Genomic DNA, 72,089 nt, shown 5'->3' on the forward strand with positions numbered 1-72,089 from the left:
AGACAGTGACAGCAGGAACGAATGGACAACAGGTACCAGAAGGTACTGACGGCACATAGGCAAACATAACAGACAGGCAAATACAAAACAGGGCAACTAATAACACAAGCAGAAATACATAGCAAGGAAACAGGAGTGACAATGAGCAGAGAAGGACTTGCTCCACCAGTGGTATACTGCGTGGCCTTGCGCAAAGAAAGGTGCAGCAAGGACTTGCAGAACACAGACATATGAATAAACACAAAGTAACTAAAACATAACAGGCAGAACAGATAACAGAAAGACAGGAAAGAGGACGTCAATGAACAAGTAGGGAAACCCACAGACAGACAGACACGGATCCCATGGGTCAGCAGCATGGGAGAGAGCGAGTACAAACCAGGAGCAGGACAGGACAAGACAACACACACCAGGAGAGCTGACATAGAACTGAGGAAACCTCAGCCTTATATACAGGTTCCATGGGTGCAGCAGAGAGGCCACACCCATGGAGCAGACAGAGAGTATTAATTCCTAATAGGAACACAGGGGAGTTAACCCATACAGAATCACAAATAACACACAGGAACGGAACTTCAGCGAGGAGCGCCGAACGAGCAAGGATAGAAGGTCACAGTCAGAGGTAACGACTGTGACAGTACCCCAGCTAATGTCACTGTCCGCAGCGGACACCGTCTACGGAAAAAGTACACTGGATGTCACTGATATTTTTTGGATGTGAACTTACCAGTAGGAGGAGCTCCCGGCCGGACGCAGAGATCGCAGCTCGCAGGTAAGTATAATGGTTCTACAAATTGCTAAGTAACCATGGCAACCGGGACAGCAGTAGCGTCCTGGTTGCCATGGTTACCGATCGGAGCCCCAGCGATTAAACTGGGACTCCGATCGGTACCCTCCGCTGCCACCAATGATAGGGGGGGAGATTTTAATTAGGAGGGGGAGGGAGGGGAGAGGGCCCACTTACCACCAACGAGTTAACTACAGGGGAGGGAGGGGGGCCCACTGGCCACCAACGAGTTAACTACAGGGGAGGGAGGGGGGCCCACTGGCCACCAATGAGTTAACTACAGGGGAGGGAGGGGGGGGCGGCCGCACTGGCCACCAACGAGTTAACTACAGGGGAGGGAGGGGGGCCCACTGGCCACCAACGAGTTAACTACAGGGGAGGGAGGGGGGCCCACTGGCCACCAACGAGTTAACTACAGGGGAGGGCGGGGGCGGCCGCACTGGCCACCAATGTGTTAACTACAGGGGGGGGGGCCCACTGGCCACCAATGAGTTAACTACAAGGGAGGGGGGGGGGGGGGCGGCCGCACTGGCCACCAATGTGTTAACTACAGGGGGGGGGCCCACTGGCAACCAATGTGTTAACTACAGGGGGGGGGGGCTGCCCCCTGCTGCCTGGAAGCACCTGACAGGCAGCAGGGGGCAGTCATGTACACAGTTCTTTTAGTATATTCTAACCTGAAGCGTCCCCATCGCCTCTGTGTTAGAATATACTGTCGGTTCTGAGTTTTCACAAAGTGAAAACTCAGCTATGAAAAAGCTTTTATGCAGACGTATCTTCGGATCCGTCTGTATAAAAAGTAACCTACGGCCACGGATCACTGACACGGATGCCAATCTTGTGTGCATCCGTGTTCTTTCACGGACCCATTGACTTGAATGGGTCCGTGAACCGTTGGCCGTGAAAAAAATAGGACAGGTCATATTTTTTTCACGGCCAGGAAACACGGATCACGGATGCGGCTGCAAAACGGTGCATTTTCCGATTTTTCCACGGACCCATTGAAAGTCAATGGGTCCGCGAAAAAAAACGGAAAACGGCACAACGGCCACAGGTGCACACAACGGTCGTGTGCAGGAGGCCTAAGTCTGGATTCCTGGTGAGGAGGATACTGTATTATCTTTGTATTTATCACAGTAACATATGTAATACTGATCTATTAATATTTATGGTCAGGGCTAGGACAACGTCGGCGTACGCAGAGAAACCTGCCCTGAACATAGTGGCTGAATTGTGCCGGAAGCCACGGGCGCGGGTACACCAGTGAGGAAAAGGGGGCAAAAAACAACAGGTAGGTACAACACTTTTATTAACAAATTACAAAGCCAGAGAACGAAAGGCATGAGATATCTCGGTTTGAGGATTGGGTATATACCTGGTAAAGCAGGAGGATCGCCACCGCCCCATGGACCGGATGACGTGAGCCGGCACCTGATGACGGGAAGCAGCGGAGGCTGCCCCTATACGAAATGAGTGCCCTGAAATTACCTTGGGGTCATAGCCTAAACCCTGGGCGAGGGCACGGATATAAGCGATAAATTGCGAGGTGCTGAGAGGCTTGCCTGCATGCGGCAAGAGTGGACTGTCGGGCAATGAACCTTGGATGAGTGCTGTCAGTTGATGCAGCACTTGAACTGGGCACCAATTGTTCAAGGTCGGGTAGAACTTGATTTCAGAGGGAGGACCCGTCTGATTGGTTTTGGTGGAGGGTAGAAGCAGAGTGTAATGGCCCTGGCCCTATGACAGATGTTGCTTCAGAGGATGGTTTTTTCGATTTGGACCAGCCAGAACCTCTCCGGGCCGGAGGAACCCATAAAAAGCGAGATACATAGCCGCTTTCAGAATCAGGCTAGTGGAGGGCCCAAAAGGATTACCATCCAATGACGAGGAGAGATCCCTGAACAACTGGCCGGATACTGGCTGCCTATGGCTCACGGATCCCTTCCCTTCCTTTTGAATGCCCTGAAGAGTGGCTTTAATAGCTTGGATGGAAAAATAGGACCTGTGACGAGGATTGGCCAGCATAGCGTGATGTTGAAGTCCGGCCAAATAAAGTCTGATGGTACCATACGACAGAGAGAGATGCGAGTGACAATAGGCCAGGAAGGCCATGATGTAGGAGATCTCGGAGTGTTGACCCCTCGGATGATTCCTAGAGAATTTATCAAACGCCCTTAGGCCAGCCTGATAATTCCTCGCCGTATTACGTGACAACGATTTGGCGACCAGGCCCTTGACCTCCTCTAAAAGCGAATCTAAACCAGAATGAGGGTGCTGAATTGGGGCACCGGGGTGCCTGATCGATCCGCGTCGGGCATTTCCTGAAAGAAAATTGGAAAGTTAGCACGGGAAAGCGCGTCCGCAGCCCTATTCTGCTCGCCTGAGATGTGTACGCAGCGCATGTGAAAATTATGGTGGAGGGATAACCACACTAACTTGCGTAATAACGCCATGATCCTGAGGGACTGGGCTCTGCCCTTGTTGACGATGTCCACCAAGGTCTGGCTATCCGTAACGAACGTCACGGAAGAGTTAGACCAGAGGTGACCCCAGGCCTGAGCAGCCGCCACTATGGGATATAGTTCCAAAAGGGGGGAAGATTTTAGAGCTGCAGAGTCCGAGGCTAATTCTGGCGGCCATTCGGCAGCCAGCCAATGAGATCTGAAAATGGCAGCGAACCCGGAGGAACCGGCGGCGTCGGAGAAAACCATGGGGGAAGAGGAATCCCACTGCGGAACGAACAAGGAAATGCCGTTCCAGTTAGCGAGAAAACTGCTCCACATGTCGAGATCTGCAATGGCCTGGCTGTCCAAATGGACGACAGAATCTTGTTCCGGGGCCGAGGGCAGGAGACATAGCAACCTGGAAAGGAAGGCCCTGCCTTGAGGCATAATTCTGGTGGCGAAATTAAGCATCCCCAGCAAGGATTGGAGCTCCGCCCTGGTCAGCGAGTGAGACTGGACTGCCCGGGAGATGGCTGAGCGGATCCTGAGCAACTTCTCGCTGGGGAGGCTAGCTTCCATTCTAACGGTATCTAGAATAATGCCCAGGAAGGTGACTGTAGTGGCCGGACCCTCAGTCTTGGCCGTGGCCACGGGGACCTGGAGTCAGGAAAAAATATCCAGAAGTGAATGGGGAATGGAAGGGACCTGACTAGGCCTTTCAATGAGGAGAAAATCGTCCAAGTAGTGAACGACCATGGATAAGCCACCGTGATGGTTGAGAATCCAGTGCAGGGCTTTAGCAAGCTGTTCAAAAAGCCAAGGGCTGCTCTTGGAGCCAAAAGTAAGCCGGTTGGCAAAATAAAATTTATCTGCCCACTGGATGCCGTAGTACTTCCAAAGCTGCGGGTGTATTGGAAGCAGCTTAAAAGCGTCGGCAATATCTACCTTGGCCAACCAAGCCCCGACACCTGCTTGAAGAATGTACTGGATGGCCTCGTCAACTGAGGAATATTGCATGGAATATTCCTCAGACGGAATGAGTGAATTAAGACTGGGGATGGAGGACATATGAGGCGCGGAGAGATCATAAATGAGACGTTTTTTATTTGAAGATGACTTCGTGACCAGGCTGATAGGGTTGATGCGCCACGACCGGAATGGGATCTGAAGGAAAGGACCAATGACGAACCCTTTGTCGACCTCTGCCTGAATGAGAGTGGTCACCGCCTCAGGGTCACTGGAGGCGGATAGCAGATTGGGGCCCAACCAGCAGCCCTGAGGGGGCGTGATAATGCCGGTGTGAAACCCCTCTCTGCACCCATCCAATAAGAAGGCGACAAAGGAACGATCTGAATGGTCCTGCAGGAGTGCAGCCAGTAACTCCAAGTTGAGGTCGGCTAGTCAGGAGTCCCTGGCTGACTTCCTGGGACAGGAAGGACGAGGGTGGGCCCGAAAACAAAGGGAGCAGATGTGCAGTGCCCGGCACGCATTGAAAGCACAGCCCTTGGCATTAAAATTATTGCACACCTGGCTACTGCCAAGGTACACAATGGGCCTACCCAGTTTATCTAAAGATGAGGAAGACCTGGAGGACCCGGACGGACCTGGAGTGGGCGCTGACTGAGGATCTTGCACCGGATTAGGGCACCATTCCGTAGAATGAAAGATGGACTGGCAGATGGCACACAGGGGAGCCTTCAGACCTGCGAAGTGCCGGCAGAATAACTCCATGTCCAAGTCTGCCCAGTTGGACATGAACTGAAATTGATTCAGGGCTGCGGCGGCTTTGGCAGAAAACGAACGATGATAATCGTAAAATGCCGAGCCGCCGTACTTGTGCCCCAAATCCGTAATCCAGTACAAGTAAGTATCTCATTCTTCCCTGCGATTGGGATGGGCGGAGCATATTACATCCCTGTAGAGGCTGAAGGCCAGGACGAACTCGGAAACCGACAGCCTACTATTTAACCGAGCATCCTTGGCCTTCAACACCACGGAAACCTCTCCGCAATTAATCACCCGGTTTTCGGAGATATCCTGGGAGGCAATCAAAATGGATGCTAAATTAACGTCCTTGCCTGCCAAGATATCCTTCTTAATATGCTCCGGAACTAAATGGGAAGGAGCAATTTGGGGGGTGGCAGAAGGCCTACCTGCAACGTCCGGAGGAATGGCAGGAATGACTGCCGAACCCGGATATTGCGGTGAGGCTGCTGGTCTGGATTCTAAAACCGCGACCCTATTCTGGATGTCCGTGACTGAGCTAACGAGTCCGGTGATGGATGACTGGATCTGAGCTAGAGCCAGCCGGATGGAGTCGCTATTGGACTGCTCAGCTGTCGGACCCGGAGTGGTCATCAGGAGCCGGTATAATTCGGCCTTGCGGGCAGTCGCGGGATGCCGGATCCCCCTGCGATTGAGTTCGGCGATTAACTTTGGCACAGTCCAGCTCCTTAGAGATGTGTTGCTATAATGCCCCGAGACGGATGATCCTGGCATGGAGAGGTTGTCCTCCATATCGGACATGTGAGACATGATAACCTGGGAAAAGAAGGGGAACTTAAGTCTACCGGAAAACGAAAAAGAAGCACAGATGGAAGTGGTAGTAGCGGCCGAAAGAAAGTGAGAGACTGAAGCGTGTAAACGTGACCAACGAAAGAACCTACCTGACGGAATGTGAACGGATTTGGAAAGACGACTTCCAAAAACCCCGATCGATTAAGTGGAAACTAATAAAAAGAACGGACTTGAGTATCAAACTGACAGTTAACCCTACCCCAGTGACCGTCTCTGAGCTGACTTACCTGGAATTGCCTCGAAATTCCTAGATGAAAACGAAGGAGAGAAGGAAAAATAACAACTGCCCAATCTAAAGGAAGGAACAACCGACATCAGAATAGATGTAAAAACCCTAAGAAAATGCAGACAAAACCTGGCCGATCCAGGAACATTGACATCCTGGGCGATCCAGGAACATTGACAACCTGGCCGATCCAAGAACATTGACATCCTGGGCGATCCAGGAACATTGGCAACCTGGCCGATCCAGGAACATTGACATCCTGGCCGATCCAGGAACATTGACAACCTGGGCGATCCAGGAACATTGACGTCCTGGCCGATCCAGAAACATTGACAACCTGGCCGATCCAGGAATATTGAGAACCTGGCCGATCCAGGAACATGACATCCTGGTCGAACCAGGAACATTGACAACCTGGGTGATCCAGGAACATTGATAACCTGGGCGATCCAGGAACATTGACAACCTGGGCGATCCAGGAACATTGACAACCTGGGCGATCCAGGAACATTGACAACCTGGGCGATCCAGGAACATTGACAACCTGGGCGATCCAGGAACATTGACAACCTGGGCGATCCAGGAACATTGACAACCTGGGCGATCCAGGAACATTGACAACCTGGGCGATCCAGGAACATTGACAACCTGGGCGATCCAGGAACATTGACAACCTGGGCGATCCAGGAACATTGACAACCTGGGCGATCCAGGAACATTGACAACCTGGGCGATCCAGGAATACTGACAACCTGGGCGATCCAGGAACACTGACAACCTGGGCGATCCAGGAACATTGAAAATATGGTTGAACCAAGGACCCTGGAAAATGAAAAGACCATGGGATAGAAGTAGATTGAGACGACAAAACCCGCTGTCAAAAACAGTAAATTGAAAACATCCCTTGCACCTAAACTGCAAATTCTGGTATTATGATGCTGCCCCTTTTTTTTTTTTTTTTTGTACAGCCTAAGTATAGCTGCCCTGAGTTTAAATGGGCATGTATATTAAGGGCTGTGCTTGTTTTGTTTTGTTTTTAAACCGCAGATGAACTGTTGTGGGTTGTGCAGCACTAATGAAGCTGCGCCCCCCCTGAGACACAGGAATACTGCCTGCATCATAAAACCACAATTTGAGAACACCTCCTGAGCTGGAAGCCCTAGTAGCATAACTGGATTCCAGGTAAGATTTAGGAATCAGACCATGCTGAACGAGCGTGTTTATAAAAACTCATCCTGAGCCGGCATGTGACCGGCAGATCGCAGAAGCTAAGATGCCGCTCCCCCCAACCCGGCTGCCCGCAGTTCTGAGAGCAGAACATACTGGGGAGAGCGGCATCACAACCCCGCACCCAGGGCTGGAGACCAGGACGGGCGTGAGGCACAGCTGGAACGGAGCCGGCTGAGCCCCGATTACCTGGCAGGCTGGCGTGTAGCGATGCGGACGTCGGCGGCACGTGACCCAGAATACCGGAAGTGAGGACCCTGGTCGGAGGAAGGAGCGCAATACGCTGATGATGCGTGAGGCTCGGGCGCCTGGCTGAACGGAGGGAAGGTGACTAAATAGCCAGACGCTCCTCCCACAAATGCAGGCTGGTAACAGCCTTACAATTAGTTACTGTTTTTTTCTGCATATGATTATGAAGAGAATAAGAATTCTATTCAGTGCTGGCAGGTTATTAAATGTCTAGAATGACCTATTTCAAAATATATATGTGTTGACCTAAATACAAATGTTGCCACAATGCATGCATGTTTTATCTATTTATCTATGCTATTACATACACAAGTAAGTGCTCTGTCATTGTGACAGTTTTTCCTTGCACTATAAACCTAATAAAATAGTTGCCCGAACGTTCTACTTTTTAAAATGCATACTTAATGGGGTACATTCATCAAAAATGGTATTAAGAAAACATAGAGGTTTTTCCAATAGCAACCAGATTTTTTTCTCTTCTTTTCAAAACGGCCTCTAAAAAAAGGAAGCTTGATGCCAATTGTCTGTTAAGGGCAACTGGTCGACTGTTTTTTGCACTAGCCTTGAATAATCTCTCCTCATTTCCATAGAGGTGCTTTTGTATGAGGAGGTGTCTTTAACAGAGAATGTGGCAAATATTAATATAATATTCACATATTGGGGGAATTTATCATAAACCAGACCATGTATTATCTGTTGATGTACATAGTCTGTGCACATGGCTTTATCAGATGTATTAGCAATTACAATTTTGCATTTACAGTAGAATGAAATACATGCAAACTGCATGCTAAATGTAACAGGGTTAAGACTGTACAAGTCAATCATTAAACAGCAGTTTTATAGATATCCAGAATATCGATTAGTGTACAAAAGAGAATTATGAGAATACGACAGACAATGGTAAATTGCTCATATAAACAACAGAAGGTACATTTTCCTCTCTACTGTAATGCAAAAAGGCAATAGTCTTTAGAGAACTGCAAGGCAAGGAATTACTTTGGTTGATGTCTTGGATCAGTAAAAGAGGACATGAATATTTGGCACTAGTTTTTGGAAGTGTTCCTAATGTTGCTATTTAAGGTGAAGACCGTTAGCCCAAGTGTCAAACAATATCAATCACAGGACATTAACAACTTACATATTCATATTTTTCATTATAACGTTCACACAAGGGCCTACCAGATATTATCACTGTATTTTCATCCTTCAAAATAATTAAAGGGTTTCTACCACTACATTTTGACCTAATTAGCTGTCAGACACTAGCGATCTGCTAGTGTCTGCTCTACCTAACCATGCTATTGTAATTCCTTTCTCTGCAGCGGTTACTCTAAAAAACATAGTTTTATTGGTATGCAAATGAGCCTCTAGGTGCTATGGGGGCGTCTTTTCAGCACCTAGAGGCTCCGTCCACTCACCATTTCTGCCGCCCAGCGCGCTCCAGCCCGCCCCTCTCCTCTCGATTGATTGCCTACTCGCGCCAGCGCCGTGTGCTTCTGTATTCGGCGCAGGCGCAGTGACTGTTGGACTGCGCCGGCATCTTCACTGTGCCTGCGCCGATTACGGCGCAGGGAGCAGTCCAAGAGTCATTGCGCCTGCGCCAAATACAGAAGCACACGGCGCAGGCGCGAGTAGGCTGTCAATCTAGAGGAGAGGGGAGGGCTGGAGCGTGCTGGGCGGCAAAAATGGTGAGTGGACGGAGCCTCTAGGTGCTGAAAAGACGCCCGCATAGCACCTAGAGGCTCATTTGCATACCAATAAAACTAAGTTTTTTAGGGTAACCGCTGCAGAGAAAGGAATTACAATAGCATGGTTAGGTACAGCAGACACTAGCAAATCGCTAGTGTCTGACAGCTAATTAGGTCAAAATGTGGTGGTAGAAACCCTTTAAATTAAAAGTGTTATGGGATGACGGCTACCCCTGTTCAACCCTTTATTACGACATATGAATTTCATAAAGGTAAACCCCCTGCTCTGAACGACACTCTATGAGTTACTATATACTATATACTAGCAAGCAGTGACCTTCACTCTGCTCGCCTCATTTTAAAGGTTATGAACTCCTTCCTCTGCAATTTTTTATGATTGCTTTTTACTCATTTTTGGGCTTAGAATATTTTTTCCAGTTGGTCTTTATTAAAAAATGTTTAACAGTTTTGTTCTACAGGGCTAGGTTTCAGTCTATCTGCAGAGTGTATTGCTTTCAGCTTCACACTGACTCCATCAGGTTGCTGTTCTGATGGCTCAATGTATAGCCTTTGTCTCTGAATTCCTGATAGCTCCTAAACACTCATTATAGCTAAATTCTTATCAAACTCATAAGAATATGCCTTAAATGAGTGTTTATAAGCTGTCGGGATTTCAGAGATAAGGGCTATATATTGAGCCATCAGAACAGCAATTTTATAGGTTCAGTGTGAAACTGAAAGCAAGATATTCTGCAGACTGAACCTCCACCCTATAGAACAAAAACTATTGAAAATTGTTAATAAAGACAAAATAAAAAAAAATATTGTTAGCCCAAAATGAGTAAAATGCATTTGGTAAAAAATTGTCCTCAAAGGTGTTCATAGCCCTTAAGGAGTTGTCCTGCCCTTTATATTGATGACCTATAGTCAGGATAGGTCATCAATATCAGATTGGCGGGGGTCCGACACATGGGACCCTTGCCGATCAGTTGTTTGAAGAGGAGGCGGCACTCCATGCAAGCGCCACTTCCTCACCATTAGACTATGCGTTGTCTCGTCTGTAGCGGTGGCATAATGCATTTGCAAGCACACACTCCATTCAAGTGAATAGAGCGAACACTTATCATTACACTGCACTTCCAAGATGAAGTCGGTGGGGGTGCCAGGTGTTAGATCCACGCCGATTAGATATTGATAACCAATCCTGTATTCAATCCTTGGTCATATCTTGTTTGTAACAGAACAATGAAATATATTTCGCTATTCAGGAGTTTTTTAACATCCTCATCTCCCCTATGGGGTCGAAAAACTATTTCTATACCTTGAAAGGAAAAACTCGAAAGGTCACCCTTGAGAACATCCCTAAAATATTTTGTCAGAGATGAAACATTTATTTTATTGGTTTCAACATCTGATTGATGCTTTCTTATACGTATTTTTAGGGGGCCAGAAGTCTGTCCTACGAACTGTAGACACTACTGGTTTTGGCTGAAGTATGAACTTGGCCTTCAAACCATTTATTATATAGCACAAAGATAAGCATTTTGTAATACATTTTGTCTATCAATGTCAGTTTAAGATATCTGCTTGTAGCCATTGGAACGAAATGATTATTTTTTACTTTCAAATAAATCAGTCTTAGTCATACAATGGTCACACACACTTGACATATTACAATAATCAAAGATCTTGTAGAAAATGGTAGAGTATCACATAATCAAGACCAACGTACGTCCTCTAGAATGGAGGTTCGGACTCAAGACTGCTTGACACAGAGAAGTCACCTCATGAGTCAAACCGAAAACCCACCACATAAACATCATCAAACAGGGCAAAGTTAGACTGCTTCTATCATCTCTACTAGAGATGAACGTAGTTCTTGGAAAATCAATTTGGCAGCTTTGCCGAATTTTACAAATACATTTGCTTTGTGAAGAGTTACTTTGTCACAAAGCACATTTCTTTGTAAGTAGTGGGTGCAATGACAGGGAATGACGATTGTGCCACCCCCCCCATCATTGTACCCCTCAGGTGCCGCCTTCATCACTGATCGCGGCATCTGACATTAATATTAAGGCATATAACATTGGAAAAAAAAATCTTACTTATCCATTTGATCGTGAACATCCTGCCACACCCATCTTGAAGATCCAGTACTTCAGCCGGCATGGGATTTTGCATGCAGTCTTCAATCAAGATGGCGGGCGGGCTCTTCATGCTCAAACGGATGAGGTATGTTTTATTTAACCCCGTTGCAGGGAAAATACATGAAGAATGAGGAAATTCAGCTTTGCGGCAAATAGAATTTTCCCTGAAATTCGGATCAAAGTCCTCTTTGGACACTTCGATTGGCTCAACACTAATCTCCACTCTTTATATCTTCAGACAAATGCATCTGGATTCTAGCCAACCACAATGAAACATATGTATCTCACTGATAGCAAATGTAGTTATATTATTGCTCTTTTATTCAGTGACGTCTTCCATATTATTCAATAATGAATTGCAATTATCCGTACTGAAGACACATAGTACAAAGAGGATATATTACTATTTTACTAAAACAATAAATGATGTAAAAATCTTGATCTAGCAAAGTCTTCCAGACTGATTAGGTTTGATTCCAAAACTACCGTACTTCATTCTACGTAATTTGGATTCCGAGGCAGCATTTGCACTTAGTTACAGTAATTTAGTAATTTATGCGTAAGGGTTCCAAGCAGTACTTTGTCTAAACCTAACGATGCAAATTCATCACGTAGAACAGAAGCCTATTACTCAGAACCCAAAATGTACCTTAAGTCACCAAATGGTCTCTACAAGGTTATTTAACAAGTGTGAGAGAGCAAAGCAAATAGTTTTGTGCGACTTCATGCACATAGATTAGTAATTTTAGCTTCTTTTCATCCACAACACATTTACTGGTATATGAAGAATAGATACATGAGATGCTAATAGGGAAGTCAAGGTATATCAAACAGCCATTGTCACATAAAATCTAGACATGTTATATTTTTCTGCCAAAAATTCAAGGTCAAGTGTGATTTTAAGACCTGCAACTCATGGTGTAGCCTAGGCCTTTCTACTGACACGTTTTGTACTCACTAAATGTTTATCAAGTTTGTTCACCTTTTTTTTTTTGCATGTTCTTAAATTATGTTAGGTAATTTCAGCTAAAGAAATATTAATATAGAAGGAGCAGGGGGCTTGCAGAGCAAAAGCATTAAAAGGATTATCCAGTATAAAAAAAAAACATTTTTATATATCCTATTAGGAAACTGCTCTGTGGTGAAACTGCAGGGTACAGTAATTGAGCACTTACGACCAAGCTTCTGACAGATTACAGCTGATTGATGGGGTCCCAACAAGGTGAAGGATGTTCAGCTTATTATTAAGAGATGATTGACAAGTAGGGGCTATCTAAAGTAGAGTACCCCTTTAAAAGGGTTTTCTGGTATTCACATATTGATGGCCGATCCTCAGGATAGTAAATCAATATAAGATCAGCAGGGGTCAGACACCTTGCAGCCAGTGTTCTCTCTCTTTGGAAAGGAGAGGGTCAAAACATACTAATGAGGATACATATGCCTTTGAAGAGCTTCACCTGGTGATGTGTTGGGAATTTTTATCTCTTTCAGTTCCAAATAACTCAGTTTAGAGGGAAAAGTGCTTGCTGCACCTCCGATGAATTGTTCCTAAAGGCACAGCTTAGAGACCATGTTGCTACCTACCTACACAGGGGTGTAGCTATAGGGGAAGCAGGGGAAGTGGCTGATTTGGGGCCCTGACTCAGAAGGACAGGGGCCCATCCAGGTGGATGAGGACTAAAAGACTTTGTCAGGGCCCCCTCAACAGTATTACACAATGAAATTATATACAGTGACAGTATAGACAGTGTAAGGAACGGATGGAAGAGCTGCCGACCCTGGTCTGAGAGAACGATCTTTACTAGCCACAGGAATGGGGGCGGCATGAAAGGAAGGGGTTGTGAAAAAATTACTGGGGGAGGGGGGCCCCATTCAAAAATTTGCTGTGGTGTCCAATCATTTCTAGCTACGCCACTGTACCTACAGATACTATACTGACACTTTTTGACATTTTATTTGTGCAGAGACCCTTTAAAATAAAGTACTGAAAACTTCAGTTCTGTATGTACAGTAAGTCTGTATTCTGAAAATAGAATTGGGAACAGGGCTATTCTTGTAAAGACTGTGAACAAAATATGACAGTCCTTGTCCGTGGTGATGAGAAGTATGCAGAAAGAATGAGATGTGTTTATTTATATTTATGGGACCCCTGTGAGGGATCAGATATTTCTGCTGTCAAATAGCTTGCTGCTTTTCCAAGGCTGCTAGTTCAAGTGCTGCTGTAGAAGTGCATTGGAGATATTCAGGAGATACTCAGGAGGTAATCTGGAGGTGGATACAATCTAAACAAGTAAGATTTGTTTGTTTAAAATCTTTCCCCTCTTTACAATGGCAGATCTGGTTCTGTGCAGGAATTGTTGTGCTTTTATTTCAGGTTCCACTCTTCAAAGGTTTGGATACTGTCTGATCTGTAGACAGCTCTCCATAATGCAGCAGGAAATTACCTTTTTGAAATATGAGATTTTTAAATTAACCACTAAACAAACTGGCCACTGCCACAAAGGCCCCCTAGAAATGGAAGATGGGTTACTGTAGGTTCAGGTAGACTGAGAGTTGTAAATAGAAGGCATGTCCCACAGTCTGTGGCTCTCCATAATTCATTTGCTGCACTTTCAGAGTGCAAGAGCAACATGGAGGATGGCTCAAGCACAGTGGGTGAGAAACAATCATCTCCCATGCCTAAAGTATGCAAGACTGCAGCCAAAGACAAAAAGGAGAAGGTGAGGATTGATAGTAAGCAGCTGTTGGTGGGCGATTCCATCATAAGAGGTGTGAAGTTTGAGGAGAATGGTGTTGTGAGATGTCTCCCTGGTGCTACCGCTAGCAGGGATAGACGACGGATCCTAAATATAGTTAGGCAAGCAAAGCAGGAAAGGGAAGTGGATGTTATTCTCCATCTTGGGACAAACGATCTGGCTTGCAATGAGGTTTCAAAGGTGAAAGAAGCTTTTCATACACTTGGAAAGGATATACGGGAGGTTGCATCAACTGTTTCATTCTCTGCAGTTTTGCCTGTGCATAACCTTCAGCATGACAGGAAGATGCGCATTAAGGAATTCAATGTATGGCTTGGTGAATGGTGTCTGAACCAAGGGTTTGGCTTTGTGTCTCATGATAGCTCTTGTTGGACTGGAAAAGAACTGTACAAGAAAGATGGTTTGCATCTTTCTCTCAAGGGAACGAATGTCCTCGGTGAACAGTTCGAAGTATTTGCTAAGAAGCATTTAAACTAGGAAAGGGGGGAAAAAGAGTGATAATCCAGCAGTCCGACTGCCCCCCGGAACAATGCCAGAAGAGGCCAGTAGCACAAAGGTTAAGAAATGACAAGCTCAGAGTCTTGTCTACAAATGCTCGCAGTCTAGGGAATAAGATCAATGAGCTTGAGGTTATAATGGCATCTGAGAATATAGATGTAGTGGCTGTTACTGAGACGTGGTTCAAGGGGAGTAATGACTGGGATATATCAATACCAGGGTTCTCTCTATACAGGAAAGACAGAGAAGGCAAGAAGGGGGGAGGGGTGGCCCTGTATGTGAAAGATAGCATAAAATCGAATTTGATACAAGTTAGCGAGAACAATTTAGAGTCAGTTTGGGTTACCTTGCAGCTTGATAATCATAAGGTAACTCGTGTAGGTGTTATATATAGACCACCTACCCAAGTCAAAGAATTAGATGATCTACTAGTTGAGGAAATAGCTATAATGACATTGAAGGGGGAAGTTATCATTATGGGAGACTTCAATCTTCCAGATATAAACTGGAAAATCAAAATAGCTAGTTCTGCCAAGAGTACATATATTCTAAATTCCCTACTGGGATTATCTCTACAGCAAGTAGTGGAGGAGCCAACCCGGAAGGAGGCCATTTTAGATTTAGTATTCACATATGGGAATTTGGTATCTGATATTACTGTAGGGGAAAGCTTGGGATCTAGTGATCACCAGTCAGTGTGGTTTACTATAAGTACAGTGACTGAGTCACACCACACAAAAGCAAAAGTTTTAGATTTTAGAAAAACAGACTTTTCTAAAATTAGATTAGTGGTATACGAGTCCCTATCAGACTGGAACAGTTTCATTGGAGTCCAGGAGAAATGGGACTACTTAAAAGTGGCACTATTGAAGGCAACAGAAGATTGCATTAGGCTTGTCAGTAAAAGCAAAAAAAGGAACAGACCACTGTGGTACTCAGCAGAAGTGGCCAAAATCATTAAAAACAAAAAGATAGCATTTAGGAATTATAAAAAACAAAACAAAATGATGATGACAGGCAAATTTATAAGATTAGGCAGAGAGAGGCCAAACAAGTTATAAGAGCTTCTAAAGCACAGGCAGAAGAGAAATTAGCCCAGTCAGGGAAAAAAGGCGATAAGGCATTCTTCAGATACATAAATGAAAAAAGGAAACTAAAACAAGGAATTACCAAATTAAAAACTAAAGAAGGAAGGTATATGGAAGATGATAAAGAACTAGCTGACTGCCTCAATGAATACTTCTGTTCAGTTTTTACAAAGGAAAATGAAGGAGAAGGACCTCAGTTGGGAAAGAAGACTAATGAATCTTTTGACGCATGTGTCTTTACAGAGGAAGAGGTTCTAAGTCAACTGTCTAAAATTAATACAAATAAGTCACAGGGGCCTGATGGGATACACCCAAAGCTATTAAAAGAGCTCAGCGGTGAACTAGCAAAACCATTAACAGATTTATTTAACTAATCACTGGCAACAGGAGTCGTCCCAGAAGATTGGAAATTAGCAAATGTTGTGCCCATTCACAAGAAAGGTAGTAGGGAGGAATCGGGCAACTATAGGCCAGTAAGCCTGACCTCAATAGTGGGGAAATTAATGGAAACCATACTTAAGGGGAGGATTGTGGAACATCTAAAATCCCATGGATTGAAAGATGAAAAACAGCATGGGTTTACTTCAGGGAGATCATGTCAAACTAATCTTATTGATTTTTTTGATTGGGTGACTAAAATAATAGATGGAGGAGGTGCAGTAGACATCGCTTATCTAGACTTCAGTAAGGCTTTTGATACTGTCCCACATAGAAGGCTTATCAATAAAGTGCAGTCATTGGGCTTGGACTCCCATATTGTTGAATGGATTAGGCAGTGGCTGAGGTACAGGCAACAGAGGGTTGTAGTCAATGGAGTATATTCAGACCAAGGTCTTGTTACCAGTGGGGTACCTCAGGGATCTGTTCTGGGACCCATATTGTTTAATATCTTTGTCAGCGAAATTGCAGAAGGCCTCAATGGTAAGGTGTGTCTTTTTGCTGATGACACAAAGATTTGTAACAGGGTTGATGTTCCTGGAGGAATACACCAAATGGAAAAAGATTTAGGAAAACTAGAGGAATGGTCAAAAATCTGGCAACTAAAATTTTATGTTGATAAGTGCAAGATAATGCACCTGGGATGTAAAAACCCAAGAGCAGAATATAAAATCAGTGATACAGTCCTAACCTCAGTATCTGAGGAAAGGGATTTAGGGATCATTATTTCAGAAGACTTAAAAGGTAGGCAGACAATGTCACAGAGCAGCAGGAAATGCTAGCAGAATGCTTGGGTGTATAGGGAGAGGCATTACCAGTAGAAAGAGGGAGGTGCTCATGCCGCTCTACAGAGCACTAGTGAGACCTCATTTGGAGTATTGTGCTCAGTACTGGAGACCATATCTCCAGAAGGATATTGATACTTTGGAGAGAGTTCAGAGAAGAGCTACTAAACTGGTACATGGATTGCAGGATAAAACTTACCAGGAAAGAATAAAGGACCTTAACATGTATAGCTTGGAAGAAAGACGAGACAGAGGGGATATGATAGAAACTTTTAAATACATAAAGGGAATCAACAAGGTAAAAGAGGAAAGAATATTTAAAAGAAGAAAAACTGCTACAAGAGGACATAGTTTTAAATTAGAGGGGCAAAGGTTTAAAAGTAATATCAGGAAGTATTACTTTACTGAGAGAGTAGTGGATGCATGGAATAGCCTTCCTGCAGAAGTGGCAGCTGCAAATACAGTGGAGGAGTTTAAGCATGCATGGGATAGGCATAAGGCCATCCTTCATATAAGATAGGGCCAGGGGCTATCCATAGTACTCAGTATATTGGGCAGACTAGATGGGCCAAATGGTTCTTATCTGCTGACACATTCTATGTTTCTATGTTTCTATGTAAATGGACACTAGAATGTGGCCATATTGTGGCCCTATAAATTCAACCTTGCATATTTTTTCCATTCAGTTCCATCTTTGCCTACAGTAACAAAGTGACAGCAGGAAGTACAGCCATTTTTGGTTTTCATTTTTATTTTTTTTATTTCTCTTTATTTAGATTTGAAACACGCAATATACAAATCATCATTGCATATACAATTGGTTTGATTACATTTCCATTGAAGTAAATCACAAAAATATCAATGCAAGTCCTCTGACAGTTATAGCTATTCATTATGGCAAAATCCAAACGTCTATGCTTATCTATATAATGTACGCAACATAAATAAAAAATAATACTCCTATATTTAAAATACCTATACACTGTACTTCTATCACCCTATGCATTCTTGCAACTTGTACTTATCTGCCCAGGGTTTCTATAGCTGTTTAGGTTGTCGCTTTTGAACTACCTTTACTAATGGTCAGTGTGACTTATAGTACATTTCCGAGAAGCTAATTTGAAAGTGGCAATCAATATGGCTGTACTTCCTGTTGTCAATTTTTCAAAAATGGCTGCCACAACTGAATGGAAATAATAGTAATCTCGCTTTAAGTAAAACAAACAGAATTGCCATAAGTTTAATATTTTCTGTACCTGCTTGCTGATCACCTGTTTAGTATAAAGCCAAGCTGTCTGCACTTACCTCTGCATGGATGTTTCTAAGCGTCCTTGTAGAGATTGCAGCTTCTGGAGCGGTGAGCCAACGGTCACCGACAGCAGGGCTCCCCATAGAGAAGGCATCTCTGTCATCCCCGCCACTGCATACACAGCACTCAATAAGCATTGTGTATAGAGATTAGTGATGAGCAGCAGAAGCAATATTCAAATTCGCAATATTTTGTGAATATTTGGAATAAATTTGCAAATTCAAGAATTTGCGATTATTTTCTTGATTGCGAAAATCGGCAATGTGATATTCGTGTAATGAGAGCACAACACAGGCGTGGGTCACTTTTGCTACATTTTCCAAGCTGCTAGAAGTTTCCTGAGACTGGAGAAAATTGGCACGGCAGAACATTACAATAGCTTCATATGCAGTTAGAGTGATCCAATATATTGGCGATTGCACAAATCGGCAATTAACAATGCACATATTTTGGCGCAATACGTGCAACTTCACATTTTATCAGGTCTGAGTAGATATTACTGATTGGTGCACTATGTATTGTTGTGACATAACAGCACTGTGTCTGAGGCATGTATGTATGGACAGCAGAACCACTGTGAATGTCACTGTTATGGGGGCACTGTGGATGTCACTATTATGGGTGCGCTGTGAATGTCACTGTTATGGGGGCACTGTGGATGTCACTGTTATGGGGGCACTGTGAATGTCACTGTTATGGGGGTGCCGTGGATGTCACTGTTATGGGGGTGCCGTGGATGTCACTGTTATGGGGGTGCCGTGGATGTCACTGTTATGGGGGTGCCGTGGATGTCACTATTATGGGTGCGCTGTGAATGTCACTATTATGGGTGCGCTGTGAATGTCACTGTTATGGGGGTGCAGTGGATGTCACTGTTATGGGGGTGCTGTGGATGTCACTATTATGGGTGCGCTGTGGATGTCACTATTATGGGTGCAATGTGGATGTCACTATTATGGGTGCAATGTGTGGATGTCACTGTTATGGGGGCACTGTGGATGTCACTGTTATGGGAGCACTGTGGATGTCACTGTTATGGGGGCGCAGTGGATGTCACTGTTATGGGGGTGCTGTGGATGTCACTATTATGGGTGCGCTGTGGATGTCACTATTATGGGTGCGCTGTGTGGATGTCACTGTTATGGGAGCACTGTGGATGTCACTGTTATGGGGGCACTGTGGATGTCACTGTTATGGGGGCATTGTGGATGTCACTGTTATGGGGGCGGAGTATAAGTGATAGGGCTCGTACACAGAACCGTATCTGTTTTGCGGTCTGCATGTCGCGGATCCACAAAATAAGGTTACTGTCCGTGTGCGATTCACATTTTTTTGCAGTCCCATTGAGTTCTATGGGTTTTAGATCTGCATTATGAGGACCAGAATAGGACATGTTCTATCTTTCACAGAACTGGCATACAGATATGGAAAGCAAATGGACGTCATCAGTGTTTTTTTTTTACATCTGTATGTCATTTCCAGTAAAGACAGAACATGTCCTATTCTGGTCTTCAAAATGAGGACCTCGAATCCATAGAACTCAATGGGAGTGCAAAAAAATGTGGATCGCAAAATGGATATGGTCGGGTGCATAAGTGTTTAGATACACAGCTCAGCAGGCAGGATAATACAAGATAGCATTAGATACACCAGTCAGCAGGCTGTGCCATACAAAATGGGATTAGATAGACAGTTTAGCAGGCAGTATTGTAAAAGATGGGATTAGATACACACTTCAGCAGGCAGTATCATAGTAAATGGGATTAGATACACACTTCAGCAGGCAGTATCATAGTAAATGGGATTAGATATACACTTCAGCAGGCAGTATCGCACACAACAGGATGTGTATCAGGCACAAATACAGGATAGGATTAGATACAGATGTGTTTGGATACGTTTGTTGATTCAAGCTGTTTTTCACACTCTGGAGATGGTGAGGGAAGAGCCTGCAGACGGCAGGCTGTATCACACAGGATAGGATTAGATACACCTGTGAGGGCAGACGCTGTGGACAGTCAGTGATGGGATTTAGACAGTGAGTGAGAAGTAGATTAATGTTTGGGTGTAGATAGACACAGGAGTTGTAGTGGGTGTGGCAGCTGCATGCAGAGCAGTGTGGGGGGGCGTGTCCAGCCTGTGACTCATCTCTGTGCAGTGCAGCCAGGCTTGTGTATCAATAAAGTTATGTATTCAACAAAACAAGAAGGGGAGAAAGTAAACACATCTGCCAGGATAATGTGATGTCTTCCAGGGGGAAGGAAAGCTCAGACATGAAAAAAAGGTATTGGGGGCTTATGTATGGATGGTGAGGGGTTTTAGGAGCACATAAAAAGAATTTAGATTTTGGGACCGGACAACCTCTTTAAATGTTTCCCATAGGTCTTTTTTGACCTTATGGGGAGGAGGGAGCACAAAGTGTAAAATAAATAAATAAAAAATAACGCCAAGATAAAACCAAATAAATAAACAAAAAATATAAGAATGCTATCACGCGCCACATTACAACTTCTAGCCCCGCCTCCCGCGATCTTGACCCATACATTCCATATATAAAAAAGAGTATTAAAGAAAGGGGACACAATTGAAAAAAAAAGGATTTTAGTTGCACAAACTTTTTTTCCTTTTATTTACATTTTCCTGGGTATAAAAAATGAAAAACAAACAAAACAAATACATAAATGAAAAAAGGAAACTAAAACAAGGAATTACCAAATTAAAAACTAAAGAAGGAAGGTATATGGAAGAAGATAAAGAACTAGCTGACTGCCTCAATGAATACTTCTGTTCAGTTTTTACAAAGGAAAATGAAGGAAAAGGACCTCAGTTGGGAAAGAAGACTAATGAATCTTTTGACGCATGTGTCTTTACAGAGGAAGAGGTTCTAAGTCAACTGTCTAAAATTAATACAAACAAGTCACAGGGGCCTGATGGGATACACCCAAAGCTATTAAAAGAGCTCAGCGGTGAACTAGCAAAACCATTGTGCCCATTCACAAGAAAGGTAGTAGGGAGGAATCGGGCAACTATAGGCCAGTAAGCCTGACATCAATAGTGGGGAAATTAATGAAAACCATACTTAAGGAGAGGATTGTGGACCATCTAAAATCCCATGGATTGAAAGATGAAAAACAGCATGGGTTTACTTCAGGGAGATCATGTCAAACTAATCTTATTGATTTTTTTGATTGGGTGACTAAAATAATAGATGGAGGAGGTGCAGTAGACATCGCTTATCTAGACTTCAGTAAGGCTTTTGATACTGTCCCACATAGAAAGCTTATCAATAAATTGCAGTCTTTGGGCTTGGACTCCCATATTGTTGAATGGATTAGGCAGTGGCTGAGGGACAGGCAACAGAGGGTTGTAGTCAATGGAGTATATTCAGACCATGGTCTTGTCACCAGTGGGGTACCTCAGGGATCTGTTCTGGGACCCATATTGTTTAATATCTTTATCAGCGAAATTGCAGAAGGCCTCAATGGTAAGGTGTGTCTTTTTGCTGATGACACAAAGATTTGTAACAGGGTTGATGTTCCTGGAGGAATACACCAAATGGAAAAGGACTTAGGAAAACTAGAGGAATGGTCAAAAATCTGGCAACTAAAATTTTATGTTGATAAGTGCAAGATAATGCACCTGGGACGTAAAAACCCAAGAGCAGAATATAAAATCAGTGATACAGTCCTAACCTCAGTATCTGAGGAAAGGGATTTAGGGATCATTATTTCAGAAATCTTAAAGGTAGGCAGACAATGTCACAGAGCAGCAGGAAATGCTAGCAGAATGCTTGGGTGGGTAGGGAGAGGCATTACCAGTAGAAGGAGGGAGGTGCTCATGCCGCTCTACAGAGCACTAGTGAGACCTCATTTGGAGCATTGTGCGCAGTACTGGAGGCCATATCTCCAGAAGGATATTGATACTTTGGAGAGAGTTCAGAGAAGAGCTACTAAACTGGTACATGGATTGCAGGATAAAACTTACCAGGAAAGATTAAAGGGTTTCTATCACTTCATATGACATAATTAGCTGGCAGACACTAGCGATCTGCTAGTGTCTGCTCTGGCCAACCATCCTACTATAATCACTTGTGGGGCAGCGGTTTAGCTAAAAAACTAACTTTTATAAATATGCTAATGAGCCTCTAGGTGCTATGTGGGCGTCATTAGCACCTAGAGGCTCCGTCTACCTTCATACACAGCGGCCGCCCAGCACGTCCCTCCAGCCCGCCCATGTCCTCCTCCGTGTGACGCAGCGGCCGAATTCTCGCGCATGCGCCGTGCGCGGCTGTATTCGGCGCATTAGAGATGTCTGAGCTCGGAGCGGTCAGACATTCAATGCGCATGCGCGGCTGTATTCGGCGCATGCGCATTGAATGTCTGACCGCTCCGAGCTCAGACATCTCTAATGCGCCGAATACAGCCGCGCACGGCGCATGCGCGAGAATTCGGCCGCTGCGTCACACGGAGGAGGACATGGGCGGGCTGGAGGGACGTGCTGGGCGGCCGCTGTGTATGAAGGTAGACGGAGCCTCTAGGTGCTAATGACGCCCACATAGCACCTAGAGGCTCATTAGCATATTTATAAAAGTTAGTTTTTTAGCAAAACCGCTGCCCCACAAGTGATTATAGTAGGATGGTTGGCCAGAGCAGACACTAGCAGATCGCTAGTGTCTGCCAGCTAATTATGTCATATGAAGTGATAGAAACCCTTTAAAGGACCTTAACATGTATAGCTTGGAAGAAAGACGAGACAGAGGGGATATGATGGAAACTTTTAAATACATAAAGGGAATCAACCAGGTAAAAGAGGAAAGAATATTTAAAAGAAGAAAAACTGCTACAAGAGGACATAGTTTTAAATTAGAGGGGCAAAGGTTTAAAAGTAATATCAGGAAGTATTACTTTACTGAGAGAGTAGTGGATGCATGGAATAGCCTTCCTGCAGAAGTGGCAGCTGCAAATACAGTGGAGGAGTTTAAGCATGCATGGGATAGGCATAAGGCCATCCTTCATATAAGATAGGGCCAGGGGCTATCCATAGTATTTAGTATATTGGGCAGACTAGATGGGCCAAATGGTTCTTATCTCCCGACACATTCTATGTTTCTATGTTTCCATAACAAATAAAGCTCCATAAATCACTGAAAAATTACACAAAAAATATTTCCTGAACTGAAAAAATAGCTATGACTCAAAGACTTAAAAAATACGCCTTTTTTGAGGAAGGGGAGGAATAAATGGCCTGGGGCTTCAATTGGTTAATTCTCCTTCAGCATACTGTATTATACTGAGGTTTGGTGTTGACACTGTATACAATGTACAGTGCTTCACATTAACCCCTTAGCGCAGAACGCCGTGCATGTACGGCGGGGAAAACTGTGCCAGAACGCAGAACGCCGTACATGCACGGCGTTCATTTAAATGCTCCCCTGCCGAGATCGCGCACCTGATGCGCATATTACCGTGCTGTATTGGGGACCAAACATCTCCCCCTTGACTGCCAGGGACCGATCAGCAGTGGTCCCGGCCGCAGATCACCGCCGCAGATCCCGTTCGTTCAAAAGAGCGATCTCACGCGTGTGCGCATGCGCGCACACATCTCCTCCTCTTCTGGCACCCGGCTGTCGCTGAAATGAGAGGATCGGAGATGAGAAATAGCTGTCTGAACATAATTCATTGTGATTGGTCCACAGTTAGGACCAATCACAATGAGTTATGTACAGGACGCTATCTCTCACCTTCGATCCTGTCATTTCAGTCAGAGAAGTTGGAGGCAGTGCAGTTAGACCTGTGATAAAACACACACACACCAAAAGTGCCCCTCATCTGTCCCTTGTGATCCTCATCACCCCTCATTTGTCTCCTGTGCCCTTCATCACCCCACTTATTAGTCCCCTGTGACCCTGTGCCTGTGTGCTGTCTGCCAATAGTGACAGTACATCAGCACCCCAGTCCCTGTCATCCATACTTGTTTTTGGCAAATCATTAGGGTTAGTTAGGGAGTTATTAGGGTTAGAGCTCTTGTTTTAGGGTAAGTTAGACGTTTATTGAAATAAAAAAATGTAAAATTAAAAAAAAATAATAATAAATAAATAAATAAATAATAAAAAAATATTGGGGACGTCCGTACTTGTCCCCGATTATAAATACTCTGTTTCAAACCCCCCCATACCTCCGAACCTCTATCTTCTACCAGTGATATAAAGCTCCACAATTTTATTTTTCCATTTTTTTCTGAATATATATATATATATATATATATATATATATATAAATTTTACAAAATGTCTCAACGGGTGTACAGCGCTGAGGAGGCTTATGAAATACTTGCCTCAGAGTCTGACGCTGACAGTGGAGAAGAAGAATCTTTTCTTGTGTATAGCTCTTCATCTGATTCCTCAGTTGACGAACCCTCTCACAGACGCAGTAGAGTTAGCAGCGCATCAGCTTCTACAAATGACCCCAGCTGGACTTCTGCTACTAACTTTGTACCTCAGTGGCCGGACTTTACGGCCACTACAGGCATTCATGTGAACACTGCGGGTTTCACGGAAGCTGATTTTTTCCACCTTTTTATTTCTGATGAATTGATAGACATGATAGTGGAGCAAACTAATATTTATGCCAATCAATTTTTAGCCGCCCACCCCAACTCATACTATGCAAGACCCCTTCAGTGGACTCCCACGACCCCTTTGGAGATGAAAAAATTTTGGGGTCTAATACTTAATATGGGGATAATTAAAAAACCATCACTACGGTCATATTGGAGTAATGACCTTCTACATCACACCACTATACCGCAGCATTATGTCCAGGACCCGATTCGAAAGTCTCCTGAAATTTCTACATTATAACAATAATGCAGATTGTCCACCCCCTAATGATCCTGGATACGATCGTTTATACAAAATTCGGCCCATTATAGATCATTATAATCTCAAGTTTGCCCAGGTCTACACCCCCCAAAAGCATCTGTCCATTGATGAATCCCTTGTGCACTTCAAGGGCAGACTGCATTTTCGCCAATACCTGCCCAACAAACGGGCCAGATATGGCATCAAACTCTACAAACTATGTGAAAGCCAAAGTGGCTATACACATAAATTTAGAGTTTACGAGGGAAAAGATTCAAAAATTGAACCCCCAGAGTGCCCACCTCTCCTTGGAATAGCAGGAAAAATAGTATGGGACTTGATTCACCCCCTGCTAGGTCAAGGGTACAACTTGTACCTTGACAACTTCTACACAAGTGTCCCACTACTGAAATGCCTGTTTTCCAGAGACACTGTTGCATGCGGTACTATCAGACGAAACCAAAAACATCTGCCTAAAAATTTTATAGACCAAAGGATAAGAGTGAGGGAAAGCATGGCAGTTTGCAATGATAACATGATGCTTGTTAAGTACAAAGACAAGCGTGACGTCTTTGTACTTACTACCATACATGCCGACAGATCAACCCCTGTTACAGTACGTGGATCCACAGAATCAGTCCCCAAACCTGTGAGCATCCAGGACTATAATAAGTTTATGGGAGGGGTGGATCTGTCAGACCAGGTACTGCAACCATACAGTGCCCTCCGCAAAACTCGGGCATGGTATAAAAAATTGGCATTGCACCTGACGCAAATTGCCCTCTATAATGCTTTTGTAATTTACAGAAGTGCAGGAAACAGAGGAAAATTCCTGCACTTTCAAGAAAAAGTAATAAAGAACTTTTTATTTGGGGAACAGGAAGGGGAAGGGAGCAGGGCCACAGGAAGTGAGAGCAGAATAATACGAGGACAGCATTTCCCTGGGGTAGTTCCCCCCACAGAGACACGGAGAAGGCCACAAAAAAGGTGTCGGGTATGCTCCAGAAATGGAATCAGGAAAGACACAATTCATCATTGTGAGACGTGCCCCTCAAAGCCAGGTCTTTGCATAAAAGATTGCTTTAGAATCTACCACACCTCTGTTGACTTTTAACTAAACCCCCTTTGATCATTTTATAAAACACCCCCTTGAAACTGTATGCTGGTAAAAATTCTAATTTCCCGTTTCTCCACATTTCAATTGGCATTCTAATAAAACCCATAACAAAGCTAAAAATTCTCATTACACCCCTAGATGAATACCTTGACGGGTGTTGTTTTATTCTACCATACAGCAGTTTACGGCCACGTATGGGGTGTTTCTGTAAACGGCAGAGTCAGGGAAATAAAGATACAGTCTTGTTTGGCTGTTAACCCTTGCTTTGTTAGTGGAAAAAATGGGTTAAAATTGAAAATTAGGCAAAAAAATGAAATTCTCAAATTTCATCTCCATTTGCCAATAACTCTTGTGCAACACCTAAAGGGTTAAAGACGTATGTAAAATCAGTTTTGAATACCTTGAGGGGTGTAGTTTCTTAGATGGGGTCACTTTTATGGAGTTTCTACTCCAGGGGTGCATCAGGGGGCTTCAAATGGGACATGGTGTCAAAAAAACAGTCCAGCAAAATTAGCCCTCCAAAAACCAAACGGCGCACCTTTCACTCTACGCCCTGCCGTGTGCCCGTACAGTAGTTTACGGCCACATATGGGGTGTTTCTGTGAACAGCAGAGTCAGGGCAATAAAGATACAGTCTTGTTTGGCTGTTAACCCTTGCTTTGTTAGTGGAAAAAATGGGTTAAAATGGAAAATTAGGCAAAAAAATGAAATTCTCAAATTTCATCTCCATTTGCCAATAACTCTTGTGCAACACCTAAAGGGTTAAAGACGTATGTAAAATCAGTTTTGAATACCTTGAGGGGTGTAGTTTCTTAGATGGGGTCACTTTTATGGAGTTTCTACTCCAGGGGTGCATCAGGGGGGCTTCAAATGGGACATGGTGTCAAAAAAACAGTCCAGCAAAATTAGCCCTCCAAAAACCAAACGGCGCACCTTTCACTCTACGCCCTGCCGTGTGCCCGTACAGTAGTTTACGGCCACATATGGGGTGTTTCTGTGAACAGCAGAGTCAGGGAAATAAAGATACAGTCTTGTTTGGCTGTTAACCCCTGCTTTGTTAGTGGAAAAAATGGGTTAAAATTGAAAATTAGGCCAAAAAATTAAATTCGCAAATTTCATCTCCATTTGCCAATAACTCTTGTGCAACACCTAAAGGGTTAATGACGTATGTAAAATCAGTTTTGAATACCTTGAGGGGTGTAGTTTCTTAGATGGGGTCACTTTTAGGGAGTTTCTACTCTAGGGGTGCATCAGGGGGCTTCAAATGGGACATGGTGTAAATAAACCAGTCCATAAAAATCAGCCTTCCAAAAACCAAACGGCGCACCTTTCACTCTACGCCCCGCTGTGTGGCCGTACAGTAGTTTACGGCCACATATTGGGTATTTCTGTAAACGGCAGAGTCAGGGCAATAAAGATACAGTATTGTTTGTCTGTTAACCCTTACTTTGTTAGTGGAAAAAATGGGTTAAAATGAAAAATTAGACAAAAAAATGAAATTCTCAAATTTCCTCCCCATTTGCCAATAACTCTTGTGCAACACCTAAAGGGTTAACGACGTATGTAAAATCAGTTTTGAATAACTTGAGGGGTGTAGTTTCTTAGATGGGGTCACTTTTATGGAGTTTCTACTCCAGGGGTGCATCAGGGGGGCTTCAAATGGGACATGGTGTCAAAAAAACAGTCCAGCAAAATTAGCCCTCCAAAAACCAAACGGCGCACCTTTCACTCTACGCCCTGCCGTGTGCCCGTACAGTAGTTTACGGCCACATATGGGGTGTTTCTGTGAACTGCAGAGTCAGGGCAATAAATATACAGTCTTGTTTGGCTGTTAACCCTTGCTTTGTTAGTGGAAAAAATGGGTTAACATTGAAAATTAGGCAAAAAAATTAAATTCTCAAATTTCATCTCCATTTGCCAATAACTCTTGTGCAACACCTAAAGGGTTAAAGACGTATGTAAAATCAGTTTTGAATACCTTGAGGGGTGTAGTTTCTTAGATGGGGTCACTTTTAGGGAGTTTCTACTCTAGGGGTGCATCAGGGGGCTTCAAATGGGACATGATGTAAATAAACCAGTCCATAAAAATCAGCCTTCCAAAAACCAAACTGTGCACCTTTCACTCTACGCCCCGCTGTGTGGCCGTACAGTAGTTTACTGCCACATATTGGGTATTTCTGTAAACGGCAGAGTCAGGGCAATAAAGATACAGTCTTGTTTGTCTGTTAACCCTTGCTTTGTTAGTGGAAAAAATGGGTTAAAATGAAAAATTAGACAAAAAAATGAAATTCTCAAATTTCCTCCCCATTTGCCAATAACTCTTGTGCAACACCTAAAGGGTTAACAATGTATGCAAAATCAGTTTTGAATACCTTGAGGGGTGTAGTTTCTTAGATGGGGTCATTTTTGGGTGGTTTCTATTATGTAAGCCTAGCAAATCGACTTCAGACCTGAACTGGTCCCTAAAAATTTAGTTTTTGTAAATTTCAGAAAAATTTCAAGATTTGCTTCTAAACTTCTAAGCCTTATAGCATCCCCAAAAAATAAAATATAATTCCCAAAATAATTCAAACATGAAGTAGACATATGGGGAATGTAAAGTCATCACAATTTTTTGGGGTATTACTATGTATTACAGAAGTAGAGAAACTGAAACTTTGAAATTTGCAAATTTTTCCAAATTTTTAGTAAATTAGGTATTTTTTTGTGAAAAAAAAATAATTTTTTTTACTTCATTGTACCACTGTCATGAAGTACAATATGTGACGAAAAAACAATCTCAGAATGGCCTGGATAAGTCAAAGCGTTTTAAACTTATTAGCACTTAAAGTGACACTGGTCAGATTTCCAAAAAATGGCCTGGTCCTTAAGGTGAAAATGAGCCCGGTCCTTAAGGGGTTAAAGGCTGTATATACATTATGTTTCTACTGCTACATTATGAAGAGACAATGGTGTTTTATCAGCTATTTATGCCTACGTCTTTAGTTATCCATTCATAATCTTATTGCAAATTCCCAGCCATTAAGTAACACCGCCGTGTGTACTGTAGCCCTAAGGAAACTCTGCTATATTAATTAACTTGTCTTTAGTTTGTCGTTTTGATCTTGTGGCATCAGATCAAAGTCAATGGTTGGCAGAACCTTGGCGAAACCTATGAAATTTTCTATAATTATATCTGGTAAATGGCTAAAATGTAATTATAGTTTTAGTGTGATGAAAGCCGCTGAATATAAAATGATAATAAGAAGACCACGTGCTGTGGAGATTTTCTTCTTGTAAATGGAGAATGGAGTATGTAGTTGCTGTCAGCTGTCATTACAGCTCCTTGCATTTTTTTTTTTGTAGCTGTATGAATGTATTGCATTAATGCACACACACTTCTGCTAGAACAATAGGCAGCACTGCCTCTTTTAGAGAGTAGTGTAATAAAGAATGAATAATATGCGCTAATATCTGGTACGGCTATATTAGAAGATCTCCCCTGTGCTCTTCTTCACTCTAGAAATTCACAGATGATGACAGCAAATTACAGTGTTAACACTTCAATATATACAGTTGTGTTCAAAATAATAGCAGTGTGTTTAAAAAAGTGAATAAAGCTCAAAATCCTTCTAATCGCTTTTATTTCCACATACACAAATGCATTGGGAACACTACACATTCTATTCCAAATCAAAACATGAAGAAAAATATATCAAAATGTGTGTTGTTCTTCTAAAGAAAATAAAAAAGTGAATATTAGACTGTTCAAAAAAATAGCAGTGTTTGTATTCTTCTTTACAAACTCAAACATTCACTATATAAACTGAAAAATGTTTGAAGATTTTGCTTTCCTTTGAATCACTTAACTAATATTTAGTTGTATAACCACTGTTTCTGAGAACTGCTGTACATCTGTGTTGCATGGAGTCAACCAACTTCTGGCCCCTGTGAACAGGTATTCCAGCCCAGGATGATTGGACTACATTCCACAGATCTTCTCCATTTCTTGGTTTTGCCTCAGAAACTGCATTTTTTATGTCACCCCACAAGTTTTCTATTGGATTAAGATCCAGGGATTGGGCTGACCACTCCATACCGTCAATCTTGTGGGTCTGGAACCTAGATGTTGCACGTTTACTGGTGTGTTTGGGGTTGTTGTCTTGTTGGAACACCCATTTCAAGGGCATTTCCTCTTCAGCATAAGGCAGCATGACCTCTTCAAGTATTCTGATGTATTCAAACTGATCCATGATCCCTGGTATGCGATAAATAGGCCCAAAAACGTAGTATGAGAAACATCCCCATATCATGATGCTTGCGCCACCATGCTTCACTGTCATCTCACAAACTGTCTCTGGCCACTAGACCCAAAAAGAACAATCTTACTTTCATCAGGCCACAAAATGTCTCTTTAGGCCAGTCAATGTGCTCTTTGGCAAATTGTAACCTCTTCAGCACATGTCTTTTTTTCAACAGTGGGACTTTGCGGGGGTTTCTTGCAGATAGCTTGGCTTCACATAGGCGTCTTCTAATTGTAACAGTACTCACACAGGTAACTTTAGACCTTCTTTGATCTTCCTGGAGCTGATTGTTGGCTAAGTCCTTGCCATTTTGGCTATTCTTCTATCCATTCGAATGGTAGTGTTTCGCTTTCTTCCACGTCTTTCAGGTTTTGGTTGCCATTTTAAAGCATTTGCGATCATTTTAGCTGAGCAGTCTATCAATTTCTGCACTTCTTTATATGTTTTCCAATCAAATTTTTAATCTAGGTACACCGTTCTTCTGAACAATGTCTGGAACGACCCATTTTCCTCAGAATTTCTGAGAGAAATGCACTGTAACCAGCATGTACAACATATTCTGCCTTCCTTCCTTAAATAAGGGGTATAATTGCCACCTGTTTTTCAAAGAATGAATGACCTCACTAATTGAACTCCACACTGCTATTATTTTGAACACGCCCCTTTTCAATTAGTGATTCAATTACACAGAATCAGCAGCATGCATGTCATGACTGTTGGGTCTGTTGGATTTCTATTACTCTACTATACCTGCTAGTAAATTATTTGCCATGTAGAAATATCATTTCTACCAAAAACAGTGATTGATCAGGTTAGTGATGTCTGACTGCTATTATTTTGAACACAACTGTATGTAAAAAACTCACTGAAAAAAGTGGCCTAAACGGGTGGAAATGCTCCAAACCCAGACACTGTAGCGCGTCTATAACCGGGTGAGCAATTCCTCTGCAGACAACAGCAATCCCCAGCAAAAAATGCGTACAATGGAGGATGCCGGTGCGGACCACATTTTTTTCAGTGAGTTTTTGTCTTTATGTATATGGAATGTGCCACTTCATTTTGTTGGTAACGTTCTTTTGCACCTGGTAGCTTCTGTGTCACACGGTCTGTTGTGGGTGCGTCTCACAGCTTTATTTTACCTCACAATGCATTGGTGATACCACTATGGAGGCATGTGAGAGCCTGGCTGTGAGTTAATTTCTAGCATTGTTCAGACAACTTTATGTAGCATTAGAATAGAAGGCTCTTAAAGTGTTTTTTCTTTGTAAGATCCCACCCGCAGCCTTATAGGAAGTGATTCAACATAAATTTCAGTGGTTTGGAAGGATACCATAGGCAACATTGGGTAAGTTTAGGAGTCAATGCTAGTAGTACCACTGGCCTTGACATGATATATTTTATCGTGCGTGTGACCCTTTTATAGGCACATTTTAAAATCATCACATTCAACACAAGGTAGTGCTTTTTTCTGATTTATCTATCAAATTCCTAGCCTTTTGGGCAACAGAAAATGTTCTAGCTCATAGGCACAGCAAACAATGATTAAAACAGGCAATTAAAACACACCAGATAAAAGCTTATTCCGTTCTACTCTGAAATCCATGCTCAGAGAGTTGCCATACTTTGTAATTTTAGTAAGATCGAACCATTATAACCTTGATGCTTATCTCTGTAAAAATAATTTAAAGTATGGAAAATTACTTTGTAGAAAACTAATGTTGTTGGACATAGTAGGCAATGGAAACAATGGAAACATTGGTGCAGATTTCCTATCTGTCTAATATGTAGGCTGCTTGACTGATACTTACACCAGGCAATCTAAATAAGCTCCAGATTTATCAAACACTGTATAAGATATTGTAACACACAGCACTTTTCTTTTAATTCCTAACTACCATTTGGTGAGGTGCTAAAAGTCTTTAGAACATAATAAAAGAGGTGCAAAGCTTTTATGTTTTTTTCTTTTAGCTTAGTCAATCCTTCTCAATGTTTTTTAATGTTCTGTAAACTTGAATAATGCTGTCATTGACCCATCTTAGTTTGCCTGATCAACATTTTGCGACAAGGCCAGTATTTTATAATGATCAATGAGGTCTTAGCTAAGGGACCCCACTGTTGATCTATATGTACAGATGTAGCCTAGCTAAAATTGATTCTGATAACACATGTCACCATGTTATGTCGTGACAAAAGCCATTGAAATCTATTGACAAAGTCAATTAAGATTTTCCTGCCATTGTTTACTTAACGCGTCAACCGTCAGGTTTTACTTGGCTACCGCCTCCTATTAGTGCATTTGGATGTCATGCAGGAGGTTCCCCAAATCCGAATCAACTCTATAAGTCAGAATGGTGAAATGCTCCAAGGGCTATTAACCCCTTAAGGACCCTGCCATTTTTCACCTTAAGGACCTGGCCATTTTTTGCAAATCTGACATGTCACTTTATGTGGTAATAACTTTGGAACGCTTTTACTTATCCAAGCGATTCTGAGATTGTTTTCTCATCACACATTGTACTTCATGACAGTGGTAAATTTGAGTCAAAATATTATCCTTTTTCATTTATAAAAAAATACCAAATTTACCCAAATTTTGGAAAAATTCATAATTTTCAAAATTTCTATTTCTCTGCTTTTAAAACAGATAGTAATACCTCCTAAAATAGTTTACTTTACATTTCCCATATGTCTACTTCATGTTTGCATCATTTTGTAAATGACATTCACTGGTCACACAGCTCCCCAAACATAGCACTAAGGAAGGGCTATGAATGTGTGAGGAGTACTGAAGGGGTTAACCAGTTACTGTGCAGGGAACGGATGCTGCCAGAGGTGGCCACTTAAAGGGCATCAGCAGATTTGAACCAACAGTATGGAACTGGCTGACCTGTTGCATATGTGCTTAAATTAGAAAAGGACAGAAGAGTTTTTACCACTCAGAGGGCGCCACCTGAGTAAGAAATTAAACTGGTGGTGAACTAAAAATCTGGTGAAAGTCAGATTTTACTTACTTCACCCAGGAGGAGAGAAGAGGGATAAGCAAATAACACCCTCTTCAGCTACCTCCTGCGCCTGGTTCGCTTGGAAGATTTTCCTGGAAAAACAGCAATCCAAAGTCTGGAGATCTTGAATTTCCAAAGTGCTTTATTCAACATGGGGTGATGGTGAAGAAAGAGCCCAACGCGTTTCGGGGATTATCATCTAGGAATCCCTAGCTCTTGAAAAAGGGGATTCCTAGATGATAATCCCCGAAACGCGTTGGGCTCTTTCTTCACCATCACCCCATGTTGAATAAAGCACTTTGGAAATTCAAGATCTCCAGACTTTGGATTGCTGTTTTTCCAGGAAAATCTTCCAAGCGAACCAGGCGCAGGAGGTAGCTGAAGAGGGTGTTATTTGCTTATCCCTCTTCTCTCCTCCTGGGTGAAGTAAGTAAAATCTGACTTTCACCAGATTTTTAGTTCACCACCAGTTTAATTTCTTACTCAGGTGGCGCCCTCTGAGTGGTAAAAACTCTTCTGTCCTTTTCTAATTTGTACACTGTCCTTTCCGCCTGGTTTCTCCAGCCGGAAATTTTACCACTGGCAGCCTCTGTGTTCTTATCTTACAGTGTCTTCTTCCTCTTTTCTCCACCACTCCAACCTTTGGCGCCTTGCTATATTAGTCCAGAGCTACCCATCACGGCAGCAGAGTGACTAACCCTCTCTTTTTTCCCTACGTCTCTGACCGCATATGTGCTTGGCAGCTGATGGCATCTGTGTTGGTCCATATTTATTTGTGCCCCCAGTGCTGAGAAATCTATCTTCTACACTTTGATAGAGCCAGACAGTGTGAACGTAATCCTGCCCGGTTCTGTCAATCAAAGTGCAGAGGGCATGGCCTTTGCAGAGAGAGATGAGCCTCTAGGATTAATAGCAATGCTTCTGTTGCTCCTATAGGCTCATTTGCATATATTAAAACTTAATTTTTCTCAGCAATGTGCTCACATATGAACATGGACCAACACAGGTTCCTTCAGCTGCCAAGTGCACATGTAACAGGTCAGCCAGTTTCATAGGTACAAATCTGCTGACAGATGCTCTTGTGGTGTAGACACCGCTCACTTCTTCCTGCATTCTACCACAGAACACCTTTGCAGGAAGTTCCTTCTCCTTCCTCAACTACTGATTTATATAGTTAGGTTTATTCATACACACCAGATTGTCGTAGAAATTTCTTCAACTCAAAAACAATTCCATTGGTAAGTAGGTTCTGACTGTGATTAGGGTTGAGCAAACACCTGAAAGTTCGGGTTCCCCGCAAAGTTCGGGTTCGGGACCAGAATTTGTCCACGAACTCCATTGAAGTCAATGGGGACCCGAACTTCGGGGCACTAAAATGGCTCTTAAAAAGTCATAGAAAGGGCTAGGGGGCTGCAAAAGGAAGCAAAATAGGGGTAAGGGCATGGCAAGTGCTCTGCAAACAAATGTGGATAGGGAAATTAATTAAAATACAGGTAACATAGAATAAAAAAAAAACTAAGAAATAATGATCTTGAACTAGGAGGTGGAGGTCAAAGTGAAGTAGGAGGTTGAGGAGGCGGTGGACGTGGCGTTGTAGGTGGAAGCGGTGGTGGTGGAGGAAGAGGTAGCCAACACTATTTAAATTATTATTATTTTTTTTTATAAATTTGGGAATTCCCCCAAACATTGGGAAATATAAAAAAGAAAACAAAGAGAAAGTGCGCTGGAGTATAACAATTGCTGGGTGTGGCCGTTATACATGTCTATTCTGCACAAGGTATGGACAAGTCCTGTGGGATCCATGCTTGGTTCATTTTAATGAATGTGAGCTTGTCCACATTGGCTGTAGACAGGCGACTGCGCTTGTGCTAAACACACGTTCAGACAATACAATACACTGGCCGCAGGGCAGGCCAGGCCAGCACCTCCAAGGCGTAAAGGAAAAGCTCAGGCCATGTGCCCAATTTGGAGACCCGGAAGTAGAATGGGGCAGACCATCAGTCAGTACGTGTAGGCGTGTGCACACATACTGCTCCACCATGTTGCTGAAATGCTGCCTCCTGCTAAGACGTTCCATATCAGCTGGTGGTGCTGGTTGTTGTGGCGTGCTGACAAAGCTTTTCCACATTTCGGCCATGCTAACCCTCCCTTCTGAGGTGCTGGTGGTGACCCAGCTGCGTTGGCGACTTCTTCCTCCTCCTCTGCCTTCACCTTGTGCTTCCACTGTGCCCCCGCTGTCAGGTGGGAATGCCATCAGCAGCATGTCTACCAGCGTGCGCTTGTACTCGCGCATCTTCCAATCACGCTCCAGTGACAGAATTAAAGGGCTTCTGTCAGACATTTACACAAGCATTACTTACAACCATGTTAATGTAGAATTTTAAATACATAGTAAATACTGTAAATATAGTACTGTATACGTTATGGAGGGTTAGCTCTTCTCCGGGGGTCATTCACACAAGTATCTTCGCCAGACACCATGTTTAAGGTCCAAACATCGCTTTTATTTGGCACCTCAGCAAAACAAACATAAATCATACAAAATAAACACCTGCCCGGCTGGGCTCTAACTAAACAAGGTATCTTCCTACCTTACTTAAAGCACCGTTCGCACACGGTAATTACAAGCGGCTTTCCCAGCCCAGTGTCCCACAGCCGCCTGGCGAGCCCTGTTCACACACGGTTTCACATCCAGTACCTTTATGGCCCAGTAGTCCCTCCGACTCCGGCCTCGTGACCCTTGCCCCCAATGCACCTAGCCCCATGGTCCCACTAATACAGAGCCTCCAGCAGGACCCTGTTGCACAACGAATCTCCTTCCCCTAGACTGACACCCTGGGAGGTGCTTTATGCCAGCCCGAGCACCTCCAGCTGGTCTCACCTGTGGTGGAAATAGGGGTGTGGACCGCATTATCCACCCCTTCCTTGCCTCTCTCTTCTGTGAGATCTGTCACTATCTCACAACATATATACTGTATGTACACATAACCAGCGATTTATACGTTTCACGTTTTCTTTCATCACCTGTACTAAGTTGAAATCAAAATATATTGTTTCAGAATAAACATTATGTTTTCAAGGCAGTGACTGCTATTTTTATTCCTTCCACATTTTCTCAGCAGCAGTGTCAAGTGATCATTTACAGACATGTAAAGCAGAGCGGTAAATACACACTAAAGTATAACATGTAATGTGGATTCCTGGTACGTAGATATGTGAAGGCAAAAAGAAGAAAGGTAGACACTGAAGAAAAGAATAAAAATTGGTTTTTGGCGCCTTTACAATGAGATAAATTTTAATCTATGGGAAAGCTGCAAAGTCCTGGATGTTTTAATGAAATCCTCCAGTCCTATTTCATAGGTCTGGCTAGAACACATTCAGTTTTTCAGCCTTCGGTTTTTAATGGAGGAAGGGTATATACTGTATAGCTTTTCAAGCTGAGAAGCCCAGTGATAATGAAAAATGAATGTGGACTACTTAATATTTTGATCAGAGAGTTTTTAGGTATCAGAAAACAAAGAGGGATGGCAAAAGTCTCTCTGCATTAAAACGCTGAGCCTGCATCGGAAATTCTGACTTGAAATGGTAATATCTTTTCTAATGTACGTTTGACATTGCTCTGGTCAATATTCTCTCAATTATATTTAATAAGTTGACTTCCCCTCTTTAATTAAATCTCAGCAGAAATGCTAGGTCTGATTTTATACCAACGGGAGTTTTATTATAATCCTCTGGTTTAATGATTTCCTATTCTGGTGTAGTAAAAAGGTGATTTGATGTACCCTTGTGAAGGAGACCCTTTATCTAGCCCTTGTAAGTGTGATGGATGAGACAGGCTCTGTATACAATGGAGATGCATCTTTTCAAAAATTACTTGATCATAAAACTCAGCCAGGCAAGAACTGATGTAAATGATAGGCACATATAAAGAAGCCATGTGTTGTAAATCACATCAAATAAATCCTTCAACAAGCTTGAAAGAGTTTTGATATCTGACACAACATCCAATGATCGTTAAAAGGACGTACTTTACAGGTGCACCGCATATGAGGTCACCATAGAGAATGCACTGTAAGAAATACAAAAAGTTGTGTATCACAAGGAAACTAGCTGAACATGTATCCTTTCTTATCTCTCCTATTGGCTCAAAATATTATGAAATAAAAAACAAAACAAAAAAAACCTCTTGCATTACGTTCACTGTCGTTTTGAGTAAATTACTTATATTGACATGTACTCCATAACTTCAAGCCTTGCATAAACGTGCTCCATGCCTTCATTTTACACTACTTCTTTCTGTCTTGTGACAAGCTGTACAGCTGTGTTCATACTTCTAGGAAATTATTTCATCCACTCATATTTAAATGTGGTGGCTACAATAAGAAATCTCAAATACTGCAAAGTACACGTTAAACCCTTCTTCAACGGGTGATTTTCTGTTTTGACATTTTCATTTTTCACTCCCGGCCTTCCCGGAGCCATAACTTTTTAACTTTTCCATTCACATAGCCATATGAGGGCTTGATTTTTTGCGGGAAAAGTTGGTATTTCTAATAGCACCACTTACTATTGCATATGATATAGTGGGAAGCTGAAAAAAAATCCAAACGGGCTGGAATTGAAAAAAAAACAAAAACTATTCCACCACAGTTTTATGGGTTTTGTTTTTATGTCATTTCCTATGCAGTAAAACTATCCTGTTACCATCATTCTCTGGGTCAGTATGATTATAGTGACACCAAATTTGTATAGTTTTTATTGTGTGTTAAATACATAATAAAAAAAAACTTTGGAAAATATAATTTTTTTATTTTTTAGCACTATATCCTGGCCCCTATAAACTTTTTTACAGTTATTTCCACAGAGCTATGTGAGGGCAATTTATTTTTTTAGCAAGACAATCTAGATTTTATTGATACCATTTTGGGGGGTATATGACCTTGTGATTAGGGTTGAGCAAACACCTGGAAGTTTGGGTTCACCGGGTTCGGCCGAAATTCACCGCAAAGTTCGGGTTTGGGACCCTAACTTGACCTGAATTTGACCCCAAACCCCATTGAAGTCAATAGGGGCCCGAACTTTGGGACACTAAAATGGGTCTAAAAAAGTAATAGAAAGGGCTAGAGGGCTGCAAAAGGAAGCAAAATAGGGGTAAGAGCAGGACAATTGCCCTGCAAACAAATGTGGATAGGGAAATTAATTAAAATACAGGTAACATAGAATTTAAAAAAAGTAAAAAATAATGATCTTGAACTAGGAGGTGGAGGTCAAAGTGAAGTAGGAGGTTGAGGAGGCGGTGGACGTGGCGGTGTTGGTGGGAGCGGTGGTGGTGGAGGAGGAGGTAGCCAGCACTGTTTTTGCAGTTTTTAATTTATTTTAAATTTTTTTTATAAATTTGGCAAGACCCCAAAACATTGGAAAATATAAAAAAGAAAACAAAGAGAAAGTGCGCCGGAGTATAACAATGGCTGGGTGTGGCCGTTATACGTCTTTTCTGCACAAGGTACGGACAAGTCCTGTGGGATTCATGCTTGGTTCATTTTAATAAATGTGAGTTTGTCAACATTGGCTCTGGACAGGCGGCTGCTCTTGTCTATGATCCCCCCCCCTGCCCTGCGGACAATACACTGGCCGCAGGGCAGTCCAGCACCTCCAAGGCGTAAAGGAAAAGCTCAGGCCATGTGCCTAATTTGGAGACCCAGAAGTTGAAGGGGGCAGACCCATCAGTCAGTACGTGTAGGCGTGTGCACACGTACTGTTCCACCATGTTGCTGAAATGCTGCCTCCTGCTAAGACGTTCCATATCAGCTGGTGGTGCTGGTTGTTGTGGCGTGCTGACAAAGCTTTTCCACATTTCGGCCATGCTAACCCTCCCTTTTGAGGTTCTCGTGGTGCCCCAGGTGCGTTGGCGACTTCTTCCTCCTCCTCTGCCTTCACCTTGTGCTTCCACTGAGCCCCCGGTGTCAGGTGGGAATGCCATAATCAGCGTGTCTACCAGTGTGCACTTGTACTCGTGCATCTTCTGATCACGCTCCAGTGACGGAATTAAGGACGGCACATTGTCCTTGTAGCGGGGATCCAGCAGGGTGGCCACCCAGTAATCAGCACTAGTTAGAATGTGGGCAACTCGGCGGTCATTGCGCAGGCACTGCAGCATGTAGTCGTTCATTAGTGTTGGGAGCGAATATTTGAATAGCGAATATTAATCGCGAATATCGGCACTTTGAGAATTCGCTAATATTTGGAATATAGTGGAATATACAGTACAGACTATACAGTACAGACCAAAAGTTTGGACACCCCTTCTCATTCAAAGAGTTTTCTTTATTTTCATGACTATGAAAATTGTAGATTCACACTGAAGGCATCAAAACTATGAATTAACACATGTGGAATTATATACATAACAAACAAGTGTGAAACAACTGAAAATATGTCATATTCTAGGTTCTTGAAAGTAGCCACCTTTTTCTTTGATTACTGCTTTGCACACTCTTGGCATTCTCTTGATAAGCTTCAAGAGGTAGTCCCCTGAAATGGTTTTCACTTCACAGGTGTTCCCTGTCAGGTTTAATAAGTGGGATTTCTTGCCTTATAAATGGGGTTGGGACCATCAGTTGCGTTGAGGAGAAGTCAGGTGGATACACAGCTGATAGTCCTACTGAATAGACTGTTAGAATTTGTATTATGGCAAGAAAAAAGCAGCTAAGTAAAGTAGAACAAGTGGCCATCATTACTTTAAGAAATGAAGGTCAGTCAGTCAGCCGAAAAATTGGGAAAACTTTGAAAGTAAGGGCTATTTGACCATGAAGGAGAGTGATGGGGTGCTGCGCCAGATGACCTGGCCTCCACAGTCACCGGACCTGAACCCAATCGAGATGGTTTGGGGTGAGCTGGACCGCAGAGTGAAGGCAAAAGGGCCAACAAGTGCTAAGCATCTCTGGGAACTCCTTCAAGACTGTTGGAAGACCATTTCAGGGGACTACCTCTTGAAGCTCATCAAGAGAATGGCAAGAGTGTGCAAAGCAGTAATCAAAGCAAAAGGTGGCTACTTTGAAGAACCTATATTATGACATATTTTCAGTTGTTTCACACTTGTTTGTTATGTATATAATTCCACATGTGTTAATTCATAGTTTTGATGCCTTCATAGTCATGAAAATAAAGAAAACTCTTTGAATGAGAAGGTGTGTCCAAACTTTTGGTCTGTACTGTATTTGTAATTTCGAATATTCAAATAATTTTTTTTCATCAGTAACCTCCCTTCTTGCTTGTGGGCCAATGAGAAGGCTATAATGTCTTTGTCTGAGCTTAGCAACATCCCTAGCAACCAATAGGAAAGTTGCCTACCCCTTACTATATAAGAACTTCCCCAGCAGCCCTTGTATGCAGTATTTTGCAGATCTGAGAGAGATAGCAGTGTTATTGTTGTGCGCTCTGCTTTTTTGTGTCATTACATTAGATAGTTAGTTAGTTAGCTTATATATATAATACAGATAGTGGGTGATAGTCAGTGTAGGTTAAATAGTGATATAGTGTAGTTCTGCTGTCCATACATACATGCTACATACTGTACATAGTGCTGTTTGTCTGTATGTATGTATACATGCTACATACATACATACATACATACAGTCAGGTCCATAAATATTGGGACATCTAACATTTTTGGCTCTATACACCACCACAATGGATTTGAAATGAAACAAACACGATGTGCTTTAACTGTCGACTGTCAGCTTTAATTTGAGGGTATTTACATCCAAATCAGGTGAACCGTGTAGGAATCACAACAGTTTGCATATGTGCCTCCTACTTGTTAATTGACCAAAAGTAATGGGACAGAATAATAATCATAAATCAAACTTTCACTTTTTAATACTTGGTTGCAAATCCTTTGCAGTCAATTACAGCCTAAAGTCTGGAACGCATAGACATCACCAGCTGTCCTCTGTGGGAGGTGTATCGTCTGTGTCCTCTGTATCCCCCCAGCCACGCTCCAGTGATACCCATGAGCTGCTTTGGGTGCCACCCTGCTGTGAAAACGGTTCCTCCTCATCATCATCCTCCAGAACTGTGCTGTGGCTGAACAATTGTGTACCTGGCCTCTGTTGGTGCAGGAACCCACCCTCCGAGCCACTTGTGAATGACTGGCCTGATAACCGTGGAAATGATCCCTCTTCCTCCTCCTCTTCCTCCTGTGCCACATCCTCTTCCATCATCGCCCAAAGCGTTTTTTCAAGGAGACATAGAAGTGGGATAGTACTGGCCATGTTGGTGGAGTACTCGAAACAGCGCAAAACGGCACACATGTCCAGCATGGAGGCCCACTGTTTGGTGGTGAAGTGCTGCTGTTGCGCAGAGAGACTCACCCGTGTGTGCTGCAGCTAAAACTCCACTATCGCCTGCTGTTGCTCGCACAGTCTCTCCAGCATGTGCAAGGTGGAGTTCCACCTTGTGGGCACGGCGCATATGAGGCGGTGAGCGGGAAGGCCAAAGTTATGCTGCAACACAGACAGGCGAGCAGCCGCAGGGTGAGAACCCCAAAAGCGCGCACAGGCGGACCGCACTTTCTGCAGCAGCTCTGACATATCGGGGTAATTTTTCAGGAACATCTGCACCACCAAATTAAGCACATGCGCCAGGCAAGGGATGTGCATCAATCCTGCTAGGCCCAGAGCTGCTACAAGATTTTGCCCATTATCGCACACCACCAGGCCAGATTTGATGCTCAGTGGCACCAACCACTCATCGGTATGTTGTTCCATGCCCGTCTACACCTCTTGCGCGGTGTGGGTTTTTTACCCCAAACAGATGAGTTTCAAAACAGCCTGCTGTTGTTTTCCTCTGGCTGTGCTGAAGTTGGTGGTGAAGGTGTTACGCTGACCAGATGAGGAGGCGGTAGATGAGGAAGCGGAGGAGGAGGCAAAGAGAAATGTCCTGCAATTCTCGGTGGCGGAAGGACATGCGCCAAACTGCTATCCACCTGAGGCCCTGCCGCCACTGCATTTACCCAGTGTGCAGTTAAGGAGATATAACATCCCTGCCCATGCTTACTGGTCCACGTATCGGTGGTTATGTGGACCTTGCCACAGATGGCGTTGCGCAGTGCATACCTTATTTGGTTGTGCAGGGCGGGGATGGCTTGCATGGAAAAGTACTGGCGGCTGGGAACCACGTACTGTGGGACAGCCACTGCCATAAGTTTTTTTTAAGTCTCCGTCTCCACCAGACGGAATTACAGCATTTCAAAGGCCAGGAATTTTAAAATGCAGGCATTCAGGGCCATGGATCCCAGGTGCGTAGGGGAGTACTTCCTCTTTCTCTCCAGTGTTTGTGGAGATGCTTGGTGACAATGACGGACATGGTGGCGTTGCTGCCACATCCTCTGTTTGTGGGGTGGCAGGTGCCAATGTCACTCCAGAGGGGGAGGAAGAGGCCAAGAATGCAGCAGAACAGGGACAGGAGAAGCCTGAGATCTTTCGTGTTTTCTGAGGTGTTTACTCCACTGCAGCTCGTGCTTTGCATTTAGATGCCTGGTCATGCAGGTGGTGCTCAGGTTTAGAACATTTATGCCTAGCTTCAGGCTCTGATTGCACAGCGTGCAAACCACTTGTGTTTTGTCATCAGCACATTGTCTGAAGAACTGCCATGCCAGGGAACTCCTTGGAGCTGGCTTTGGGGTGCTCAGTCCCTGGAAGCGGGGGGAGCAGTAGCAGGTGTACTGGCTAGGGGACATCCACTCTGCTTTTTCACACTGCTCCCTCTTTTGCTGTGCGGCTGGTGCTGTGTGACCACCACCTCTTCCTCCGAACTGCACACGTCACTCTCATGACCTTGATTCCATGTGGGGTCTAGGACCTCATCATATTCCACCCACTCTTCACCCCTGTCCTCCTTGCAGGTCTGCACACTGCATAAAGCCGCAGCAGTTGGTACCTGTGTTTCGTCATCATAAGAGATGTGCTGCGGTGGTCCTCCCTTGTCCACATCCTGAAACATAAGTGGTTGGGCATCAGTGCACTCAATCTCTTCCACTTCTGGAGCAAGGCTATGTGGATGGCCCTCGGAAACCCTGCCAGCAGAGTCATCAAAAAGCATAAGAGACTGCTGCAGCACTTGGGGCTCAGACTGCTTGGCTGATTTGCAAGGGGGTGAGGTGAAAGACAGATACCTGTGGGCTGCAGGTGCCAATTCTGCTCTTTCAGCAGGGCACCGGGTGGGAGACAATGTGAAGGAACTGGAGGCACTGTCAGCCACCCAATCTACTACAGCTTCTACTTGTTCTGGCCTCACCATTCGTACACCGGTATTCGGGCCTACAAAATAGCGTTGAACGTTCTGTCGCCTACGTGCGCCTGAGGAAACTGTTTCATTTGGGCATGTAGCTGGCACAGATTGGCCACGCCCTCTCCCTGCAACAGGAGCTCCACCAACCCCAGCAGCACCACGACCAGGGCCACGTCCCTTATTTGATGCTCTCCTCATTCTTTGAGGTCACCAACTGAACTAACAGACAGATTAACTATATTATTTCCCTGTCACGTATGCAGTGCAGGTGTACTTCACGCAATAAATGGGTATATGACGTGCACCTAACTAACAGATGGATTAACTATATAAATTTCCCTGTCACATATGCAGTGCAGGTGCAGGTACACGTGATCCAGCTTATATAGAGGCTGGGTCAAATGATGCACTGGCCAATCACAGCCATGCCATTAGTTGGCAAGGCTGTGATGGCTTCTAAGGGCACCCAGCTTAAAAGCTTGTTGATTGGCTGTCCTGCAGCCTTGCAACAAGCTTTATTAAATGCCCGAACAATGAACTCGAACCCGAACTTTTCCGGCAAAGTTCGGGTACCAAAAATCGTAAGGTTCCGGTACGGACCCGAACTTTACAGTTTGGGTTCGCTCAACACTACTTGTGATCCCTTCTAAATCAATTTTTGGGGGAAAGTATAGAAATAAAAAATGGTGAATTTGCCATTTTGACTTTTTTTTTGTTGTGCCAGTCACCGTATAGGATAAACATTTTTATATTTTAATAGCACAAGCTTTTTTTGGAAGTGGCAATGCCTATGATGTTCATTTTGTGGTTATTTCTTTTTATTCTGTGGAAAGGAAGTGATTGTTTTTAAGTCCCCCAAGGTTACCATAAGAAGCAACCATTAATTTGCATCTGCAATAGATTACATAGATTTGGTAAAGCAATCCAATGCTCTATTGCAATGTTATTATGGTGCCCTTCCACCTGCAGGGCTCCATGGGAACTACAAGTCTGAAAGCCCTGGTTTCTTCAGCAAGGCTAGGACTTTTTTATTTCAACCAACAGCTCCGCCAAATCGCACACTGGGAAGTTGGCCCAGCCTTAGAAACATGTGCTCCTGAGTTTTTTATGTTTCAGATGCCGTGGTCACATTTGACATCTGGCCATAGCATCTCAGGGGTTAAATGTCTTCAATCATTGTTATTGCCAATTGCATACATTAACCTCAGGTGCCTGCTGTGTGAAACAGCAGGTACCTGGTGGCTAGGGAGCCCACTCCGCTCTAGAGTGGGCACCATCCTTACACTCCCTACCATCGACGTATATAGTCATGCGGTGGTAGGGAAGTGGTTAAAATGCACTTATTCTAAAAATAGGTGGTTAAAATGCATATTTTTTTTTTATTGTTTTTTTTTCCACTTTATTGACCAATAATCTAAAATAGTGTTATAAATGTACAGTACAGATCATAACAGTTTGGAGAATCCAACTATTTATACATTAATTGGTGTCTTCTAATTAATATTTAATAAAACATTTTTTTATAAAAATATTGTTTTAATGTGTCTTTTTTAATTTCACCTTTTTTAACTATTCTCACTTTTTTGGGAGTTTTTATAGTTTTTTTCCCCCCAACTTTATAATTGGCATATTACATGTTAAATACACCTATAGCTACTGGCTATGCACTGTATAGGAAACTCTGCCTCTTCTATATTGTGGTCAGCACTGACCATAGCCTAAAAAGAGGTAAACAATTGAGATCAGAAGTTTTTCTCATTGTCTGCCCTTAGATTGAGAGTGTGGCTATGACTGGATGCTGCACGCTTGCTACTGAACTTACGCTCCCCCCGACATCGTACTATTAAGTTGCTAGGAACCTGTCAATAATGGTGCTCCTAAGGCTAATCTGTATGGGAGAGCAAAAGGAAGTTTAGTTGTGGTACAGCAGGATACTACACCATAACCACATTACAAAGACCACGTGAAAGAGCATATTATACACATTTTGGATTACTTACTGTTTTGCTGCATGCAATCAGCTGAGCATGTTTTTAACAATTTGTCTTAAGTTAAAGTGTAACAGTCATTTCAGTTTATTTTTTATATTGTGTAGGGAAAGTGGTCTTAAATATTTTTGTAATGTACCTCATTAGGGAAAATGTTTCTTTCTACTAGAAAACAGGGTGAAAAGAGTCTTCTTAGACAGAGTTGTTAAGGAGAGTCTGTCTTCAGCCTTCGGCGTTTTGCGTAGTGCTGAAGCCACCTGTGTGTAATATATAGGAGCTTTCATCCTGACTGTTGTACAATGTACATGTGCCTGATCACTGCTCATTACCATGCCTATCTGATTTGTTAGACTAAAGACAGACTCTCCTTAGCAATGCTCAGTTAGAGCTTTGCTAAGGAGACTCTTTAAACTGAAACGATAATTTAAAACTAAATTTCAAGCCTCTTTGCAATATACATTACTAGAAGTTCATGTAGCCCGTTAACAATAACTTACGTCCGACTCAGTACATGACAGATCAATCCCTGTTAGTGGCTGAGCTGCCAAGACCCTGGATATTGGTTCCTTGGTGGTAGACCCGGTCATAGGTTGCTAAAGAACAGTCAATGAAGCAATGCAGCAGGGGTGTCCAACAGACATCATATCCTAAGTAAATAACAGAAGCAGTCTCTCATACGTTTCCTGGACTTTTGGCGCTGGTGGTCCCAGAAGTGACGTGGGTTAATTCACACTAAAGTTCAACTGCGTTAATATGTAGGACCGCGCTGCATGGTATCTTGGAATCCTTTCCTCCACCCAAGGCTATATATATATATATATATATATACATGCTAGCAGAAGGACCTGGCTTTGCACGGGTATATTTCATCTATTTCATTTTATGTTTCTGTGTGTCGTAAAAAGATATCGACAGTTTCCCCCATAACAGTGACCTCCACAGTACCCGCCCCTTTAAAAATGACCTCCACAGTGCCCGCCCCTTTAACATTGAACTCCACAGTGGCCGCCCCTTTAACATTGACCTCCAGAGTGCCCGCCCCTTTAACAATGACCTTCACAGTGCCCACCCCTTTAACAGTGACCTCCACAGTGCCCGCCCCTTTAACAGTGATCAACCCTTTAGCATAGACCACCCCTTTAACAGTGACCATCTTAGTGGCCGCCTCTTTAACAGTGACCTTCACAGTGCCTGCCCCTTTAAAAGTGACTTTCACAGTTACTGCCCCTTTAACAGAGACTTTCACAGTGACCGCCCCTTTAACAGTGACTTTCACAGTGACCGCCCCTTTAACAGTGACTTTCACAGTGACTGCCCTTTTAACAGTGACTTTCACAGTGACCTCCCCTTTAACAGTGACTTTTACAGTGGCCGCCCCTTTAACAGTGACTTTCACAGTGACTGCCCCTTAAACAGTGACTTTCACAGTGACCGCCCCTTTAACAGTGACCGCCACTTTCACAGTGACTTTCACAGTGACCGCCCCTTTAACAGTGACTTTCAGTGTGACCGCCCCTTTAACAGTGACTTTCACAGTGACCCCCCCTTTAACAGTGACTTTCACAGTGACCACCCCTTTAACAGTAACTTTCACAGTGACCACCCCTTTAACAGTAACTTTCGCAGTGACCGCCCCTTTAACAGTGACTTTCACAATGACTGCCCCTTTAACAGTGACTTTCACAGTGACGGCCCCTTTAACAGTGACTTTGACAGTGACGGCCCCTTTAACAGTGACTTTGACAGTGACGGCCCCTTTAACAGTGACTTTGACAGTGACCGCCCCTTTAACAGTGACTTTGACAGTGACCGCCCCTTTAACAGTGACTTTGACAGTGACCGCCCCTTTAACAGTAACTTTCGCAGTGACCGCCCCTTTAACAGTGACTTTCACAGTGACTGCCCCTTTAACAGTGACTTTCACAGTGACCGCCCCTTTAACAGTGACTTTCACAGTGACTGCCCTTTTAACAGTGACTTTCACAGTGACCTCCCCTTTAACAGTGACTTTTACAGTGGCCGCCCCTTTAACAGTGAGCACCCCTTTAACAGTGACTTTCACAGTGGCCGCCCTTTAACAGTGACTTTCACAGTGACTGCCCCTTAAACAGTGACTTTCACAGTGACCGCCCCTTTAACAGTGACCGCCACTTTCACAGTGACTTTCACAGTGACCGCCCCTTTAACAGTGACTTTCACTGTGAACGCCCCTTTAACAGTGACTTTCACAGTGACCCCCCCTTTAACAGTGACTTTCACAGTGACCACCCCTTTAACAGTAACTTTCACAGTGACCACCCCTTTAACAGTAACTTTTGCAGTGACCGCCCCTTTAACAGTGACTTTCACAATGACTGCCCCTTTAACAGTGACTTTCACAGTGACGGCCCCTTTAACAGTGACTTTGACAGTGACCGCCCCTTTAACAGTAACTTTTGCAGTGACCGCCCCTTTAACAGTGACTTTCACAGTGACTGCCCCTTTAACAGTGACTTTCACAGTGCCTGCCCCTTTAACAGGGACCTTCATAGCGCCTGCCCCTTTAAAAGCGACTTTCACAGTAACCGCCCCTTTAACAGTGACTTTCACTATGCCCGTTCCTTTAACAGGGACCTTCATAGCACCCGCCCCTTTAATAACAGTGACCTCTACAGTGCTCATCCATTTAATTATAGTGACCTCCACAGTGTCCGTCCCTTTAATAACAGTGACCTCCACTGTGCCCGCCCCTTTAAAAACAGTGACCTCCACAGTGCCCGCCCCTTTAAGCAGTAAAGAAAAATGGCTGGGTTGTTATGGAAACCTGGAGTAAAACTGTGTTTATGGCAGTTGGGATTTGAAGAGAGAGACTTGCAGGCTTGTATTGGCTAATGTGGGTATTTTTTTGGGAATATCTCAGGAACGGTACGTCCTAGAGAGCTGAGACCTGGTCTAAAACCTTCCTGGGCACCTGATGTACATGTGTGCCAAATTTAGTGAAGATCGGTCCAGTCATTTGGTTGCGCATAAAGAACAGACAGAAACACATCTCTTATATACAGTATATAAAAATTAGTTTCTTTCTGTCTGTCTATCTAGACGTTCTTAATGCGTGACCAAACGACTGGACCGATCTTCACCAAATTTTACCGTTCCTGAGATATTCCCAAAAAATGACCTGCATTAGCCATTAGAAGCCAGCAAGCCTTTCACTTAAATCCGAACTGCCATATACACAGTTTTACTCCAGGTTTCCATAACAACCCAGCCATTTGTCTTCACTGCTGTAGGTCAGCTTTAGGCTAGGGCTACACGACGACAATAAGTCGCACAACACATAGGGCACAACTACACTGCTACATGCATCCATTTTGGATGAATTTTTTGCGACTCTCTTGTCGCAGCATGTCGCAGTACTACACCTAGCCTATCATTATAAAAGTTGTTGAGACAACACATGTCGTCATGTAGCCCTAGCATTAAAGGGGCGGGCACTGCGGAGGTCACTGTTAAAGGGGCGGGCACTGTAGAGGTCACTGTTAAAGGGGCGGGCACTGTAGAGGTCAATGTTAAAGGGGCGGGAACTGTGAAACTCACTGTTAAAGGGGCAGGCTGCTGTGAACGTCAAAGTTAAGAGGATGGGCTGCTGTGGAGGTCCCATTTTAAAGTGGCGGGGAACTGTGGGGGGGCCAGTGTTAAGGGGTTGGGGACTGTGGAGTTCACTGTTAAAGGGGCTGGGTCCTGTAGAGGTTACTGTTACGGGGGATACTGTCGATATCTTTTACCGACACTCACAAACATTAAATGAAATAGATGAAATATATCCGTGCGAAGCCAGGTCCTTCTGCTAGTTTTTATATATATATAAGAGATATATTGTAAATCCATGATTAATGCCACAGGGGAAATATGGTTGGAGTGTTCTGGTAGGCTAAGATCTTATTATATCTGCATGACAGTACCCAAGATCAATGCATCTTTAAAATTCACAATGAAGGAAAGTTAATGAAATGTATTTTAGTTTTTAGCTGATACAGAGATAGATCTGCTATCCTTTCTTCTCAATTCCTTGCATTCCCCACATATATAACAGTAAAATAATATTTTCCACATTTGGTTTGCTGTACTGTAAAGGAAAGTCATTACTGGGTTTCTTTTGTTATACCTTCTGAATTAGACACACTTAATGACCTCATATTAGACTAGACAAGATTTGTTCTATAGCTCTGGGCAGCAGGTAAATGTACAGCTGGACAACTGTTGAGGATATTTACATTTTCTTTGAATAAATACCTGTATTTGGTCTGAGACTTGCATAATAATCTTGAGAAATACTGTCTATCCAAGCAAGAAATATCCAGTCAAGAAATCTACATAGTACTCTACATTTTTGTTTTTACTAGAAAACAGTCAAGGCCAATTCTTTGAGAAGAACATCACCTTATACAGACCAGATTTTATAGATTTTCAGTATCTCCGTATATTATGCATTTTCATGTCTTCTTTGAGAGGACCATCCCCTAGAAGACCAATTTTCAAAGCAATTTCGAGTGGCTGTCTCAAAGAGGTTTCCCTGTAGTTTTTGAGAAATAAGTAATGAGGTTTTGCACTTATAAATATTAATCCATCAATCATTTCAGCTTGTAGTACTCTGATTTTTCAATAATCTAGGCTGCCATAATTCTGCCAACCTCAAAGAAAATACTGTCAGTGATATAATGCCTGAAAAGGTAGTGAGTAGCAGAGCTAGGTTAAGTTTGTGTAAAATGTGTGAGCTCCCCATGGTGGAATAAATTATCAAATAACCTACCCTACTGATTCCCAGCTGCTCCCATTCCAGTGCTTCCCATTCCCCAGCTGGCATTGGCTTCCTGCTCCCTCTCAACATCCAGAAAATGACCACTCAGCCAATTGCTTGCCACTGACTGATGGGTGACTGGTAAACATCAATACAGATGTGGCATGGGATAGTTAAGGTGAGCTTTGATTTACGTTATTATTTTGCTACAGTGTTGGACTGAAGTTCCTTGGGCTCAGCATAGTCCATACCCCCATAAAATCAATGAAGTCTAATAAGTTTTGATTAAAAAAGTAGACCATAATGGCAATTGATTGGCTCAAAAGGAATCATTAAAATAGATTTTTTTTTCTCCTGGACCTTTGGGGCCCATTATGGAATCAGAACCTAGGCCCACCAGAGGATTCTCTGGTGCTCGGGTTGACCAGTCCGATACTGTCAGCAGCCTTTAAAAAAAAAAGTAGGCAGCCCCATAACTCATTAACAATGTATCTCAATTTATCTCTCATTAGTCTCCTCAACTTAGTATAACATTAAAATAATGTCCTTTAAGCCCAGAGTCAATGACCCGTTTCCAGTTATAACGATATGACTGGATCAATGCCAGACAGCTAAATCTAAAATGGGACAAAACTGAAGTTCTCTTGGTCCGAGGTTAGCGTATAACAGCAAAAAGTCAACTTGTTCATCCAGAACTTTTATCCCTTGGAAGCACAAACCTTCAAATCTTAGGTCATCTACTTTGGCTGCAGTTAATGATGAGGAATATTATTGGGCGAGCAGTCGGTATATTTAAATCTAATTTAGCCTCGATTTCTGAAAAGTTTCTTGCAGGATTCAAACTCACAACCTTCTACATTACAGCCAAGAAAGTTAACCACTACACTATAGAGCTGCACAGCCAGTTCCTAAAAAAAAAAAAAACGGACGCTTTTTTTACTTGAATCTTTTAGATTTTTTTTGTAAAACTTTATTTTTTTAACCTATTTTTTAACGCTTATTTTTAATAACGCTGTATATCACATAAAGGAGGGCCTCATTCACATTGTGTTACAATTGTCCATGTAGTGGGACTCCTACACTCATAAAGCCTACGCACTAAGTGAAAGGGTCTACTCAAACGCTCGCTGCTCACAATTAAGGACGACGCATTGCATGTGGAAGAGGTGGAAATGGGGAACGACATTACACAGGGTGATAGCCAGACCACCCTCAGTTCGTCTTCTCAGCGCGAATTGGACGATGAAGAGGAGGAGGAGCAGGAGACAGTTGCCTCCGCTACAGAGGGCAGCACCCATGGAAGTTTAATTCCATCTGTTCAGCGTGGGTGGGCAGAAGAGGAGGAAGAGGATGAGGAGATTGAGAGTGATCCTCCGGATGACGACAGCGAAGTCTTGCCTGTTGTTACTCACACATGGCTGACTTCATGTTAGGCTGCCATTCCAGCGACCTGCGCGTTATACACATTTTAGACAACAGGAATTACTGGTTGTTAACCCCTTAAGGAAGTGCTCTATTTTGGGCCTTCAGGATCCAGCACTTCTTTCCCCTTTTTATTCCTCCTTCCAAGAGCTATAACTTTTTTTTATTTTTCAGTCGATAAACTGTAGCATATTTTTGTGGGACAAGTGTTCATGTATTGATTACCTATTATTTGGTTTTGTTACAGCCTTGTGCTAAAAAAAAATAAAAAATCTAGCTTTCCCCATCAATCTGAACTCAATACCCTATTAAAAATTGCGAAAAAAACAGAATAATATAATTATTGCAAGTTTATTAATAGAATAAAAATAAAATTTCTTATTTACATACCTGTATGTATTCAGACCCTTTGCTATGACACTTGAAATTTAGCTCTGGTGGGTTCCTATTTTTCTTGATCATCATTTTTTAATTTTTTTTTATATTATTAAGAATCAAAAAAATATTTTCCATACATATTCATATCAACATTATTAATTTTCTTCCTTTTTAACTCCACCCATAATACCCTCCCTACCCACCCTCCCCTTTGCGATGCGTCCCTCTAAAGAAGGAGTTAGGGTACTTTCACACTAGCGTTTTTCTTTGAGTTTTGTCCTAGGGGCTCAATACCGGGAAAAAACTGATCAGTTTTATCCTAATGCATTCTGAATGGAGAGCATTCCATTCAGTAAGCATCAGGATGCATCAGTTCAGTCCCTCTTATGTTTTTTGGTCGGAGAAAATACCGCAGCTTATACTGAACACTTGCCGGAATTCTGGATTCGGCATTATCTTCTATTGAAATGCATTAATGCCAAATCCGACCCCAAATGTTCCGGAAAAACGGATTCGGCTTTGCGGTCTGCGCATGCGCAGACCTTTAAAAATGTGAAAAAGATAAATACCGGATCAGTTTTTCCGGATCATCGGAGGGTTTTTTGGAGTAGGGGGGACAAATTCTATATCACTTCAGAGATCGCCCCCGTATGGAGAAAAGAGAACCATTTGGAATTAGTGAGGGACAAATCATTAACCTAACGGGCAGGATACTAACTAATGATGAGATAGGTGTCCTGTCTAAAGGTGTGTCATTTGTCCCTACCACTAAATATAATGCCTTTCATTGGGTTAAAAATATATATCTGTTCTGTCATAATTTGAAATGGCACAAATTTTTTGTAAATAATGATCTAAAGGACAGTCTCCGTCTAGGCATTCCAGTGGAGGACTTACCCAATGTTAGACTTCTCACAGAATTATCAGTTGAGGGAGAGAGGGATAGAAGCTTGAGTTCTTTCATGAACTTAAAACCTAAGAGTACTAAATCACTACTTGAGAGTTTCGTCACAGCTCTCCCCTCACTTGAAAAAACTCACTTGAAAAAAAAGTTCGGGTTCGGGACCCGAACTTGACCCCGAACCCCATTGAAATCAATGGTTGACCCGAACTTTTGGGCACTAAAATGGCTCTAAAATAGTCCTGGAAAGGTCTAGAGGTCTTCAAAAGGCATCAAAATGTAATTAAGAGCATGACAACTGTTCTGCAAACAAATGTGGATAGGGAATGACTTAAAATAACATAAAATACAGAAAAATTAAAAATAACAATCTGGATCTAGGAGTAGGAGGTTGAGGAGGCGGTGGATGGGTGGATGTGGCGGTGTAGGTTGACGTGGCGGTGTAGGTGGAAGGGGCGGTGAAGGAGGAATAGGTAGCTAACACTGATTTGTGTTATTTTTTTATTTTTAAATTGGGGTATCCCCCAAAATATTGGGACATATAACAAAATAAAACAATACAGAATAAGTGCACTTGAGTACAAGAATGGATGGTTGAGGCTGGTATAAATGTCTATTCTGCACAAGGTACGGACAAGTCCTGTGGGATCCATGCCTGGTTCATTTTAAACGTAAGCTTGTCCACATTGGCTGCGCCTGTGATAATGCTCTCTGCCGTGCTAAACACACGTTCACACTATACACTGGCTGCAGGGCAGGTCACCACCTCCAAGGCTGACAAAGCTTTTCCACATTTTGGCCATGCTAACACTGCCTTCTCAGGTGCTGGTGGTGCCCCAGCTGCGTTGGCGGCCTCTTCCTCCTCCTCTGCCTTCGCCTTGTGCTTCCACTGTGCCCCCGCTGTCAGGTGGGAATGCTATCATCAGCGTGCGCTTGTAGTCGCGCATCTTTCGATCAGTAACAGATGTTTTCACTAAATTTAGTTCCCTGTCAGCAATGCAGAGCAGGGGTTCATTCACGGCAAAAGGGGGTTCATGTCACCCAGCAAGAGAACAGAGGATTTTGAGAGATTTAGGCCCTGTCACCCAGGCACAGCAGGGGTTCATTCACGGCAAAAGGAGTTCTTGTCACCCAGCAATAGAACAGAGAATTTTGAGAGATTTAGGCCCCTGTCAGCAATGCAGAGCAGGGGTTCATTCACGGCAAAAGGGGGTTCATGTCACCCAGCAATAGAACAGAGGATTTTGAGAGATTTAGGACCCTGTCAGCAATGCAGAGCAGGGGTTCATTCACGGCAAAAGGGGGTTCATGTCAACCAGCAATAGAACAGACGATTTTGAGAGATTTAGGCCCCTGTCACCCAGGCACAGCAGGGGTTCATTCACGGCAAAAGGGGGTTCTTGTCACCCAGCAATACAACAGAGCATTTTGAGAGATTCAGGCCCCTGTCACCCAGTCACAGCAGGGATTTGTATTCGCCAAAAATGGTAAAATATCACCCGACAATTGAAAATAAGAATTTTTTCAATTTAGGGCACTAAAATTGGCACTTTTTTTTAATTAAAATGGCTCTAAAATAGTCCTTGAACAGGCTAGAGGGATGTAAAAGGCAGTAAAATGTGCTTAAGAGCATGGCAACTGCTCTGCAAACAAATGTGGATAGGGAAATAACTTAAAATAAAATAAAATAACAAAAAATTACAAATTATTAACCTGCAACTCGGAGAAGGAGGTGGATATGGAGTCGGAGGTTGAGGAGGCGGTGAATGTGGTGTTGTAGGTGGAGGCAGCAATGGAGGAGGAGGAGGTAGCCAACAATGTTTTTTTATTTTTTTTATTGGGGTAGGTAGCCCCCAAAATATTGGGACAAATAAAAATAAAATAAAAAAAGAATCATTGCACTTGACTTGAGTACAAGAATGTATGATTGATGGTGGTATAAATGTCTATTCTGCACAAGGTACAGACAAGTCTTGTGGGATCCAAGCCTGGTTCATTTTAATGAACGTGAGCTTGTCCACGTTGGCTGTGGACAGGCGGCTGTGTCTGTCTGTAATGACTCCTCCTGCCGTGCTAAATACACGTTCAGAGAGAACACTGGCTGCAGGGCAGGCCAGCACCTCCAAGGCATACAGGGCAAGCTCTGGCCATGTGGACAATTTGGAGACCCAGAAGTTGAATGGGGCAGAACCATCAGTCAGTATGTGTAGGCGTGTGCACAGGTACTGTTCCACCATGTTGTTCAAATGCTGCCTCCTGCTAACACGCTCCATATCAGCAGTTGGGGCCGGTTGTTGCGGAAGGGTGACAAAGCTTTTCTACATGTTGGCCATGCTAACCCTGCCTTCTGAGGTGCTGGCGCTGACACAGCTGCGTTGGCGACCTCTTCCTCCTCCCCTGCCTTCGCCTTGTGCTTCCACTTGTCCTCCGGCGTCAGTCGGGAATGCTCTCAGGAGCGCGTCTACCAGCGTGCGCCTGTAGTCGCGCATCTTCCGATCACGCTCCAGTGAGGGAATTAAGGACGGCACATTGTCTTTGTAACGGGGATCCAGCAGGGTGGCCACCCAGTAGTCAGCACACGTTAAAATGTGGGCAACTCTGCAGTCGTTGCGCAGGCACTGCAGCATGTAGTCGCTCATGTGTGCCAGGCTGCCCAGAGGTAAGGACAAGCTGTCCTCTGTGGGAGGCTTATTGTCTGCGTCCTCAGTATCCCCAGCGCACGCCCCAGTGATGGGCCCGAGCTGCGTTGGATGCCACCCCGGTGTGAACATGTTTCATCCCCATCCTCCTCCTCATCCTCCTCCTCCTTGTCCTCCAGTAGTGGGCCCTGGCTGGCCAAATTTGTACCTGGCCTCTGCTGTTTCAAAAATCCTCTTTCTGAGCCACTTCTAAAAGACTGGCCTGAAAATGTTAGAGATGACCCCTCTTCCTCCTCCTCGTCCTGGGCCACATCCTCTTCCACCATCGCCCTAAGTGTTTTCTCAAGGAGACATAGAAGTGGTATTGTAACGCTGATAACAGCGTCATCGCCACTGGCCATGTTGGTGGAGTACTCAAAACAGCGCAACAGGGCACACAGGTCTCGCATGGAGGCCCAGTCATTGGTGGTGAAGTGGTGGCAGCAACCACTCGTCGGTCTGTTGTTCTATACCCCGCCACAACTACTGCGCAGTGTGGAGCCTGTCCCCCAAACACATCAGTTTCAGAACGGCCTGCTGACGTTTACCCCTAGCTGTGCTGAAGTTGGTGTTGAAGGTCTGTCGCTGACCGGATGAGGAGGTGGTAGAAGAGGAGGAGGAAGCCGAGTAGGAAGAGGAGGCAAAGAATGATGCCCTGCGATCCTTGGCGGCGGAAGGACGTGCGCCAAACAGCTCTCCGCCTGGGGCCCAGCCACCACTACATTTACCCAGTGTGCAGTTAGGGAGATATAGCGTCCCTGGCCGTGCTTACTGGTCCACGTATCTGTGGTTAGGTGGACCTTGCCACAGATGGTGTTGCGCAGTGCACACTTGATTTTATCGGATACTTGGTTGTGCAGGGAGGGCACGGCTCTCCTGGAGAAGTAGTGGCGGCTGGGAATGATGTACTGTGGGACAGCAAGCGACATGAGCAGTTTGAAGCTATCCGTCTCCACCAGCCTGAATGACAGCATTTCAAAGGCCAGCAGTTTAGAAATGCTGGCATTCAGGGCCAGGGATCGAGGGTAGCTAGGTGGGAATTTACGCTTTCTCTCAAAGGTTTGTGAGATGGAGAGCTGAGCGCTTCCGTATGACATGGTGGAGATGCTTGGTGACGGAGGTGGTGTTGTTGGTGGCACATCCTCTGTTTGTTGGGCGGCAGGTGCAATGTTCCTCCAGAGGCGGAGGAAGATGCCGAGGAAGCAGCAGAAGAGGGAGCAGGAGGAGCCCTTTCTTGGTTTTGAAGGTGCTTACTCCACTGCAGCCCGTGTCTCGCATGTAGATGCCTGGTCATGCAGGTTGTGCTAAGGTTCAGAACGTTAATGCCTCGCTTCAGGATCTGATGGCACAGCGTGCAAACCACTCGAGTCTTGTCGTCAGCACTTTGTGTGAAGAAGTGCCATGCCAGGGAACTTCTTGAAGCTGTCTTTGTTGTGCTCGGTCCCTGTTGACGGTGGCCAGTAGCAGGCGAACTGTTTTGGCGACGGCTGCTCTGCTTTTGCACCCTGCTCCCGCTTTTGCTACGCTGTTGGCTCGGTCTCACCACTGCCTCTTTCCCTGAACTCTGAAAGTCAGTGGCATGACCTTCATTCTATGTGGGGTCTAGGACCTCATCGTCCCCTGCATCCTCTTCCACCCAGTCTTCCTCCCTGACCTCCTTTTCGGTCTGCACACTGCAGAAAGACGCAGCAGTTGGCACCTGTGTTTCGTCATCATCAGAGACGTGCTGAGGTGGTATTCCCATGTCCTCATCAGGAAACATAAGTGGTTGTGCGTCAGTGCATTCTATGTCTTACACCCCAAGGGAAGGGCTAGGTGGATGCCCTTGGGAATCCCTGCCAGCAGAGTCTTCAAACAGCATAAGAGACTGCTGCATGACTTGAGGCTCAGACAGGTTCCCCGATATGCACGGGGGTGATGTGACAGACTGATGGGCATGGGTTTCAGGCGCCACTTGTTTGCTTTCTGCAGAAGACTGGGTGGGAGATAATGTGAACGTGCTGGATCCACTGTCGGCCACCCAATTGACTAGCGCCTGTACTTGCTCAGGCCTTACCATCCTTAGAACAGCATTAGGCCCGACCAAATATCGCTGTAGATTCTGGCGGCTACTGGGACCTGAGGTAGTAGGTTCAGTAGGACGTGTAGCTGTGGCAGATCGGCCACGTCCTATCCCTGCACCAGAGGCTCCACCAACACCACCACCACGACCATGACCGCGTCCCTTATTAGATGTTTGCCTCATAGTTAGCGTTCACAAAGCAAAGTAAAAAGTGGTTAAGTATGTTAAAAATAATTAACCGCCAATAGGGATGAGCGAACCCGAACTGTATAGTAAGGGTTCGTACTGAATCTTGGGGTGTCCGTGACACGGACCCGAACCCGAACATTTTCGTAAAAGTCCGGGTTCGGTGTTCGGCGCTTTCTTGGCGCTTTTTGAAAGGCTGCAAAGCAGCCAGTCAACAAGCGTCATACTACTTGCCCCAAGAGGCCATCACAGCCTTGCCTACTATTGGCATGGCTGTGATTGGCCAGTGCAGCATGTGACCCAGCCTCTATATAAGCTTGGATCACGTAGTGCTGCACGTCACTCTGCTGATTCAAGCATAGGGAGAGGTTGCTGCTGCGACGTTAGGGCGAGATTAGGCAGATTAACTCCTCCAAAAGACTTAATTCAGTGATCGATCTCCAGCTGTGGATCATTGAAGTGCTAATATCGACTTGCTCACTTTTTTTAGGCTGCCCAGAGCGTTTTTAGATCACTTTTTTCTGGGGTGATCGGCGGCCATTTTGTGGCTTGTGGTGCGCCAGCACAAGCTACCACCAAGTGCTTTTAACCATCAATAGTGTGGTTATTTTTTGCTATATCCTACATCAGGTGCAGGCTGAGCCTGTGTCACCCAAGTGCATTTAACCATCAACAGTGTGGTTATTTTTTGGCCATATACTACATCAGGTGCAGGCTGAGCCTGTGTCACCCAAGTGCATTTAACCATCAACAGTGTGGTTAATTTTTGGCCATATACTACATCAGGTGCAGGCTGAGCCTGTGTCACCCAAGTGCATTTAACCATCAATAGTGTGGTTATTTTTTGGCCATATACTACATCAGGGGCAAGTTGAGCCTGTCACCCAGCGCCTAAAAAGTAGACCTGACATTTCTATTCAACCAAATCTGTACTGTTTTAGATGGTCAAGTTATTTGTAGTGACCGTAAAAGCACAGTTTTTGTTCTGGGTTGAAAAACTATTCCCAAATTTGCCATTCTTAAAATAACTAAGTAGTTTATGTTATATGAGGCCTACTTGAAATCTATCCCAAAAAGGATATCTTAGATTCAAGGTGCTGATAGTGTCATTCAGAAAAACTTAACACACACGCTACCGTGCAGATACAAGTCTAATTCTGTAATTAAACGTATACCTGTCACACAGCGCAAAAAATAATAGGCCTCACATTTCTATTCAACCAAATCTGTACTGTTTGAGCTGGTCAAATTATTTGTAGTGACCGTAAAAGCACAGTTTTTGTTCTGGGGTGAAAAACTATTCCCAAATTTGCCATTCTCAAAATTGTGGTGAACGGGAACAATGAGGAAAACATCTAATAAGGGACGCGTACGCGGACGTGGACATGGTCGTGGTGGTGTTAGTGGACCCTCTGGTGCTGGGAGAGGACGTGGCCGTTCTGCCACAGCCACACGTCCTAGTGAACCAACTACCTCAGGTCCCAGTAGCCAGCAGAATTTACAGCGATATTTGGTGAGGCCCAATGCCGTTCTAAGGATGGTAAGGCCTGAGCAGGTACAGGCATTAGTCAATTGGGTGGCCGACAGTGGATCCAGCACGTTCACATTATCTCCCACCCAGTCTTCTGCAGAAAGCGCACAGATGGCGCATGAAAACCAAGCCCATCGGTCTGTCACATCACCCCCATGCATATCAGGGAAACTGTCTGAGCCTCAAGTTATGCAGCAGTCTCTTATGCTGTTTGAAGACTCTGCTGCCAGGGTTTCCCAAGGGCATACACCTAGCCCTTCCCCAGGGGTGGAAGAGATAGAATACACTAACGCACAACCACTTATTTTTCATTATGATGAGGACATGGGAATACCACCTCAGAACGTCTCTGATGATGACGAAACACAGGTGCCAACTGCTGCGTCTTTCTGCAGTGTGCAGACTGAACAGGAGGTCAGGGATCAAGACTGGGTGGAAGACAATGCAGGGGACGATGAGGTCCTAGACCCCACATGGAATGAAGGTCGTGCCACTGACTTTCACAGTTCGGAGGAAGAGGCAGTGGGGAGACCGAGCCAACAGCGTAGCAAAAGAGGAAGCAGTGGGCAAAATCAGAACACCCGCCGCCAAGAGACTCCGCCTGCTACTGACCGCCGCCTTTTGGGACCGAGCACCCCAAAGGCAGCTTCAAGGAGTTCCCTGGCATGGCACTTCTTCAAACAATGTGCTGACGACAAGACCCGAGTGGTTTGCACGCTGTGCCATCAGAGCCTGAAGCGAGGCAATAACGTTCTGAACCTTAGCACAACCTGCATGACCAGGCACCTGCATGCAAAGCATGAACTGCAGTGGAGTAAACACCTTAAAAACAAGGAAGTCACTCAGGCTCCCCCTGCTACCTCTTCTGCTGCTGCTGCCTCGGCCTCTTCTGCTGCTGCCGCAGCCTCGGCCTCCGCCTCTGGAGGAACGTTGGCACCTGCCGCCCAGCAAACATGGGATGTACCACCAACACCACCACCTGCGTCACCAAGCATCTCAACCATGTCACACGGCAGCGTTCAGCTCTCCATCTCACAAACATTTGAGAGAAAGCGTAAATTCCCACCTAGCCACCCTCGATCCCTGGCCCTGAATGCCAGCATTTCTAAACTACTGGCCTATGAAATGCTGTCATTTAGGCTGGTGGACACAGACAGCTTCAAACAGCTCATGTCGCTTGCTGTCCCACAGTATGTTGTTCCCAGCCGCCACTACTTCTCCAAGAGAGCCGTGCCTTCCCTGCACAACCAAGTGTCCGATAAAATCAAGTGTGCACTGCGCAACGCCATCTGTGGCAAGGTCCACCTAACCACAGATACGTGGACCAGTAAGCACGGCCAGGGACGCTATATCTCCCTAACTGCACACTGGGTAAATGTAGTGGCGGCTGGGCCCCAGGCGGAGAGCTGTTTGGCGCACGTCCTTCCGCCGCCAAGGATCGCAGGGCAACATTCTTTGCCTCCTGTCTCCTCCTCCTCCTACTCAGCTTCCTCCTCCTCTTCTTCCACCTGCTCATCCAGTCAGCCACACACCTTCACCACCAACTTCAGCACAGCCCGGGGTAAACGTCAGCAGGCCGTTCTGAAACTCATATGTTTGGGGGACAGGCCCCACACCGCACAGAAGTTGTGGCGGGGTATAGAACAACAGACCGACGAGTGGTTGCTGCCGGTGAGCCTCAAGCCCGGCCTGGTGGTGTGCGATAATGGGCGAAATCTCGTTGCAGCTCTGGGACTAGCCGGTTTGACGCACATCCCTTGCCTAGCGCATGTGCTGAATTTGGTGGTGCAGAAGTTCATTCGCAACTACCCCGACATGTCAGAGCTGCTGCATAAAGTGCGGGCCGTCTGTTCGCGCTTCCGGCATTCACACCCTGTCGCTGCACGCCTGTCTGCGCTACAGCGTAACTTCGGCCTTCCTGCTCACCGGCTCATATGCGATGTGCCCACCAGGTGGAACTCCACCTTGCACATGCTGGACAGACTGTGCGAGCAGCAGCAGGCCATAGTGGAGTTTCAGCTGCTGCACGCACGGGTCAGTCGCACTGCGGAACAGCACCACTTCACCACCAATGACTGGGCCTCCATGCGAGACCTGTGTGCCCTGTTGCGCTGTTTCGAGTACTCCACCAACATGGCCAGTGGCGATGACGCTGTTATCAGCGTTACAATACCACTTCTATGTCTCCTTCAGAAAACACTTAGGGCGATGATGGAAGAGGAGGTGGCCCAGGAGGAAGAGGGTCATTTTTAGCACTTTCAGGCCAGTCTCTTCGAAGTGACTCAGAGGGAGGTTTTTTGCAACACCAGAGGCCAGGTACAAATGTGGCCAGACAGGGCCCACTACTGGAGGACGAGGAGGACGAGGATGAGGAGGAGGTGGAGGAGGATGAGGATGAAGCATGTTCACAGCGGGGTGGCACCCAAAGCAGCTCGGGCCCATCACTGGTGCGTGGCTGGGGGGAAACACAGGACGATGACGATACGCCTCCCACAGAGGACAGCTTGTCCTTACCTCTGGGCAGCCTGGCTGTCACGGCTGAGGATGGGGGAAATCCTCAGCCGTGTGCAGTCCGGTGATGTTACGGCTGCTTGGCCATGAAGACAGGATTAGGGAGCAGGTCACCTCCTAAACGCATCCCTAACCTGACCCTGGCTCCTAGCTACATGAGCCGACCTTGATGGTAGGAGGGCCCATGCTCCGGAACCTAAAAGTCCCTGCTAGCCCTCAAGATGACCCTCACCTAGGAGCTGAGTAAGACAGGCCCACTCCTCCTAGACACGGAGGAGCAGGAGTCTCAACGGCCAAGCTGCAGGAAAAGGGGAGACATAAACAGCTCTATGGATATGGCAGGTGAACAAAGAGTTCCACCTACCTGCCACAGCCTTGCTGACTGGATCCCTGTGTTAGCAGGGTGCAGATCACAAACGCATCCCCACACAGGGACCCAGATCCATAGCTGCACAAAATCACATATAAAACATCACACGGACATCACACATAACTAGAAATAACTTAAAGCGACATTATGGTTATGACCACAGGGGTGGCTCTTACTGGCAGGTAGCAAAGACATGAGGCTGCTCTCAGCTAAGCATGGCTGAAGCAACCTGCAGGCCTGCAAAAGCAGAGAGGCTTTATAGGCCAAGAAGCCACACCCCACAGTCGGACACACCCAGTGCACACACACACACTAGGAAGGAGATTAACCCTTCCAACACCAGGGAAGGGTAAACACCACTAAAAGGAGACGTGCACACAATAACATAAAAAGGAAGTGCACACATACACACATAACTCAAAACCGCATGCACAACGTAGCGAGCTGCAATGGCACAGCTCAGCATGCTACGCTGCCACATACACACTGTTGCCAGCGGCAACCACAGGGGAGGCAAATACCACAGCCCTCACCTGTGATTGAACTACAAAGAAAACCGCTGACAACCGCATGCGGTTCAGGAGTCACGGTCATAGCCATGGCCGTGACACTGGCACACATGAGCGACTACATGCTGCAGTGCCTACGCAACGACAGCAGAGTTGCCCACATTTTAATGTGTGCGGACTACTGGGTTGCCACCCTGCTGGATCCCCGGTACAAAGACAATGTGCCCACCTTACTTCCTACACTGGAGCGTGATAGGAAGATGCGCGAGTACAAGCGCACGTTGGTAGACGCGCTACTGAGAGCATTCCCAAATGTCACAGGGGAACCAGTGGAAGCCCAAGGCGAAGGCAGAGGAGGAGCAAGAGGTCGCCAACGCAGCTGTGTCACCGCCAGCTCCTCTGAGGGCAGGGTTAGCATGGCAGAGATGTGGAAAAGTTTTGTCACCACGCCACAGCTAACTGCACCACCACCTGATACGGAACGTGTTAGCAGGAGGCAACATTTCACTAACATGGTGGAACAGTACCTGTGCACACCCCTCCACGTACTGACTGATGGTTCGGCCCCATTCAACTTCTGGGTCTCCAAATTGTCCACGTGGCCAGAGCTATCCTTTTATGCCTTGGAGGTGCTGGCCTGCCCGGCGGCCAGCGTTTTGTCTGAACGTGTATTCAGCACAGCAGGGGGCGTCATTACAGACAAACGCAGCCGCCTGTCTACAGCCAATGTGGACAAGCTGACGTTCATAAAAATGAACCAGTCATGGATCCCACAGGACCTGTCCATCCCTTGTGCAGATTAGATATTAACTACCTCCCCTTAACAATATATTATTCTACTCCAGGGCACTTCCTCATTCAATACTATTTTTATTTTCATTTTACCATTATATTGCGGGGCAACCCAAAGTTGAATGAACCTCTCCTCTGTCTGGGTGCCGGGGCCTAAATGTGTGACAGTGGCCTGTTCCAGTGGTGGGTGACGTGATGCCTGATTCTCTGCTATGACATGAATACTGATTCTGCGCTGACATAAGGCCAGATTCTCTGTTACGGGACCTCTCTCCTCTGCCTGGGTGCCTGGGCCTAAATGTGTGACAGTGGCCTGTTCCAGTGGTGGGTGACGTGATGCCTGATTCTCTGCTATGACATGAAGACTGATTCTGCGCTGACATAAGGCCAGATTCTCTGTTACGGGACCTCTCTCCTCTGTCTGGGTGCCGGGGCCTAAATGTGTGACAGTGGCCTGTTCCAGTGGTGGGTGACGTGAAGCCTGATTCTCTGCTATGACATGAAGACAGATTCTGTGCTGACATAAGGCCAGATTCTCTGTTACGGGACCTCTCTCCTCTGCCTGGGTGCCTGGGCCTAAATATGTGACAGTGGCATGTTCCAGTGGTGGGTGACGTGAAGCCTGATTCTCTGCTATGACATGAAGTCTGATTCTGCGCTGACATAAGGCCAGATTCTCTGTTACGGGACCTCTCTCCTCTGCCTGGGTGCCGGGGCCTAAATGTGTGACAGTGGCATGTTCCAGTGGTGGATGACGTGAAGCCTGATTCTCTGCTATGACATGAAGACAGATTCTGTGCTGACATAAGGCCAGATTCTCTGTTACGGGACCTCTCTCCTCTGTCTGGGTGCCTGGGCCTAAATGTGTGACAGTGGCCTGTTCCAGTGGTGGGTGACGTGAAGCCTGATTCTCTGCTATGACATGAAGACTGATTCTGCGCTGACATAAGGCCAGATTCTCTGTTACGGGACCTCTCTCCTCTGCCTGGGTGCCGGGGCCTAAATGTGTGACAGTGGCCTGTTCCAGTGGTGGGTGACGTGAAGCCTGATTCTCTGCTATGACATGAAGACAGATTCTGTGCTGACATAAGGCCAGATTCTCTGTTACGGGACCTCTCTCCTCTGTCTGGGTGCCGGGGTCTAAATATGTGACAGTGGCCTGTTCCAGTGGTGGGTGACGTGAAGCCTGATTCTCTGCTATGACATGAAGACAGATTCTGTGCTGACATAAGGCCAGTTTCTCTGTTACGGGACCTCTCTCCTCTGTCTGGGTGCCGGGGCCTAAATATGTGACAGTGGCCTGTTCCAGTGGTGGGTGACGTGAAGCCTGATTCTCTGCTATGACATGAAGCCAGATTCTCTGCTATGGCATGAAGAGACTGATTCTCTGCTGACATGAAGCCAGATTCTTTGCTATGGCATGAAGAGACTGATTCTCTGCTGACGTGAAGCCAGATTCTCTGCTATGGGACCTCTGTCCAATTGATATTGGTTAATTTTTATTTTTTTTATTTTTATTTTAATTCATTTCCCTATCCACATTTGATTGCAGGGGATTTACCTACATGTTGCTGCCTTTTGCAGCCCTCTAGCTCTTTCCTGGGCTGTTTTACAGCCTTTTTAGTGCCCAAAAGTTCGGGTCCCCATTGACTTCAATGGGGTTCGGGTTCGGGACGAAGTTCGGGTCGGGTTCGGATCCCGAACCCGAACATTTCCGGGAAGTTCGGCCGAACTTCTCGAACCCGAACATCCAGGTGTTCGCTCAACTCTAACCGCCATTATAAACCCTGATGTAGGGTATTGCACTCTATTTTTTTTTTTAACTCTATATGACATCGGTATTTGTGGCCTAAATGTGACACTCACTTATGCACGTCTTATCCCAGATGTGCAGTATATCAGAGGGTTTGTTCACCCCAGTAACCAAAAAGCCGTATTTCTGGCCTTAATGTGACAGTCACTGATGCTTGTCTAATCCCAGATGTGCAGTATATTAGAGGGTTTTTTCACCCTACCCAAAAAGCTGTATTTCTGTCCTAAATGTGACAGTCACTTATGCACGTGTAATCCCAGATGTGCAGTATATGAGAGGGTTATTTCACTCCAGTATGCCAAAGCTGTATTTCTGGACTTGCACATAGCCTATGCTGGTGCACTATTGTTGCATAAAAAACTGCCGATCATGTATTCATATTAACAAACTGAAGAAAAAAATGGTAGTTTTCAGCAGTAGTTGGCTCAGGGCAGGCTTAAAAAAATTGTGCACTTCACCCACAAAACACTTTTTCTGTAGATCGCTGAGTACATAAACCAGTTCTTGATAAGATTTCTCCCTGATCTCTCCCTCACAGCAGCTGCAGCCTCTCCCTACACTAATCCGAGCAGAGTGACAGGCGGCACTACGTGACTCCAGCTTAAATAGAGGCTGGGTCACATGCTGCAGTTGGCCATTCACAGCCATGCCAATAGTAGGCATGGCTGTGATGGCCTTTTGGGGCAAGTAGTATGACGCTTGTTGATTGGCTGCTTTGCAGCCTTTCAAAAAGCGCCATAAAAATCACCGAACCCCGAACTTTTACGTAAATGTTCGGGTTCGGGTCCGGGTGCCGAAAACCCTAAAGTTCGGTTCGCTCAACTCTAATAAAGACCTTATAGCGGTACAAAATTTTCTTAAAACACGAGGCACTCATTGTGCCCTACACAATCAGTTTGTATCCAATCTTTGGAGTTCGTTTTGAAGCATAATAATTTTTTGTTTGGCTCCAAATTCTTCCACCGACTCAGGGGCACCGCAATGGGTAGTGCCTGTGCGCCTACCTATGCAGATTTGTTCATGGGCTGGTGGGAGGATACTGTGGTATTCGCAGAACAGAATCAATGGATGCCGCATATCATGTTCTGGGGTTGCTTCATTGATGATATTTTCTTATCGTGGAGCCGTCCCAGAAATGCCTTTGTGGAGTTCAACATTTTAAATGTAAACAAAGTAGGGATGCATTTTACTTATGAATTTAATGACAGGCATCTAGCATTTCTAGATCTTGACATCACATTACAGAATGGCATTATACATACACAGACCTTGGAAACCCACAGCAACCAATAATCTCCTAAAATTAGTTTATGGCGGGGTATACCCAAAGGTCAATATTTGCGTATACGCAGGAAATGTTCCAATGGGGAGGACTTCCACCATCAGGCCAAGCATTTCCAATCCAGATTTATTTGAAGAGGATACCCACAAATGGTACTTAATAAGGCATATAAACATGCTTGTAATAAGGAAAGGACAGACCTACTTATACCGAAACGTAATGATGAAGGTAGGACCAAGGATGAAAAACAGATTATGCACATCATAAGGACATATGATAATCAAAGTAGGAAGGTACTGGAGATTTTGAACAAATATTGAGACCTTCTAAAATTAGATCTAGATATAAAGAATATAATACCAGACCATCCAGCTATTACCTATAGAGATCACTGACAGTCATTATGTCCCCCCTAAAAAACAGGGAACATGTCTAGATAAAAAAATCTATGGCATATATAGGAGTGGCGGATGCATAGCATGTCCGTATATACGCGTTACTAAGAGATTCTTGAGTGTGACCACAAAAAGAAAATATAATATCTACGATTTCGCTAATTGTAGAACGACAAAAGTGGTATACCTATGTAGGTAAAACCGTGAGAGAATTACGAAGGAGAATAGGGGATCATCTTGGGCATATTAGGCACAAAAACGAAACCCCAATTTCAAGACATGTACATGAGAAACATAGTGGAGATCCTAGAGCCATCCATTTTTGTGTAATTGAGAAAATTCACCCATCTCTGAGGGGGAGGTGACATAGAGAAAAAAATTCTCCAAAAAGAGACCGAATGGATGTTCAGATTAAAAACAGTTAATCCACTGTGAGTTAATGAGACTCTCTCATTTGTTAGTTTTCTGTAAAAATCCAGGTCCCTGTCATTTATGTAGTCATTTATGTATTTATACATTTGATTGCTTTAATTTTCTCTATGGGCTTCAAAATTGGCCACAAAGACGTTAATAATTCCGGCTAGAAGAGATGTATCAGATCAAGGATTGATCTAACATCAACCTTTTTTCATCAATAAAATGGGCTTTATCTAATTAGAGACCTCCTAATAAATTCCTCTTTGTTTTTGGTTGTTTCTGTATGTCTCTTAATACCAGTAACCCATTCAGTTTTTTGTACCCACAGTCTAAGTTGTCATAAGGTTAACTGATTTTATATTCAAATTACCCTGTCTAAGATATAGGTGCAAACCTTTATCTACCTCTATTAAAGTACAAATTCATACCTAAATTCCTAATATCTGGTGCACGGTGTAGGCGCAAGCGCCGTTGTGGCTTCTATGCAGAGCGATATTATCGCGATTAACGCATGCGCACTTCTGTGTATTGAAGCTGTTTGCCACTAATATCTATGCCTACACAGTGAAGCAGGCACATTCGTGGCAGGGCAGCTAAGTAAGTTACGTATCTGTACGTGACTCAGCCTCCCTCTAATGCATTCAATGGATGGGTCTTCACACGCACGCATCTGAGCGGCGCATGCGCATTCGATTCATATAGACGCCAAACAGCCATCGGCCTGTCATCATTTTTAGATGCAAACAACAAATCCAGTTCACCCTGTATGTTGCATTCAAAGCGCATGGATCCAACCAGGTAGGTCTTGTGTTAGCAGTAAAAAAGGAAGCTTGATCCAGCACTTGTGGGATAGTTGCTCCAGCTTTTTTGATGAGAATTGATCACATACAGTGGACCCCTCTGCACACTGGTAACCCTTTAGTTAACATGTTTCGACCACTTATGATTAAGACCAATAAGTGGTCGAAACATGTTAACTAAAGGGTTACCAGTGTGCAGAGGGGTCCACTGTATGTGATCAATTCTCATAAATAAAGCTGGAGAAACTATCCCACAAGTGCTGGATCAAGCTTCCTTTTTTACTGTCATCATTGTTACTATTGCATATTTTTTCTATTGGGAACTACAATATGGCCCTTGTAGGGACCCTTGGGATGCATCATGCAAACACTATTTATATTGCGGTCAAAGACCCCAAAATTTCCTTTAGGGGTCCAAACAAAAATGTTCTTTATATATATATATATATATATATATATATATATATATATATATATAAAACTGCATCTTTATTGTCACTAATCTAAAACCTAGAGAAAAAAAAAAGACTATGTACGTATTAAAGCTTTCAGGGACTAGCAATTTCCTTGTTCACTTCGTTCATAATATGTAGGTTGGGATGGAGTATAAACTTTATTATTCTGTGTCCCCATTGGCCACTATGTTTCACTATTGTATATAATTTATGCCACTTGACAATTCGTGGTCTATTGGCCAATTTGTTATATGGACCTTCAAACGTCCATTTGTTTTCTTTTTTGTCACACAGTATATACTGGGCTAAGGGAGGAGAGAGGATCAGAGGAGCCCCTTGTGCTAAGTTGTTTCTATACAATGTCTGAAGGTGATATTTATTATGCTACACACGTGCTATATAGCTATCCACAAAACTGATTTGACACTGTGGATTAGTTATAACCACAGTGCCGATATCAGTATTCTCTGTGCTTATATTGAATTGTGTATGGTTAGCAACAACCACAGGGTATTATATCCTTCTACTCACACCAACCCTCCATGTATTCACCACTGGGGGTGGAGGAGACTTCAAAGGATCCCCTATTCTCAGGTTGTTGATACTTAGTATATATATATTGCGCTTAATCAATTGCTTGTATCACACGTGCTTTGTAGCAAGTCGATGACTTAAAACACAGTGGCTTAACCACAGCCACACTGTTAATAGTCAGTCTGTATAATGTTTCATTTCGATCCTAATTGCTCACATTGCTAGTGTTGATAGAATGTGGCAGACATTAGGCAACATGCACGGAGCTCACTTCTGTTACTCACACACCTGCCCCAGTATACATGCACACCGTCCCTCAATCTTTCCTACATATATAATTGTAACTAATGCTAACCCTGTCTAAAACCACACACACTAGCACACTACCCCTCCCGACATGTTTCGTCGCTCATGCGACTTCGTCAGGGGAGATGGGGTATAAGTGTTTGCGTGCTGTATATCGCCCTATTAAGTAAAGATTTCACTCCCTCCCCAACTTTCATCCACCAATAATTCCCCCTTATTTTGACCGGCAGCCTCACTTTGCCTACCCAGGGAGGGAGAGGTGCACACATCACCTGGTGCTGCCTCTCCCTCTATCTCCATCACTGCCGCATCACAGTACATGCTGCTCTCCCATTGCAGGTACGGAGAATTCCGCTATCCAATCCTGGGTAGGACTGCATATTAGTCATTAGTTAACTCTTCATGGGCTTTTGTCCATCGATGTATAGGTCCATTATCTGCCACCAGAGATTATATGTTACATATAGGACTATAATTAACAGCACCAGATTGGTCAACATAGTTAATCTTATTGTTGTGGAAATGTACAGCTATATTTAATTGCAAAAACCAAACATATAATGAATATACCGTGAACAATTAGTACAAAAATAATATGAAAAAATCTATAAAATAAAAAAATATATAAATATATACAGTTGCAAGAAAAAGTATGTGAACCCTTTGGAATGATATGGATTTCTGCACAAATTAGTCATAAAATGTGATCTGATGTTCATCTAAGTCACAACAATAGACAATCACAGTCTGCTTAAACTAACAACACACAAAGAATTAAATGTTACCATGTTTTTATTGAACACACCATGTAAACATTCACAGTGCAGGTGGAAAAAGTATGTGAACCCTTGGATTTAATAACTGGTTGAACCTCCTTTGGCAGCAATAACCACCCAAATGTTTCCTGTAGTTGCAGATCAGACGTGCACAACGGTCAGGAGTAATTCTTGACCATTCCTCTTTACAGAACTGTTTCAGTTCAGCAATATTCTTGAGCTGAGATCATGCCACAGCATCTCAATTGGGTTGAGGTCAGGACTCTGACTGGGCCACTCCAGAGGCATATTTTCTTCTGTTTAAGCCATTCTGTTGTTGATTTACTTCTAAGCTTTGGGGTGTTGTCCGGTTGCAACACCCAACTTCTGTTGAGCTTCAGCTGGTGGACAGATGGCCTTAAGTTCTCCTGCAAAATGTCTTGATAAACTTGGGAATTCGTTTTTCCTTCGATGATAGCAATCCGTCCAGGCCCTGAAGCAGCAAAGCAGCCCCAAACCATGATGCCCCCACCACCATACTTCACAGTTGGGATGAGGTTTTGATGTTGGTGTGCTGTGCCTCTTTTTCTCCACACATAGTGTTGTGTGTTTCTTCCAAACAACTCAACTTTGGTTTCATCTGTCCACAGAATATTTTGCCAGTACTGCTGTGGAACATCCAGATGCTCTTGTGCAAACTGTAAACATGCAGAAATGTTTTTTTTGGACAGCAGTGGCTTCCTCTGTGGTATCCTCCCATGAAATCCATTCTTGTTTAGTGTTTTACGTATCGTAGATTCGCTAACAGGAATGTTAGCATATGCCAGAGACTTTTGTAAGTCTTTAGCTGACACTCTAGGATTCTTCTTCACCTCATTGAGCAGTCTGCGTTGTGCTCTTGCAGTCATCTTTACAGGACGGCCACTCCTAGGGAGAATAGCAGCAGTGCTGAACTTTCTCCATTTATAGACAATTTGTCTTACGGTGGACTGATGAACAGCAAGGCTTTTAGAGATACTTTTATAATCCTTTCCAGCTTTATGCAAGTCAACAATTCTTAATCGTAGGTCTTCTGAGAGCTCTTTTGTGCAAGGCATCATTCACATCAGGCATTGCTTCTTGTGAAAAGCAAACCCAGAACTGGTGTGTGTTTTTTATAGGGCAGGGCAGCTGTAACCAACACCTCCAATCTCATCTCATTGATTGGACTCCAATTGGCTGACACCTCACTCCAATTAGCTCTTGGAGATGTCATTAGTCTAGGGTTTCACATACTTTTTCCACCTGCACTGTGAATGTTTACATGGTGTGTTCAATAAAAACATGGTAACATTTAATTATGTGTGTGTTATTAGTTTAAGCAGACTGTGATTGTCTATTGTTGTGACTTAGATGAAGATCAGATGACATTTTATGACCAATTTGTGCAGAAATCCATATCATTCAGAAGGGTT

The sequence above is a fragment of the Bufo bufo genome, chromosome 5 (assembly GCF_905171765.1).
Source record: "Bufo bufo chromosome 5, aBufBuf1.1, whole genome shotgun sequence".
In the NCBI taxonomy this organism is placed as follows: Eukaryota; Metazoa; Chordata; class Amphibia; order Anura; family Bufonidae; genus Bufo; species Bufo bufo.